The 72089-nt window shown below is 37.2% G+C and overlaps 1 protein-coding gene across 1 annotated transcript; it reads left to right on the forward strand.

The window, feature by feature from the left end:
- Positions 1-5220: 5220 nt before the first annotated feature.
- On the forward strand, positions 5221-54110 carry galnt14 (UDP-N-acetyl-alpha-D-galactosamine:polypeptide N-acetylgalactosaminyltransferase 14 (GalNAc-T14)). Its single transcript, XM_084090622.1, has 16 exons — positions 5221-5675; positions 15895-16064; positions 27706-27804; positions 33032-33099; positions 33773-33838; positions 36643-36764; positions 37745-37832; positions 38114-38198; positions 41378-41481; positions 46296-46422; positions 47767-47859; positions 47966-48049; positions 48643-48787; positions 50420-50539; positions 50916-51231; positions 53892-54110. Exons 1-15 carry the CDS (start codon positions 5541-5543, stop codon positions 51072-51074), a joined length of 1665 nt encoding a protein of 554 aa, XP_083946748.1. The 5' UTR covers positions 5221-5540; the 3' UTR covers positions 51075-51231; positions 53892-54110.
- Positions 54111-72089: the final 17979 nt, after the last annotated feature.

Consider the following 72089-nt stretch of genomic DNA (forward strand, 5'->3'; position numbering starts at 1 on the left):
ATGTGGGATATTTTATTATTATTATTATTTTTAACCTGACCAACACTCTTCCAACAAACTACATTTGCCATTTATTCAGAACGGATGGCTTATGTTATCATATTTAGCGGATGAAATATAAAATGTATTTTAAGCTTTGGCTCAAAGCATCATCATCTTGTTGAATTTAATTGAACATCAGTTCATTTTTTTTTTCATCCAAGTATATTTGTGAATGAATGCTTTTCTCTGGTGTTAAGTCAGTGAAATTGTTTCTCTTACAGTTGCACCTTGCCTTTGCTGTTGATCTTTGCTGACTTTGTGAGGAAGGCTGGCTTGAAAGCCTCCCATCTTCCCCACTGGCAGCTCCTCCATTACCTACAAAGTGCTTCATCTCTCTCTCCGCTGAGGCTGGGGTGTACTGTGCTACTTCTGATTAATGACTCTGCCATTCCAGCTCAATTTATTACCATACATTTCACCATGCAATATAATCCAGCACAATCACCCTGTGTGGAGGTATTACCATAGTGCCGTGATACTTGACACTATAATAGTGAAAATTATAAGAACTTATTTGTCTGGCATTTGAGGCAAATCCATTAGGTTGACTTGAATAATAGCTGAGCTGACGCTATGGTACAACTTACTGCCCCTCGGTGCATATATGAACACATTAAATAGTCAAAAGAGCATTATATAATAATAAATCCTTTGAGGATCAGAAAATAGCTGACAGCACTGAATAGAAATGATCAAACTGTGATATGTCATACATTACCTGCATGATATACCATACTTTGGGTGTAGAATACAGAGGATACGCATAAATGTTCTCTTTTATGAGAGAAAAGTAGAATGTTTGTCAGCAGTTTTGTGCCTCACGGGATCAGCGCTAATTGTTGGAACTCTGGGTAGCTTAACAGGCGATTGTGATGGTGTGAAAGTATGTCCTTATTAAGCTCTCTGCATTCACTGTGCCTGAACAAACATGCTTGGACTTCTCACCCTCAACTATTTATTCTGTTAAAGTCAGCTTTTTTTCCGATCTTCACAGTTCGCTAGACAAGATTCATCTTGCACTTGTGGAATCTGACTAAGTCTCTGCTCCCACAGTCCTGCCTCCGCTTTCCCTTTCCAACATCCAAACACGCAGAACTGCCTCATCACCTGTTATTCTGCGTTTACTTTCTAGCTATGCTGGTAATTTGGCACATTCACTGCCAAAAATAGCAGCACTTTTACTCTTTTTTTTTCTTTTGTGCCCACTCAGATAAAGCATCGAGAATACTGCAACAGAATCAGTCTCCCCACATTTTCAATAAACTTTGCAGGATGGCGTTCTCACATCCGTTTTCTACTAAAAGTTTCATATTATATTATTATATTATATTATATCTTTGACAATATAGAGAATTGAATAAGCTTTCTTTCTCTTTGTATTTTTATATCAATATGGTTCAGGATTATCATATTCAAATCAGTGTGATAAATGAGTTAGGTCAAAAGTAATCAAAAAGTAGTCAGATTATATTACCTGAAATGTAACCGATTTGTAAGTAATCTACTCAGCACTGTAGATATACATACCTATATGCATATTTATTTATTTAAATCCAATACTACAATAGATATTTTTCTCTCTTAATTTGCTGGCTTCAAATGGAATACAGAAGAGTATGCTTGTATTTGGGTTATTTTTTTTTACTTTACAGTGCGCTAGTTCAGATACTTAAAAGACTAGTCATCCTAAATTATGCTCTCAGATGTTGTTTCTCTCTTCACGCTCCTGTTGGCTTCTTTTTGGCCATCCACTGTTATCGACCCATTAGACAAAGCAAAATGGAATTTCTAGCTATCTGCACCCTCTTAGTCTATTGTTTCCCTTTCAGTCACGCTAAGGTAATTCGTTTTTCAGGGGCCGTTGTTTCGCTCCCCTTTCACTGCTGGCTGATTGCCTTGTAGAACAGACCTGTCCATGTAACATTATCCTTGGTCTATGCTCTTTACCTCTAATTTATCTGTCTAGTAAATGCCAGGATAACCAGGGTCTCTGACATATCCACGTCCTTCTAAAATGCCATGTTCTGTTTGGCTCTTAGTCAATGGAGCTTTTTTAATAAAAAATATAATTTTTATTATTATTTAAGATTATTATTATTATCTGTAAATTAAAAAGTGGGAGTCAATATTGAACAGTAGTTTATGACCGTCTAATACATATACTGTATAAACAAAAAGGAAAGCACTTGTGAAAACCACAAGCTCCAATCAGATTGTCCGACAACCTTAGGTTTGTCTTCTCAGAAACAAAAAAGGTACTTGATTGATATGAACACTTGCAACGAAGAGCTAATCACTTTTTCAAGGTATCTGGATTCAAATTTTAATATTTAGAAATTTTGCTAGCCAAGTTAACTAGATTCATCAGCTCAAGTATTCAGCTTTGCTTTCTGAGTTGTGAAGAAACCACTGCTTGTGTTCTCATCTTATCCATAGTGCTTTTCCAGAGATGCTGAGGACGCCACAGAGAGAATCAGAAATGAAATAATCAACATATCATAAATCCAATTTCATCAAGAATCACACATTATGGCCATTGTTGTAACAAACTTGCATTCATTCTGGTTCCATTCACGTAACTCCCACTTTCCAAATATTTTCCATTGGATAAATCAATCTACATTCTTCTCATTGAATATCCAGTTGTACTCTCAAATACGTCAAATTGAGTTTCATGAGCAGAACTGTAGATTCAGCTTTCCTTTCTGAGTTATGTGAAAAAACCACTCCAAGTACAGTGTTGTATTGCAAATTTGTTGTATTTGCATTGCATTCCTATTCCTAATACCACAACTGAAATGCAGTGCACTCTCAAATACGTCAAATTGTGGAGGGTGGGGAAATGGGTTTCAAAAAGCAATTCCCATTGACTTTAACAGGTAAAAGAGATGAATTGCAGAATAAAACAAACAAAGAATAAGCTAATGGTTTTTAACTGTGCTATAGCATTAGCAACACTGACTTGGCACATACAGTACAAGTGTGTCACAAACACTATCCACAATACTAGTGAATATGCTCAAATTTGAGAGTGGGTAGCATAACTAGAAGAGTTTTTCAGGTTTCTGTGAAAATATTCCCTGAGCTGCATATTCAACCTTTGGCATATGGCATAAGAGCTAATTAGAACTATGCTAATGTGCTCCCTCAGGCCCAGCGACTGAAGAGGAAACCAACTATGTGCTTTGATATATCTGTCATGCTTCAGCAGACACTAACAAGGATGAATCTGAGACACTACAGACCCTGCATAATAGGTCTGTATCGTTCAAACTTATTATTTACATCTTATCAGTTTAATTTGTGACTTTTAGTTTATTATTTACTTCTAACTTCTCCACATCATACAGACCCTTTCCAAAAAAATAGAATATCATGGAAAAGTTTATTTCCATAATTCCATTCAAAACGTTAAACTTCCATAGATTATAGATTCAGGGCCCACAACTTAAACGATTTCAAGTATTTAGTTGTTTATTTGTACATAATTTGGGCTTCCAGCCAATAAAACCCACGAAAACAGGATTTCCAAAAATTAGAATATTACATGAAATCACACAGTAATTACACAGTGATACCATGGTCATTGAACCAGGTTTTGGTTCTTTTGGCAGTGTGGGCAGGTGCAAATCCTGCTAGAAAATTAAGGAAGCATGAAGTGCTCTGAAAATGTCCTAGTAGACGGCTGCGTTGACTCTGGATTTAATAAAGCACAGTGGACCAAAGTCCTCTTTTCTGATGAGAGCAAATTTTGCATCTCATTTGGAAACCAAGGTCCCGGAGTCTGGAGGAAGAATGGAGAGGCACACAATCCAAAATGCTTGAAGTCCAGTGTGAAGTTTCCACAGTCTGTGTTGGTTTGGGGAGCCATGTCATCGGCTGGTGTTGGTCCACTGTGCTGTCCACTCAACGCAGCCGTCTACCAGGACATTTCCAGAGCACTTCATGCTTCCTTCAGCAGACAAGCTTTATGGAGATGCTGACTTCATTTTCCAGCAGGATTTGCACCTGCCCACACTGCCAAAATAACCAAAACCTGGTTCAATGACCATGGTATCACTGTGTAATTACTGTGTGATTTCATGTAATATTCTAATTTTTGGTAATCCTGTTTTCGTGGGTTTTATGAGCTGGAAGCCCAAAACAAATAAACAACTAAATACTTGAAATTGTTTAAGTTGTGGGCCCTGAATCTATAATCTATGGAAGTTTAACGTTTTGAATGGAATTATGGAAATAAATAAACTTTTCCATGATATTCAAATTTTTTGGAAAGGGTCTGTATATGTGGGAAATACTTGTGTCCCAGAAGCTTAATATTTCAATATAGCTGATGATTTAATTGATTTACATCCTTGTCCTTGATTAATAATTTGTCATTTAGCCTCACTTTTGTCCTCTCTGTTTAACAGTGCAGCAGGGATAGTCCTCCTGAGGTTAAGAGCCCTGTTTCAAGGATAAAATGGTGATGGATCAACTTAATCTCAGCCTCAGACGGCACGTCCACTGACCGCCCACAGTCTGTGTGCTATACTGGCTGTCTGATGCACGTTGTGCTAAAAAAAATGTCAAGAGCCAGATGAAATCGTTTGTTCCAATCTGATTGACTGTCACTATGCAACATCCGGGAGTCAAGGGAAAATGTACACGTGTAAATTAAATGTTCACAAGCTATACAGTTTAGGGGCATCAAATACATTTTCTTTGAGGCACTTTGTAGCAAGTAAACTATGTATGTACTCAAAAGCAAAATGATCTGTTCTGCTCTGTTTGTTGATACTTCTGTAAATTAGGATTTCAATGCTGGTTTATTTTTGTGGTTATTCTTATATAACACAATATTTCATATTCCTTTAATTCAGATTAGGTGATTCCTAAAGACTCTTAAAACCCAAACAAACTGTTAGTAGCTTTTCATGTAGCCTGTAATCAAACAGACCTTTCCTGTCTGAAGTGGGAATGAATTTCCATTAATTTTCCTGCCATTCATGTTTAAGACTAGGCCTAGGCTATAGGTTTTCATGATTTCCATTTAAGTTTTTATGCATTTGCATGGCTTTTCCAGCACTAGAAATCGCTAATGATAAAATCTTCTGATATGTTCAGGCTTTCCATTGCAGTGGGACCCCTGCTTATTGTAAGCCCATTTCGCAAACGGAGACAAATTCAGAGCGAGTCAATATAAGAAGCGCATCAGGAACAGGCAGGTCCGTGAAAGCTCCGTTCCGCGGTAGGTGGTGCTAAACTCATATACATTTTGTCAGTACCTCGGTGGCTACACAGGATGATTTTAATCGCCCTGGACAGCGTCCAGCGTCACTCACAGTCTCAGCAAGTCAGCGCGCTGCGCACGAGAGAAACAACCTCATTCCTGGATATTAGGCACTACGGGCAAGTGCGCGAGCGCAGCGCGCGGACACAATTCGCCTTTCGTTCGCTGAGAGAGGAGCGCGCGAATGGTTTTCAAACTGAAATGAATCGTTAACGGCCGTTTGAAAATGAAGAGGCTTTCTCGAAAGCTGACTTTAGCTCTCGCAGCGCTGTTTTGGATAGCCGCTTTACTCTATTTCATATTGCTGAATAGCCGGAAAATATTACCTGACCAAAGAAACGAGCAACCGAAAGTAAAAGAGGTGAGTGATGCAATTTTTAGATTTTTAAGATTTGTCAGTAACTCTTTAATCTATTGTTTCTCTGAGAGAATATATGTATAGGTGTGTCACTTTTTATATATAGGTCTGAGCCTATAATAGGCTAAAGAACAAAACTGTCCAATGTGTAGAATCTTTTGTATTGCATTGGTGAGTAAGTTAACTGTTAACGTTAAATTTCATAAATCCTTTTCTGAAATAGGAGAAATTTAGCCTATTGCTATTACCTATTTTTCCCTTGGGAGACGAAATGCTTACGATAACCTTTTCACATTTTGTTTGTTGACACATTCATTCTATAATAGCATTTTTTTTCTCCTTTCCTATTCACACATGAATTCCTATCAGTCAGAATGATGGACGCATGGGGACAGCTTTAATATAAGTGCGTACATGAGGAAGCAGATATTCAATCTAGATTACTGAGTGGAAAGTAAATATTTAAATAGTTCGTAATTAAGGCTATAAATGAACCAATACCATTTGTACCCATGACATTTGCTCTAGAAACTGTGTTCAGACACTTTCTGACTCCCCACAGGAAAGACAATAGCCTAGGCTACCACAAAACGGATATCTGCTGTCATTTGTTTCTCATAGACATGCAGCAATGAGTTTCATTAGGCTTTATTTCATAAGTGTACTATTTTCTTTTGACAAATAGTGATCTCACATGTCGTTCTTCTATTCTGAAGATTTAAAGGAGTCTCAAACGGTTTTCAAAAAAGATACCAGTCTGATACTTGAACTCAAATTCCTTACAAAATCAAATTATGTGAGCTATATGCCATCCACATTCATTTTATCTATATTCTTTTTTTTTTTTATTGCAAACAGCTGTCTGATTTGAATCCATTTTATTCATCCTAAGGCACTGAAGGAGAAACATCTGAGACAAAACTGATGCATCAAAGAGCAAAATTTCGTCTCATACTTCATGTTTAATTCCCAATAAGACTTATTCAAGATTATGTTTCTTATTAAGATGAACTCTGTATACTGTATAAAAAAACAGTCAATTTTGTATGTGTGTGAGATCGTGAATAAGCAATTGATAGTTCTCTTGTTCTGAATACGTAGTGGATTTTAGGAGGCAATCAATAATTCCACTATTTTGTTCAATATATCTGTCCCGACTAAGATAGAAAGTAATGGGAACAGAAGGTCAATGATATTCACAAACAGTATAAAGTGAGATTATGCTCATATCTGTTGCATTAATAAAAAGGTCTAGCCTAGTTGCTGTTGTTGCTGTAGGATGCATAAATCTGCAGCAAATTCTTTTACATCTTGCAAGTCAGTTTTTCACTGAAACAGCGGCTGGTATATGACAATAAAGTATCACTGAGGGTAATGGAGTATGAAACATGATATATGGTGCAATATATCACAACACTGAACAACACTCTGTAGGAACGGAAATATGAAAACAGTTAGCACATGCTCCTTACATCTGTATGGAGACAATGATTGACTTTTTATGGTATAATGACTGGATTCATTTCAGAAGAAACAGAACAATTCTTAGCTGGTGAATGCTTGAGTAGTGATGGATTTGACTTTTTTATTCTCAAGTTTTTATGGGATTGTACGCCCTTGTGTGAAACGAGTATGTAGAACTAAAAACAAGTAAACAGTTAATGTGGCCTCGAAAACCGCAGCGTGATAGATTTTTCAGACACTCTGTTTTTAAATACAAGTGTGCGCTGGGAGAGAAATGTCTACTTTAGTATTCTGTGTTGAACAACATGTTTCCATTTGCGGTTTGCTTCAATATCTATTTTCTGTAATAACCCTGACAGGGAAGGCCGAACCTGAAATAGCTGTTATTGGCGAGGAGGAATATGAAATACAGGGTTGGTACAGCGGCTGTTGAGGTGAATGCGGTGTGTGTCACGGTGGCCGGTGTGTTCAAACCATTCATCAAATGGTGGTGACATCTCACTCAGATTCGATGGGCAGATACTCCCCCATCAGCAGAGTGATGCATTATCTTTATAATGGTAAGGGAGGACCGAGATATCACCCATGACATCTGCTATTACCGTGATTCATGGCAGATATGTCCCACAATACAGATTACACTTGTAGACAGTGTTGTTGTGTGGTATATTCACAGTGGCTTCGTGTCACTGGTGTTGAGGTGTTAGACCGGACAGATGGAGTTTGATGGACTCATCATTTGCTTGCACATGAATTCTGACAGAACATCAGAATGAATCATTTTAATGCAGTGTATACCGCAGACCAGTTTTACAGTCATGCATGACTTCTGTACCTGCTGAGAGTGTGCTGAGGCCCTTAAAAAAGGAGCAGGAATTCAAAAGAAGCCTTAGGAGAGTTCTTATGTGTGGTTTTGTGCATTGCAAGAGGGCAGAGGCTTTGGTGGTGTAGAATGCTCTATAAAAAGGATCCACACAACCACACATACAGAGTACAGACGACAGGACAGGGAGTATCCAATTACCACTTCCTCAGTCTGTCCTCCTCCTCTCATTAGAAGGCTGAGCTCTGTGGGAGCTGGGGGAACACTGAGCCCCAAACGTGGCACAGCTCAAATGCCCTGATCAGTGACTGTGGAGCATCAAGGAGCTAATAATTTCAGCGGGGAGCATGGGGGTGGGGGCGCAAACGCTGCCTTTTGAAGGCGAATACAATTGTTAAGCAGATAGGAAATTTGACACATTGATTCAGAACCTGTCATCTTTTTTTTTCATGCGCTAATTAGATTCTGTTTCTATCACTGAGTATGCTCAATCATTATAAGAGTTCATTTTGCTGCGTGTCATTGTGCCCTAATCCTAAAGTGTCTAGAATAACATCAATGTTACATTTTTACTTGCGCTCTCACCTTTTGTCATTTAAACTTTAGCTCGAAGATAACAATAACTAGCTTTAAACATTAACAATAAGCTATCAAATTTTGTTGATTTTCTCATGAAATGTGGCATGACAGATCGCTGTAGCAAGCGGCAGGTCGGAGTGCACGTGAATTGTTTATCTCTTGTGTAGTTTAAATGTTTGCATGCACATATTTTTTTATTTTAGTGTTAATTATGATATCTGAAAATAAATAGCAATTGAATCTGGAATCTTTAATAAAGAACTAAGGATTGTATAGTTGATTCGTCCACTGCTGAGGTTGCCTAGTTTGCCCCCCAAAAAGGGTTTACCGTGTTTGTTTTGTTTGTTTTTTGTGGCAGTACTTTTAAATTCATCCTTTTTTTAAAAAGTAGTGTGAAACTTTAAATTGCCTACTTTAAAAGATTTGTTTTGTGCGATAAAGTTTAAAGATATTTATATCACTCTATCAATCACAGTGCTGACTGCCTACACCAAGGCTGCATCTGAGATCATGTACTTCCCTACTATATAGTAGACGAAAAACAGTATGTGACAAAAGAAGTATGTCCGAATTCACAGTATTCATAAAAGAGTAGGTAAAAAGTACTCGGATGGCCCACTTCTTCCGGGTAAGATTCTGAAGTATGCATACGATGGACACTTTACTATCCCATGAGGCCACAGGAGAGGATTTTGTGAATGGTGGTGACGCGACGCAACTGACGCTGATAAGGTCACGTGATAATGACAGCATGGTGAATGTGGTACGTCTGGATTACATTCAGACATGTTTCTACTATATAGAACATACTTTTTTTAGTGGTTGTGAAGTAATTACTTATTAAAAATAAGTACCTACTCAAGAGAGTATGAGATTTTGGACACAGCCCAGCTGTTTTCAAACCTGTCCTGAATCATTCCCAGCACTGCACATTTTGTATGGCTTCCCTAGGCTGGCCACACTTGAAGATTTTAAGCCCGATTTTGAGCCCAATTTGTACCCTCAAGTGATCCGTGGCCCGATTCGATGCTTGTTGCAAACGACTTTTTGTCCAAAAGTTCAATTGTTGTCATTACGATTATTTTACTGCTCCGGATTGCGTCGGTGCCCGCACAATCCCAAATCACGTACATATCAAACATGTTTCATAATTAGGACTCATGATCGGGCTGCCTCTGACTACATTTTTCTTCCAAAAACTCACGCCAGGAGAACCAGCTGACGACTTTGATCGTCGTCCATCTGTTTTTCTTCTCAAGTCACGTTTGATCTTGCGAGTCTTTGTGAGATTTCTTCTCACTGTGAAAACAGGGTTCTCAAGTTTTATCAAAAGCTTGGAGTGAGATCACATGTGGTTAGGGGAGGAGCCCTAATGGAGCCCCGCCCCTGGCCATCCCCACCCCCCAATTTTAACCATTGTTCATAATTAACCAGCACAAATTGAAATTATAACAATTGGTAAATCTGATAAATGACAGAGCAATTCATCACATCAAATATACTCTTTAATGTTATATTTCAAAATTACAAATATACAAAAATTACAAAAATATAACAAACTGCACCAAACAGTTTGGAAAAACAAATCTTTTTGCATTTTGAATGTGTCTAGTCGAAATGGTATAATGATTTATTGTGTGGTGTTGGTGTAGGGGTGTAACGGTACGCAAAAATCACGGTACGTACCTCGGTTTTAAAGTCACGGTTCGGTTTATTTTCGGTACAGTAAGGGAAAGAAATGCAAACATTAAACTGCAGGTTGTTTATTACTATAAACTTTTTTTAACAATTTGTTTACACTTTTTTAAAAACTTTTTAATAAAATATAATAAAATATATATAAAATAAAAAAAGAATAAGAAATAAAATACTGCTGCAAAGTTCTCCACTAAATAAAATACTGTCAGTCTCAAACCAATATCACATAATAAAATATAATGAAAAATATAAATAAATAACTGTGATTACAGTGCAGCATTACCAATCCCAGCTTGTAGGCTTGCTCATATTTAAAAATTAAGGCTGGGAATCGATTAAAAAAAATGAACTAATTAATTGCACAATTTGCTGTAATTAATTGCATTTCCTCCAAGCTTGTAATCATCAATAATTAAACTTAGAATCACCTAATTAAATGAAACACCGGGGGAAAAAAGGAACAGAAAATAGCCCTATATTAAAATAATATTAAACATAGATATATCAATGTATTATTATTTTTCAATAATCAATCAACATAATCAATTTAAGATTTTTTTTTCTTTTTCTTTTTTTACTAATTATCAAAATAAAATATAGCCCTACAAAGCTATTATTAGCATGTGATCAGAGCAGGTCATTTTACCATTGTTGCCCAGCATGACTATACCAGCTCAGCAAACAGAAGTCTACTACTGAGAAATTTCACCTTATTTGAGTGGACTTTGCTTTTCCAGTGCCTGATCGGTACATGATTGGAGTGTTTGGGCCGTTAACGACAGAGCAGAAGGCGCAGCGCAAACACGGAGTCGAACATTGAACATTGAACATTGAGCAGAGAGCGCAGCGCGCCGACACACACACACACACTAAACGCGGAACGGAGAGTGCGGCGGCGCACACGGAGCGGAAAAGCCCCGCTCATGAAAGCTGCGTGAGAATGAAACCCGATCGCCATATTTTCGGTCTATGGGCTTGTCTGCATTGGCCATGACGCTAGCTAGCGAGAGGCTGGGCTAAAGCGTGCCGTGTATGTTGTTGTACAGTGTGTGATTTTTTTTATTTATTTTTTGCCCTGCAGTCGATTTCATTGGTTTAGGTTACAGTGACCACGGGTAATACCAGAGCCCGTCTACGGAGAGCCTTGGCACTCCCTATTAGCCCCATTGTATAGATCTTGGTTGCAGTTCCATTAGAATTCCACTGGAGGTGATCGCGGGCGAGTGCAGACTGAATGGGAGTCTATGGGGCTATACGGCTAAATGTGTATCTTTCACCCGATTGCCGTTGAGAAATCTCAGATTTTATTGTAGGTTTTGCAAGTTCAACATGGGTTATAGGTCGAAAGTTGAATGAACGAGTACTTATGTCCTTTCGATTTCTTACAGGTTGAGTTGTTGTTGCCCATAACACGCTAGCATTCTGCTAATGAACGCTGATTGGTCAGTGAAGGACTGATTACGACCAGAGATACCGCTTGATGGCATCGTGGCATCCGAAGCGGGACCAGAAACAAACAAAACAAAAACTCTTCTAGCACGTGTATTTACCTGTGTCAGCTGTGTTGTCGATGCCTCAAGTGAAAAGATAGTGCAGAGCGCGAAAGCACCAAAGTGACTGAAGGATTGCCGTAAAGCTGTATGTCTGGTCGTACGATGTGTATGACGTCATTGACATTTTAAAAGACTTTTTAAAGCAAATAAGTGACTCTAAAAAATCTAACACCCAGCAATGTGTAATTTCTTTGCATCTCCTTTCGAATACAACATTCAAATTACTAGACAAAAAATTATACCCTGAGAAAAGTGGATTTTGAGGGGTATTTCGCCATAGACCTCCATTCATTCTGCACTCGCCTGCGAGCGCCCCCGCATGGACAGAGACGTGTTACTGCAGCCAGTCCAGAAACCGGAAGTAAGCAGAGAGTGCCAATTCTCTTCCTATTAGACATTCTCTGGTAATACTTTAGAATCAGCTGCAGGGCGGGATTTGCGCTGCACGCGGAGACTTCCGTCACTTAATATGTTCGTGTGGAAACACGAAAATGTACCTATGTTCCGCACACAAAATATTGCATTCAGTCATTCGGTACACACGTGCACCGTACCGAAAGCCCTGTACTGAAACGGTCCGGTACGAATACACGTACCGTTACACCCCTAGTGTGGTGGGACATTGTGAACAAATGACATATTAGAGTATTAAGGTGTGTGTGTTTGTGTACGCAAGAGTACACACTCCAGCTTATTAAATGTGTTTTGTGTTGTAAGTGTTTGTTGCACATTTTGATGCCTTGATAACAGGGGTAGGGGGCTCCCACTTGAAGCACTGTGGCTCCTTAATGTAACTAGAAAGACTCTTAATACAGTATAATATATAATTTAAAATAAAATGAAGAAATACATCTTCATTCCTTCCCATACCCACTAACATTACCCTTAGTTTCAGATAACGTAAGCTAGCCAAACTGAGCCAAAGCTTCTGGCCTGGTTGCAAAGCAGTTGTAGAGTTTTTGACTGCATCAATAATAATGTATACGATGGGCTATATAGCCTAAAATGTTAGACGAGCTTTCTTCCAACTTACCTTCTCCAATACGACGTGTATTCGCGCGATGTTGTTGGTTACCTAGTAACGAACATACGGTGGCCGAGAATGTTCCGTCAACTTCCGTGTGTTCGCACATCTATGTTGCCTAGTAACGAACGCAATCTGGCGGAGATACGTGCTGGCGGCAGGAAACTTCACTTTGTGTGCCTGCGCCTCGTATACAACGTTATATATAAAGCTTGCAGGACAACTTGGTTGGCATTGCCTTTTCAGCGTGAGAAATACACGGTGTGGCGTGTGAGCGTGTGAACTTGTTGAATTGCGTGTGTCTCACGGCCAATGTGTGAGATTTGAGAACCCTGGTGAAAATGTTACTACAATCGACAGGTGTGTGGTCTCGCTTTCCGGATGAATCTTCTAGTGTGTGCATTCAGAGGATTATAATGGGGTTGAAACTGCCCTTCTGTTTCAGTTTTAAAATTGATTAAGATTTGAAAATCATCAAAGTGTCTCAGGCCTTATCGGACACACCCACTTCAGATCTTGCAGTCTCTACTAATGAGCTGATGAGTTGAATCAGGTGTGTTAGATAAAGGAGACATACTATACAAAGGCTACATTCGCACTGTCATTCCAAATCTGATTTTTGTACATCCAATCAGATTTAGCTAGTGTGAACGGCAAAAAATCACATGAAATGCGATTTTTACAAATGTGATCTGATCGGATTTCGCGTGGTTTATGTGACTTTCTCACCCCACTTAAAACGTAACGTCAGACGTTGTTATAGGAAAAATTCTGAAAGTCGCTCGCTGCCGAAACAAGCTGTGTTGTTGCAAAGTGCCGGACAAGCAGAAAATGTCAATATAATGGAGACATGTTTGCAAACCGATGGAGACGACAGCGCAGAAAAAAGCTGTGCATACCAGCCTCCCGCGGTTCTGCCGCTGCCTCAGAAGACGCAGTAGACAGACCAGCGCGGCAGCTAGACATTGTCATGTTGTAAAATTTAAATAAGACAACATCTCTTTTGTAAACCCCTCCATGTTGCAGTTGTTGATGTTTTTGGCGTATTCCTACCAACGCAACATCATTGCCATAGAAACCAATTCAGGTATTCCGAAACGAAAGAGCTGCATGGAAACACAAATCGAACCTGAACAGTTGCGATACACAGTGTGGACATCAATAATTTTCAATCAGATTCCAATTGGATTTGGACTGATGGTGTGAACGTAGACAAAATGTGCAGTGCTGGGGGTGCTCCAGGACAGGTTTTTATTCAGGCACGCTAATTATTCCTGAATTGATTTGAAAAATATGCTGTTTTGCATGTTCCTAATTAGAGCATTTACATATTATTTGTATTATCAAAATGCGTCTCTGCATTTTAATATCAGCCTGACTTTAAGACAGACAGAAACCAACAGTTTTGAGAGAAAAAAAATCGCCAATATATCAGATTCCAATACGAATGGGAAACTGAAATGGTGAGCTGAATTAAAAGCCCAGCCATTATCATGCTAAGCAGTCTAAAGAAACAGACATGTGCAATTACCTACCTCCATTACTGGCTGTAAAGATGCTGTTTTGGCTGTTGTAAAGCAGCGGGCCATGACATTCCCACCACACACGCAATACTGTGAAAAGGCATGTGAGCTCACTGGTGAATTCTTAACTCTCTTGTAACTTGTAAAAAAGTGACTATAAAGTTTCTTGATATTATTCCAAGTGAGAACTGGTTTGTGCTTTCAGATATTTTTTATTTTACAGATTACTTTTTGTAATATATATATGTCTGTACACAAGTTTCACTAAGGCTTAGCCTATATTTTGAGAAAATCCATGCTTAAAAAAAAAAAAACTCTCTGTACCCCCTAAGTCCTAATTTGCAATACCTCTGAAACTGCACCGGTCATGATCATGGGTTATTGATTTATGATGTGTGTTTTCATAGTAACAACCCTCTCTATTATTTTAAGCAGAATCTCTACACAAATACAAATGCTAGTTGAAATTATTTCCATGGAGGGTAGTAGCTGCATTTGAAAACACAGGAGAGAAGGAAGCATCATCATCAGTCAGCATTGATACTGGCATCTGGGGAGAAACTAGCAACCTGCTGGCATGGGTAATCACTTGCCCCAAACATAACCAACAGCCTCCAGCCCCCTTAATGGTCTAACATCAGCAAAAAAACCTCAAGGAAATAATAAGTGAGAAAACATGGAAACTCTTATACTGCTGTCGGTGCAGAATGTGGACGTTTATTAAATTATGATTGATATGGCCTCATGGATTCCAAGACGTAGTGTGTTCAACCCTCAAAATATGAGACTACTGCTTGCCATGTGCTTTATATGTCAAGGGTTTTGGTGTGATGATGCTGCAGAACACTGAAATATTAATGACTTTCTTATGATAATTGGGAATATTGCCTACAGCCACCTTATTTACTTTCCCCACTCTTATAAATAGTTTATTGAACGTTTCTTTTCACTAACTGAACATGCTCATTTTAAAGTGTTGGATTTTGCAGTGTATTGTTATTTATTTATTCATTCATTCGTTTGTTTGTTTTTGTTTAGATTTGAAACTCTGAGATGCTAGGCTTTTTGTTTGGTCAGACCTGTAGGGTTAAAGGCACACTATGCAAGATTTGCTGCTGACGCTGCTGGCAAAACCAGCAATGCAAGTTTGAGAGGTGGCACCCCGACAAATCTCGCGAGAATCACGACTTGCTTTATGGAGCGACGTCACATACATCAACAACATATGAAGCAGCCTCTATGGAAGACACTAGCAAGCATTTCAGACGTGAATCATGGTAGAGTCGACAAAGAAAACAAAGAAAGTGCGGTCGGAAGAGTGCAGAGACGGCTCTGCGTGAGTGGTATTTACGACAGTAATGTTAAATACAAGTACTCCACAGCGACTCTAGGGGTCGCTGTTTGAGAAAAACGGAAACTGCATAGTGTGCCTTTAACTTATGCAACTGAAGTGTCTTTGACTTCCAGTATTTCTGTGGAACAAGACAACAGACAGTGAAAAATGGATAGACTAAATGATTGCAATAAATCTGACTGCTGTGTTTCCATTATGTTGTAGATTTCAGATGCTGAGTGGGATGACCTGCTGGAAGAGTTTGAAGAGAAAAGCTACCTCAATGCTCACAAATGGAAGCCAGGCCAGGACCCCTACAGTCTGTATGCCTTCAATCAAAGAGAGAGCGAGAGAATCCCCAGCAACAGAGCACTTAGAGACACCCGGCATTACAGGTAAGCCATGTGTGTGTGTGTGTGTGTGTGTGTGTGTGTGTGTGTGTGTGTGTGCGTGTGTGTGATCTATATATAATACCCACACGGTTCATATTAAATTAATGAAGGTGCATCTGTGAGTTCTTGAAAACTTTTAGAAAGAGATGAAAGGTGTACTAAGATAAAAAAGTGAAGATTTGTGGTTCATGGCTGGGTAGTGGTTCTCAGGTTCTTTAAGGTCAGTATGCTATACTAGATGCATTTACACTACAGTTGGGGTGGGTAAGATTTGTAATGTTTTTGAAAGAAGTCTCTAACACCATGTCCTAACTACAAGCACCGCGACACGCGACAAAAGGTATCTTTTCCATGTTAATCAGAGTTTTTGTCCTAACCAGCCGCGACGGTGACACGCGATGATTCTATTTTAGAAACGGTTTCTATTTCTGCGACGTCGCGGCTGGAACAACAAAGTATGATAATCTCAGGTACTGTTAATGTGCTTTATTTAATGTTAAAAGCGTCTGTGTGAGTTTGAATATCATTTTGTGTGTCTTTTATAGCCGTACTCTATGACAACAATGGTTTCAGTAACTCAGTATGTATTTTTAATAATGTTAAAATGGTGTAATATTCATGAATTTGATGTACTAAACCATTTAGTTGCGAGTGCCGCAAGCTTGCAGAGAGAGCCCGCTCTTCTGATTGGCTGTGATTTTTATGCCATCCCATAGTCGCGTATGGTCTGGTGTAAACAGACAAATGATTTGTCGCTGTAATCTTATCGCTTTGCATCTGGTTAGGACACGGTGTTATGCTCACACAGGCTGAATTTATTTGATCAAAATTATAGTAAAAATTAGCCTGACTTCGTCATACTCATATTCTAGTCAGAATGTGAGTCTGATACTGCTCCATAGCGCTTTGATTATGGGGCGTGTCTCAACCGAACCAGAAAAAAAAAAAAAACTGCACTCAGTTGGATAGACCTACAACCAATCAGAGCAACGGATTAACCCTCAGAGAGTCTTCGGTCACTTCTGACCGAAAAATTTTCTGTTTTGAATTTTAAAAAATCACAGCTTCATCGGAAGGTTATGATACTTGGTGACTTTTATGGCATTAGGTATGTGAATGCAAAAAAAAATTGAGGTCATGATCCGAGCATGCTAAGTGGTCGTAAAAAAAATAGTCACACTCAGTGCCTTCGGTCAAAAATGACCGACCCATAGGAAATGAATGGGAAATTTACAAAAACACAAAAATTCTCTGAATTTTTGTCTGTACAATCTACAAATCGGCCACGATTCAAAAAAAAAGTACACCGCAGTAAAGGGGTGACACTCTACAACATCAAGAGTGCAAAAAATTCACACCCACCCACACACACACACATAGAAACACACTTTTATACACATACACACCAATAAATTCAGATTACAAAAAATCTGTTTTGAATTTTTAAAAATCACAGCTTCATTGGAATGTTACGAAACTTGGTGACTTTTCTGGCATTAGGTATGTGAACACAGAAAAAAATTGAGGTCATGATCCGAGCATGCTAAGTGGTCGTAAAAAAAATAGTCACACTCATGGTCTTCGGTCAAAAATGACCCCCATAGGAAATGAATGGGAAATTGACAAAAACACAAAAATTCGCTACAAATCGGCCACGATGCAGAAAAAAAGTGCTCAGCAATGAAGGGGTGAAACTCTAAAACATCAAGAGTGAAAAACATAACATAATTAATAATTATAATTAATATATATATATATAATTAATATAATAATTATAAAAAATATTAAAATAATAATTAATAAAATGTTATAGACCTTGGCAAAAAGTATTATTTGAGAATTTCTAAAAAAATACAATCAATCCACATCTTAAAAGTAAGTAATTTGGTCCAAAAACAACTAGAATTCACAAGCATCTCCATTTAGAGCTATTACAGGCATCTAGTGGTAAACCCATGCAATAACATGATTTATTTAATTTTATGTTTAATAAATTGATTTATTTTTTTTATTTTTATTTTTTTTCTGAAAGCCTAGTCTCTATTTTAACCGAAAATACCGCATAGAAAAAAAAAAAAAAAAAATAATAATAATTTAAAAAAAAAACATTATTTCCAATGGCAAAAAATGGACTATAAATATTGCATAAATATTAATAAGTTCAATCAAATTGTCTCAAAATACTAAATTAAAAAGAATAAATATTATAGAACAAAAATAAATTGCATTGGTTTTTACTGGGATGGAGGAAGTTTCATTTTTAGGTGTCCGGTCACTTCTGACCGGGAAGGCACTGAGTGTGACTGCTAAACGAAGACTCTCTGAGGGTTAAATGACGCATGTTTTTCATTCATGTTTTCAACCAACAAAATGTCGCGGCTCTCTGTTCCTCTTTTAAAATGAATGCGCTGTGGATATCTTCTATAACAGACGTGATGGCGGAATCTACACATGATGTTTCATAAACAAAGTTCGGGAGTTCAATCCAATATCAACTTGTCATCAAACAATACCATGTCTAACGTTACCCTATATCAGCATGAGGAAGCATATTCACTCTGTCAACTTACCTAACACTCCTTGACAGTTTTTCAGCATCCCTCCACCACCCCGAATCCTCACTCTTGTCTTGACTTGTTCTCTCACAACCAGGAATACGGGGGGAGTATGGCTACCGAGCCCACAGCCCTCTCCTCGGACAGCACGTCATATACGCATTTATTCTATCTGACTTATTTGTGTGAACTCGTGAAATCTCAGTTCTCCAGCTGCAGTCGTCTTTGTTGTAAACTAATTCAAATCAAGCGCTCTTTGGTGACGTGGGTGATGTCGTAACCGCAGATCATCTGTCCATCATCGATTAAAGCCCGCCCTGGCAATTTGATTGGCTCGGCCTTCTGGGAGCCGAGCATAATTACTCCTCAACGGATCAAGGCCAGACCGAACTTCCCGACCAAAAAATGTTGTGGGCGGGGTTCGGGCTGGCACCCAGGCTAAGTAAAAATAGTAATATTGTGAAATATTATTACAGTTCAAAATAAAAAAAAAATTTCTCGATTATTTGATGATTTAATCAGATTATATACCAGCTTTCCATTGATGTATGGTTTGTTAGGATAGAACAATATTTGGCCAAGATACAACTATTTAAAAATCTGAGGGTGCAAAAAAATCGAAACATTGAGAAAATCTCCTTTAAAGTTGTCCATTTATGTTCGCGATTGTGCTGCATTCACCAACAAAAATAAATGTTTTATATATTTACGTTAGGAATAGGGATGTCAATTTTAACAAATTCCCATGATCGATCGTCGTTTAAATTAACGATCAATTAATCGATTAGTCGTTAGCCGTAACACTGCATTATGAGTTTGCTGCAGTGGCATATGGCCAACAGCATGACAGGATGTGCAAATACTGCACAAAACGCTATGTTCCTCACCAAATGAATGAGAATGGTTTTTAATCTAAATAAAGGGCTAGTAGGATTGTAAAATGTTTCAATGTGATTGATCATTTAATTAAATTAATTATTTAATAATCAAATATAAAGACTAATGAAAAGTGTCACCAACGCCTCAGATGCGTGCTTGGAATATGTGACTGTTGTGGACGTGCTCTTCCTGGAACAACGCACTGAAAATGGCAACTAAACCCAATGAATTCACAACGATTTAATAAAACAGTGTTCTCATGTTATGTAATATGACAGTCCTAGTCATAGTTATTATTAACCGTGCATTGCTGTTTGAGCTGCGCGCTGAATGAATACCGTTAAACTGGAGCTAACTGGAGCTAACTTTGCTAGCGCGTTATTTAACTCAAAGAAACGCATCCTATATGAGATTAATCAGATCTATACAAAATGAAGTGAATGCACAAGTGAACTTGAACTAAGTTACGTGCCATTCAGAATGACTCATGTTGTAGACGCGCTATTTCTGGAGCAACGTGACTATGGCAACTAAACCCAAATAATTCACAATATTTTATTACAATATTGTTCTCTTTATAATGTTATGTAATATGACAGTCCAATAGTCATTATTAGTCGTGCATTGCCGTTTGAGCTGCACGTGCTGAAACTGAAGAGGATCACCGTAAGCTTTACTACATTAATTCTTAACCAAATGCATCCTATATGAGATAAATCAGATATAGATAGGCCTACACAAAATAAACACGACATTACAACTTACATTTGCACAAAACAAAAGGCTGCGAATGCACACGTAAACTTATAGTCATGATGAAGGTGTAAAATGGTCCCAAACATAACTCCGGCGTGCTCGCTATACATGTTTTGCAGTTGAGCAGCACGCACGCGCATGAACCTGCTTAATCGATGATCGATAAGTTTTATCGATTAAATGTATTATCGTCAATTAATCGTTAACATCCCTAGTTAGGAAATTTACAAAATATCTTCATGGAACATGATCTTTACTTAAACCCAAATGATTTTTGGCATAAAAGAAAAATCAATAATTTTGACCCATAAAATGTATTGTTGGCTATTGCCACAAATATACCCCTGCTACTTGTGACTGGTTTTGTGATCCAGGGTCACATATAAGCTTCTTAATGAGACAGCTGTTTGTGATATTTGGCAGCTCTTGGTGGCAACATGACCTCATGGTATTTGTAGCACATGAAATGGGACCGCTCTTGGCCACAGTACATTTTCACCCTCTGCAGCACTGCGGGAGGTCGCTCACTCATTAGTGCATGTCACTTCAGTCAGACAGAGTGCCATAGTTCATTTTTCAGCTATTTCTGGATTCTTTTCATGTTTACCCTGTTTACACCTGGTATAAACATCCATCTTGGGTAATCAGATCGTAAGTGATCAGCTGTGACAGATTTTCTCATGTTACCAATTGTGTTCATACTCATTGAGAGGAAGTTGTCATGTTGAAAAAGAAAAATCCAACACACTGTTGCTTCCAAATATACTTGAATTTTTTAAGCTCACTGGAAATGTAATGCTTACAGGGATTCACAAGAATTTTCATGTATTGTCTTTCACTGTTGTCCCAGACACATCAGGACATACAAATATTTACACTACAGACATAATACTGTCACATGCGTTTCTGACTACCTCGTGTATGAGAGATCAGTTAAATCCAGGTCTAAACAGGGTCAAAGTCTTTTATTATAACCGAATAATCTTTTATTTGCATTCCTTGAATAAACAAGAACTTTCATCATAACATGCTCAACATCATTGCTTGGGTTCATAAATAGGAAAATAAGGAGTCATTTAAGTTTTTGTTCTTAAGTAACTAGCATAAGCCCAGATTAAATCTGTAGATTTTTTATGCCTTTCTGCAAAATAAATGCAAGTTCTTAGTTTGAATCTCTTTTTTATTAGATTAAAATTAAAATATGCATATTCCAATTTTTATTATTATGTATTATTTATTTATGTATTATTTTAGTAGCAGACTAGGCTTTATATTGATTACAGTTAAGTTACAGCTTGTAACAATAACAAATAACTAAAAGAACTTCATTGGAGTTTAGAAAACATCATACGCTGAGTTTTCTGAAAATTGCAGACATATTTTATAAGGTGGACCACAGACCCACTGTTTTTTCATCAGATAAAATTATTGATGAATGTGCCTTGTCAACTAAAACCTAACCATGGGTTATTCTCAGTTGCACAGTCTCCAAAAATATGCAGGTATATGTCAGGTTTATAGGAAATCATATAGAGAGCTGTTGGGACCTCTATAGCAGTGCAATATAATTCTCTATAAAATAATTCTTGCAGGGGCTGGGAGACAGTAGAGAGAATCTCAGATAAAAGGTGAGGAGGCGGCTCATTATGCAGGCCCAGTGCTCTAATGCGATACTCTCTCTCTCTTTCATGGTGTCAACTATTTTCTATGTAGCCCTCGTTTCTTCCTTCCTCTTACATGACTCAAATGCCTTTGTAATTACAGTAGGAACACCACACTCATTGTTCATTCCGTTGTTGACCAGTAGCGCAATATTGAAATTTCCAGAGAAATGCAATCAAAGTGCCAACTTTACCTCTTAATTAACTTTAGCTGAAATTGGACAAACAAAGGATAATTCTACCGTTCTAGCAGGAGCCACTGTTTGACTGTGGCTTTGGACGCCAGTATTGACGCAAGGTTTTTGTTGACTATATTTAGTCAATAAATAGAACCTTGCAGGATTTAGATTTTCACTTTTAACAAGCTTCTATTGAATCTTGGTGCATTTTCTCATACTGCATGATCAGATTAGAGTACATTAAGCAACCTTACATGGACCATCCACACTGAACATTTTCTATCAGTTTACACATTCCTTCAGGTGTCTTCAGACGAGCTTAGTCCTATCAGTATGGGGAAGGCAAAATGCTGAACTGGAAGAGCATTCAGTCAAATGCAGAATGAAACTCTGACAGCCATCTGTGGCAAGACCCTGGTCCTTTCACTTAGCCTGGTGCCTGAACCTCATTTTGCTTCAGAGAAAAGAGCCACCAGCAGAGGAAATTAGCATGAACCTCAATTCAGAAGGACTTTCGTGTCTCAAGGGCTAATAACAGATAAGCTCAGGCACCAGGAGCTTTGCAAATGTTGTTCATCAAAGCTGCCATTTATTCAATTCAAAAAGAGGCTTCCGAGTCACCGTGATTTAAACAGCAGGGATGGGGTGGAAAATAACCATGGCAAAAATGGCCTGTAGTTTTTAAGATTACTAAAACACAGCAGTCTGACTTGATGAATTTCTTTGAAAGACACTCACGTTTTTACTGAATACTCTGCACCTTCTTGCAGAAAGCAGGATATTATCAGGATTTCCAATTTTACATTGTTACATTTTATACAACAGTTAGTTTCAGGCCTTGAATCCTCAAATGACTGGCCAAATAGAGTGCTGATAACAGTCCAACAGCACCCGAACTTAAGCCTTGTTCAGACTTTCTGTCCAAATCCGATTTTTGTGCATATCCGATTGGAATCCGATCATATTTAGCAATTGTGAACAGCAAAAAATCACATGAAATCTGATTTTTACAAATCCGTTTAAAGCTACATTCATATGTGGTTTTTAAATCCTATTCCAATCTCATTTCTGACCACTCGACCACTCGGAATTCATGCAGCTTAAATGTGCACTTTCTCACGCCACGTAAAACGTAAACACATCAGACGTCGTTGCAGAAACAAGATTGCATTGTGTTGGTGTCAATGTGCAGGTCATACAGAAAATTATAATATAATGGAGACATCTCTGTGGTCCAGTGATTAGATGTCTTCACTTCGTTCACTGCACGGAATGAAGCCGCTCATGCCAGCCTCCGTTTCTGTTAGGGGTGGGAGAAAAAATCGATCCATCGATGCATCGCGATTCTCTCTCCAACGATTCTGGATCGATTCTGAGAATTTCAGAATCGATTCTGAGCTTAGTTTTTAACCAGATATGCGATGACGCTGAGTTTGCTTTAGAAACACCCGTAATCTGCTTTCTTCCAATTCCTCACACACATACATACACCAATCAAACTTTCCTTAAAATAATCTTTCATAAGTTCAGAAAGGTTGAAGCAAATTACAAGGACATTCACAGGCTTCATTGCACAGGATGCGCTGTGAGAGACGCGCGCTTTGTTTGATGTTACGTTACACTTGAAGCGTGCTGTCTCGCCTTTTGGTATTTTCCTTACAAATGCTCTACGAAGTCATCATTTATGTGTTTTGGAATGCAGTGGACTTGTATATTTAAAATATGAACCTGACTAACAGAAGGCTGCTTTCAATTTCAAATGCTGACACGCGCGCTTTGTTTGTGTAGACTGCTCGCGCATGCGGCTGTGCGACTCCGTGTAAGTGGTTTAATATACTTGTGCAAAATTAACGTAAACACAGCCAGTTATGTCTTAAGGGATTAAACGGACAGGACAAACCACTTTACTTCTTATATTTCAAAAGAGATCCGTGCGTGAATGCAGCTTAATAGATCTCCCGCAGTCTATGATGTCATAGTAAAAAACAACAGTAAAGTAAAGATGAAGAAAAATCAGATAAAGAATCATTCTGGAATTGGATCGGATCGTGAGGTGACTAAAGATTCCCACCCCTAACATTTACATACTGTGAATCGTTTTTTTGAATCGAGAATCGTTTTTGAATCGAAAATCGATTTTGAATCGAATCTTGAGCCTAAAAATCGATATCGAATCAAATCGTGACATTTTCTGAATCGTGCACCCCTAGTTTCTGTCGCTGCTTTATTAGTTTTCCAGCACTGCAGCTACACATTGTCATATTCTAAGACAACAATGCAAACCCCTCCATGTGGTTTTTGGTTTAGTCCTACCAACTTAACGCCATTGCTGTGGAAACCAACTTCATATCAATATTCCGCAAAACGAAAGAGAGTCACGGAACACACAAATCAGGTCTGATCAGTTGCAATACACAGTCTGGACAGTCAATCATGTAGATTAGATTTCAATCTGATACACATATAATCGGATTTGGACTGACAGTGTGAACAAGGCTTTAGTGGCAGTGACTCTTTCTGCTGATTAAGTGCTGGTCTTTATAAGTGAGTAACTGAATCATTAATTCAGTTGATTTGTTCAAAACACTTGTCTTTCAATTCCGAATCAAGTGACTGTCTTTGTAAGTTATTGAATCATTTATTTAACCGATTTATTCAAAACCTTGATTCTTTCAAGAATAATACTAGTTGACTGTCTTTATAAGTGAGTCATTGAGTGAGATGAATACATTTGAATATATGACTGTCTACATTTTGTAAACTTGTTTCATTCTAACAAAGCAATTTTCCTAGATGTCCACATTTGGCAGAGATTCGACATTTAATGTTGTAAATCTACCTTCATTTCTTGATGAATGCAGGACTGGACCCTTTTATAGCCATTTATGAGTGAAATGTTACTGTAATTCAGTTGTATTGTGAGTTATGGCTGCTGTATAATGACATTCAAATAGCCTACATGCAATGGTGAAACTATGAATTTGTAAATCAATACAGTGTTAGCAACTGCAATCGATAGATCTCTGCAATGATAGGAAACCATTATACTGAGCACCCCAGACATTTTTAACATTGCAAGGACGCTGTCATGAAAAATTAAATAGATGTAATTTATTCAGGTGAATGTCATCTGGCTTGTCACTGAGTCACTGAAAATGTACTCACATGACAGGACACTGACATTCTGATATATGTAATGAAACAGTTGCAGTGTTTATTTTCTGCCTTCCAGAAACATAATTGACCATATTTCTTTGATGCTTTTATGACTTACATTTTAGGCTTCATATTAGAGTAGTGTAATTTTTTCCTCTAATTAGAGTCAACCCCTCTGTATCTGCTCCCACTGCTCAGTAATGATGGGCATGTGCATGTGGCAGGCCTGAGAGGAAGTGCCTCAGATCATCAGCAGTAGCCAATTAGACACCAAGGACAGTGTCCTCACACTAGCATCCTTCCAAATCAAGCACAGACTCTTTAAACTGATGATCTCATGCTCATTACTTGAAGAACCATGATACAGTATCTCCAGTTTTCCCTCTTGCTTCATGTTAGGTCTGCACTGCCTTATCAAGAAGGCATTCTTTTTGGATATTTTGATACTGTTTATTTCTCATTGTAGCTCAAGCTTAATGAAAAGCATATTGCCTCCTGGGCCTTTCTCACTCGCCAAGGTTGGAGCAGTGTCACTCAGTTCCCTAGAGCTCTTAGACATCCTATTGTGTGTATAACAAAAGGAGCACCTGAAGGACGTTTGCATCTCCACAGAGCATCTGAGACATGAATACATATTTTCGTAATAAACTTCCTCGTCGGTTCCTATCATTGTTCTTCGTATATCAAACAATAAAGCATATGCAAAGCATGCAGAGCAATTACTCACTAGAGCAGCTTATTTAATTAGCTTTTCCTGTCTTTTCCTATTTGTCATATGCACTATTTTCATTGGTGTGGCCATATGTTGTGATTTTGTCCAGCAGTAGCAATCTTAAGGAGAACGAGCTGTATATATCATAATGAGAAACGCTAAGACCAAATTCCCAGTTCCCAATTTTCTCAGGGACACATCCATCATTTTAACGAAATATCAAGTACACAGCAAAATGCTTCCCCTCTCCCAGATGTTGTTTTCTGACAGAAACCCTAATGATGTTCTGTGTTTTGCTGTTTAAAGCATCCCCCTATCTCAAAAGACCTTGGGCTATAGCTGCATTGAGCGATGGATCCCGCTCCCAGGCTGGCTTCAAACAGCATATAAAGCTGTGAACGCAGCCCTTAGCTCATAAAGTGTGTTTCAGGCTCATCTTACTGTATTGATGAATGAATAAGCAAAAGCAGGATATATATGTACCTTATACCAAAGCAAATTTATCATGACTGTTTAACCCCCAAAAGTTTTGACATTAAATGTAAATACATCTGCACTTCACAGTATGTGTTGCTCCAACAGAACACTGATGCTCTGATTAAACCATTTTTTGTCTAATGAATGGTGAAATCTATATCACGTTCTATTTCACAGTTTGACTCAATATTTAAATGATCGCATTAGAGTGAAAAGAATATAAAAAAGCCTAAATTACGCTCTGCTAAACAGTCAATTTCAGTCATTTTCAATAGCAGGCTTTCCAGACAGAAATGATTCCGGGTTCCAGGTTTCCAGGTTCTGGAAATGATTTTGCCATTAATTTTTTCATAAGGAGATTAAAGAAATCTTCATTTAAAAAGTTCTCAGTCATAAATCAAACCAAAAGACATGCTTTTTTGGGCGTTAAATAATGGTGTAAATACCAGTAAATTGACTAGCGTAAACCTTAGTAAATCACCTTGCATGATTCATTTAAATACTCTCCTCCCATAAATTTTGCATCTGAAAGGGAAACTCCTATGCATATGCAATAAGTTCAGCCGCAAAAATAATCCTGTCCACGCCTTTTCAGTGCAATTTTTTTCACTGTGTGTCCCTGACAGTATTTTTTTAACGCCAAAAGAGCTTTTGCGCTGGAGTAAGCTGTTAGTAAATCTGGCCATATGCGTTAGGCCTATATATACTTAGCTGGTCATTTTGATCTTTAGTTTTTTTCTTGACACTTTTTACAACCAAAACCTAAAGTCTGCAGGGTAATGGTTGGTGTTTACCGCAAGTCAGAATGTTCATCCTCAAAACAAAGTGCTTTTTGCTGGCCCACTCCTCCTGCTGTTGGGGTGAAGCGAAAATGCTATTTATTTTTAATCAGATCCTCCATTATTGATGCTCCTGCTCCTCTGGGTTCTGCCTGCTGTCCTTACCATTCTAACCACATGCTCCCTCTTCCTCCACACAATGGGGTGCTGTTGGCCTGTTAACACAGGCAACATCTCTCTTGACCATGGCCCCTGTTTTATATTGTCTATTCTTAAATGCTCACTGGTTACTAAACCACCTTAAAAACAGTTGCTTTACGCATCTCAGCAGTTTCTGTTGTTCGCCATATGCTTAAGGGCTGCCTTGACCTCCTTTAAATTTGATAATTAAGTATGTGTAAAATTAGCAAATGTTTTGCCACACGTTAAACTTGATGCTTAATTAGTACCACAGAGTCTCATTATTTTGACTCCCTCCTGTCTCTCCCAGGTGTACAACACTGCACTATGACCCCGACCTGCCATCAACCACCATAGTGATCACGTTCCACAATGAGGCACGATCTACCCTACTGCGCACAGTTATGAGGTAAGGCTTGGACATTAATCCATCTGTTCCATTCTCATGCGTATTTGTTCTTTTTTTTCTTGTGAAAGAAAATGTACCTTTTATCCCCAATTGTGCTACATAAAACTAGGCACTATTATTTCCTTTCCCCTTGTTCAGACAAAATATGCAAAAAGTGTATCTTCAGGGGTACAACAGCCAGGGTTGCCAGGTCTGCACAAACAAACCAGCCCAATTGCTAATCAAAACTAACCCAAAATTTGCCAAATCGCGTTCGGGGGTAGTTCCCTGATAAAACTGACTTTCCGGTGGGTAAAAGAAAACCACTTTAACCCGTGCATGCACTACACAAACAACCCGTGGCAACAGTGTAAAAGTAGCCCAATTTCTCCAATAGTATCCAGTTACAGAACCGCAGACTTGGCAACACTGACAACAGCTTTTCACTGTGGAAGTACCCTCAAAGGACATCTTCGTATGTTATTTACCACTAAAACTATTTCTTCACTTCACTTCCAATCCTGGCCTTTGACCTACTGTAGGTTGATGGAGCACTGAGCAAGTCTTACTGTAGCTGGAGGTCAGGGCACATGTCAATATAGCCTCAGTCTAGCTTAGAGTAGGCCACAAGAGACAAGGAGTCCATTTTAATCATCAGTTCCCTAAGCAGTTATTTTATTGGAGTAAAGCTTTGTGCATCTTTTGTACATTATTTTCCAAATCTTCTAATTACCATAAAGCAGACGTATTAATACTAATATCTACTTTGTAGTATTTATACTTTAGATTTTACTTTAAATTTATACTTTTAGGTTTGTAAGTATTTGTTGGACTGCCTTAAATTTATGTTGAGTTAAATAAAAAATGAAAAAAAAAAAAAAAGTTTTTCACTAATGAGAAAAAAATTAATTTTTATGAAAATAATGTCACAATGCAAACACGTCAATGGATAGGTTTTGTTTTCTTAATGGTCCTAGAAATATTAGGGTTGAGTATTGTCAAATACCTAGGATATGAATTAACATGAATAAAAAATATTGATTCAAGCACGTATCAATGCAATAGATGCATTTTCTGTATGCTAACTATAATATGAAAATTAAAATATAATTTATCGGTACGACTTCACAATAAGGTAGTTAATTTAGTTAATTACTGTGCATTAAGGCGAGACACGGCAGGCAAAAACATCGTTTTGTTTTTTTACTGGTCAATTTTGAGATTTTTGGATATTTGTGTTCAATAACATGTCTTCTTTCAGACTTGTGGTGAAAAAAAGTCCGAAATACACATTTAGGTCTTTATTTTATTACACTTTGTCTGTTTGCGTCTGTAGATTTCTCATAAATTCAACAAAAGTTGGCGTTCTTAATCAACATGCTGCTCCGCGATTGCTGCCGGCACCCTGTCATCACATGCACCATTAGGAAGCTCTCTCTCTCCTGTACAATCCTGTCGGATCCAAATATGGTCATTTCCTTTTTATCAGCAACCAATCGTGAAAGTAAAAGGGCTGAATGCGCAATCTCATTGGCTGATGATAAATCTTTAAAGCCTGTTTTCTCAAAATGACTTTTCTCTCATACTCCAAGTCCGAAATCTCCACTTCAGTAGCACCTATATACACCAAACTTAGACATTTACAGAGGGATTTGTAAATATATTATTCCTAGCCTGATTTATATAACATTTTATTCCAAAAAACATGGCGAAAATCATTTTTTTAAGGCTATTGGCAGTATTTTCTGAATATACAAAAGTAGATATCCATAAATCCCTCTGTAATTTTTTTCCATCTAATATGTGAACACAATGAAAAAATAATTTTTAACCTGGCTTTATACAATATTCAGATATGCAAATGAGCGCATATTTAATTAGATATGGCCTAATTTGCATATTTAAACATTAAATTACAGAAAACTTGTAATACATTTTTTTTCTCATCTTAATGTAGGTAATCAACTGGGAAAGTTTCATGGTAATATCTGCTAGTTAAAATTTTTACCCTATTCACCTGTAGTGTCTCGCCTTAACTAATATTAACAAAAACAACTTTTGATTTTAAAAAAGTAGCCTATTAGTAAATGTTGAAATTAACATAACAAAGATTAATAAATGCTGTAGAAGTGCAGTTCATCATTAGTTCATGTTTACTAATGTAGTTAACTAATGCTAAGTAATGAAACCTTATTGTAAAGTGTTACCAATTTATATGTTTTTTGGGGTTGAAATATGATTGCATTAGCAGTATCCAGGTGCAGTTTGGCTCTTGAGGCTGCGGTGAAGCGATGTGATGTGAGGTGTTTTGCCCTCGAGTGTGTGGAATCTAAATTACTCTCATCACACATTAGTCATGGCAGCTCTTGTACACAACAGAAATGACTTTCGCCCTGCTTTAACCCTCAACCTTTGTTAAAGTTACCAACCATTCAACAATATATTTGACAATAATGTCAAAATATGCTTTTGACTGACTCAATTTGCTAGACACCTTGTTGTCAAAGCTGTATTAAACCTTATTTTTCAATGACCTATTCCCTATGGGTGGAATCTCTCTCTCTCATGCACATGAACACTCAAACATCCCTTCTCATGAATGCTCTCATAAACTAAACATTCACACAGAGTGGGTTTGAAGTTTAGACCCCAGGCAATTTTTGATGGGTGTTGTTGATGACAGAGGTTATTACTACAGGGGAGTTAAGAGGTGGAAGAGAACTTTCTGGAGCATTTCTTGGTTTCCTCAGACTGTCCTTGCAGCTACGTATCAGGCAAAGGAGAGAGAGCGAGAGAGATATGAGAGGAGGTATGCGGAGAGGCTGTTTGTTTTTCTTCACCCCTCAGGTATAGTGAGGTCAGAACAGACCTTGGCGACATCTACAGAACACAGGCGCTATTTCCTCCTGTCTCAAGATGAGCAATTCGTACTGTAGACTAAAAAAAGCAGTTCAGGAAATAAATAAGAAGGGACATGAATTTATTTGCCTGATTGTCCTTAAAAACATTTAACATTCCTGTCAGTGTGATGGATGACAAGCAGCTATGTTGCATTATTTGCATCTGAAAGCAGCACAGATTTTATGCTAACTTAAAAAATTTGGGACCAAAAATTATTCAGACACTTTGACTTGACCATGTTTTGCTTAACTGTTTTTTCTTTAATTGCTAATGTGACCTTTTTACACCACAGTCTGAACAAAATTAGGCATTGCTTGGTAATTGGTTGACCTAAATTGGTGTTATCTCATTGTGTACTTAAATTTAACAGCTGACAGCTATACAACCTAATTCGTTTGTGAGACAGTCTAACCAAAGAGAGTCTAACCAAAGTCTAACCAGATGGCCAAAACCATATATAAATTGGTGGAATAATTATTTATTCAGATTATTAAAAACAAAAAAAGTATCATATAGATACTTTCACCATTTTATAAAATGAATGAGTTACTTCTTTTAAAAACATTCAATTATACATAGCAGGATACACTATATCTTTCAACATGGCAATACATTACATTGGTCATATCATATCATGTTTTTATTTTTATGGCAGTAAATAATGTTTTTTGCATACATTTTGAAAAGTATTTTATATTAGTAAGTTCAAGAAAAATGTGAATCCTCATAACTGCTTTAAAGTAGAAAATGAGTTGCAGTAACTTTTTTGTCAATGTGTTTTACCAAATGCTGCACAATTTAGAGCCACATTGACTGGTCCAGTTGTCTGACCCTGTTTTATAGTTCGGATTGGTTTCAAAGCCTCGGTTGGGCGTCATAGCCAATGCGCTATACCCTGCTCCTACAAAGCCACCTACGAAACTAAAAATCAATAGACTGACATTCACTCCCACAGTCAGTACAGCAGTCATAGGAAACAGCAGCAGAAACTGGTGTTGAAAGTGCTTGGATTTTTAATTAGTCTTTAAGCAGGTGTAAAATGATAGGAGGGACAGTATTCCACTTCAATCAAAACAAATCAGCGAGCAAAGTTATTGCCACTTGAAAGTAAAAATAACTCAATGAAAAGCAGTTAAATCCATGTAGTATGTATTGGCAAAATGGGGGGTACGTCTGAAATGTGACGATCTTAAAGCTCTGTAGAGATTCCAAGTGAATCTGAATTGTGCATGTGTTTACTTGTGTATGTTAGCGTTTGTATCTGTGCGCATGTTCAGTACAGGGAGTGCTGAGATGAATGTGTCTCACTGACTCAGACATGTGGAAACATACCTGTGAGGTGAGCGTGAGTGCAATGCAATCAGTCACCTAGCGTGAGGACAAAGAAAAGAGGTTTAGAAGAGGTCTGTGCTCTTCAACTGCACAGCACTGCATCTCCTCCATACCTGGCAACATAACTGTTTATCTATTTCTGGCGAAATGGCTACAACTGGTCTGAAACAACTGCACATTTTTTTGTAGTATTATATAACACTATTTCTGAAGATATATAGTCAATCTAATAGTAAAACAAATTACTTATTAATAATTAATTTTGGTATACCTAATAAGGCTTTCTCTTCAGAAATGGATCTCATATGTTAAACTGGATATGAAGTGTCAGCCATAAAGAACTCAGCAGTAAGTTATGGTGTATGTTTTGAAATGAAATTAAAGTACTTCTGCTGTATATATTCTTTTTTTTACCATGCAGATTGTCATTTGAGATTTTTTAGAACTTTCTGTATGTGAATAAACTTGCCATTGTTATTACAGTTTCTTACAGTATTACTACAGTATTTTAAATACAAATCTGTGTAAATATGTATATAGACCTTTTTAGTTTTTTTAGTGTTATTTACATACTATTATAGTATTTATTGATATTTTGAATCAGCTTTTATTTTATAATTTCAGTTTTCAAGTTTTTGTAATTTTGTTATATGCTTTTTTTATTTTTTTTGAATTAGACTTTTTATTAATAGAATATTTCCATTTAGCTTAAATGTATTATTATTTCTGTTTTTAGTCATTTTAGTACTTTACTTTAAACTTGATTTCAGTTACAATAGTAGGCATGGCAACATTTCTTATTGTCGTTTAAGTTGTTCATCTAATATTTATATTTTATTTTATTTCAGCTATATTTCAATTGCTGAATTAAAAAAAAAAATGTTTTAGTTAACAATAACAGCACTGATATAGACCTCAAGAAAGATTCATTTTATAGCTTACAGCCTAAAGAAATTTGTATAACAGTTTTCTGCTGGACAGAAATTCAGACCGTTTTAATTCTGTTTCTCTTCAGTGTGTTGAATCGGACTCCTGTGCATCTGATTCATGAGATCATACTGGTGGACGACTTTAGTGAAGATCGTGAGTACCATCACTGTGTATTACAGCATTTTTCAAATTATATACTGTATGTTAGAAATAAAGTACAAAATTCATATTCTAATGTCATGACTGCACTCTTTAGTTACATTAATATATTTGATTAATATTTTAAATAAATAAATACATTTACAGTCAAACCAAAAATTATTCAGACACCAGATAATTTTTTACTAGTGGGTGCAGGACACTATAGTTAATTGATGTAAGTGAGGATAGCAAAATAAAGTAAACTGTGACATATTACCGTTATACCGCAAAATTCTTCATACAGTGGACTACCACCAGTAACATTTATTTGACCTGACCATGTTTTGCTTAAGTGGTTTTTCTGTAATTGCTAATGTGACCTTTTTACACCACAGTCTGAACAAAATTAAGCATTGCTTGGTAATTGGTTGTCCTAAATTGGTGTTATCTAATTGTGTACTTAAATTTAACAGCTGACAGCTATACAACCTAATTCATTTGTGAGACAGTCTAACAGAAGTATGGCCAAAACCAGTGAATTATCAACTGATTTGATAACTCTTAAGTTCTTGTCATATTTATTACCATTTTCTAAACTATTGCGAATAAACTGTGATAATGTGAGAAATGTTGAAGGTGTCTGAATAAATTTTGGTTTGACTGTAAATCTATCTGTTCTTTTCAGCAAATGACTGCCTTCTTCTCACCAAGTTGCCCAAAGTAAAGTGTTTTCGCAATAAACGCAGAGAAGGTAGGCCTCTGATGACGTCTCTGTCACTCTCCCTTTCCCTATGAATTATGTGGTGTCTGTCAGGAGTTAAGAAGTATCCATCATCCATCCTGTTCATAGTACAGCTCTCCGTTGTTTGCCCAGCTAGGCATCCCCTGTGGCATCAATAACCCATAGATCATTTTCAAAATCCTCAGCCATGTGCTGAATGGCATAGCAGGCTCACTGGGCCAAGGCTGGAAAAAACTTGGGAAAGGCACATTAGCAAAAAAAGTGCCTGAACCTTGTCGCCAATTTGTGGTGTCTTTCAGGAGTTAATAAGTAATGAGGCACATGAAACAGGAGTTCAACTGAACTTCATCAATCTTGTGTACTCATTCACTTCCGTTCTCCCCCAACTTGCGTCATTACACAACAGTTTAGACTTCCTTTTCAAAATAGTCCCAATATAATTTTACGCACGAACACAACAAATTAAATATTTCATTTTGGTCTGGCAACATGCCTGTTTGTAATACCATCCAGATTCTAAAAGCAGCTGTTTGATTTTCGCCTGTGTGCTTGGCGAGTGTTTTTAACAGCAGGTGGTGCGTTACTGGGAGGGTGACTGAACAGACTGTGAAGAAGATTACTGCACATTGACTGAAGCTCTGGTCTGTGTTTCACACTTCCTTACAGTACATGTACCGGTTGCACAGGTGGAAAACAGAGCATACAGTTCCCCCGCCACGCACTCGTGCTGTCATCCGTATCTTTCCATTCAGATGAACAGATATATTGAGTCTAGAGGGTGATGGAACATGGATTAGTTGGCAAGCAGCTCGCATAGACATAGATTTAAACTCTTGATTAAAAAAAATAAACATTTAAAAGTCCATTTGTAAGCAGAGCATTTCGATGTGCATCTAACTGAAAACATTGGTCTTAAACCATTATAGCAAATATTGATTTTGCCACTGCTGTTCAGCCTGTGGCAGATTTTATGTCGACCGTTGTTCGGAATGGCTGTCCAAGCCCTTAGAGATTGACTTTGGTTAAAATGCCAACTTAATGTTTAATGAAATCCTATTAGCACGGTTTAACAACATTATGGATGTTGAAAGGTTAAGTCATCTTTATGGCTGGTTACCTTTTTGGTAAATTAAGCTGGTCAAGCTTTACATAAATGTCCATGTCCAATTTGGATTTAAATTTCTCATTTAGTTTATTAGCACTATGCTTTTAATGTCACTGGGCCAAAATGCATTCAGACGTTAATAACTGGATTTTCATACTCTCTGACAGTAATATGAGTAGGGCCTCCTTGGGCAAAACTCGCTGCCACAATGCAAAGGTGTTATGGATGATTGCAGGGTGCTGATATGTGGTTTATAAGGTGTTCTCAGCAGTGGTATTTTAGTATTATTTATATACTATTATTGTATTTATTCATATTTTTAATTAGTTTTTTCATTATTGTTATTTTCAGTTTACAATTTAATTTCAGTTTTAAATTTGAATTGTTTTATTATTTCCTTTTGTCATTTTTTTATATTTCTGTGTAGTTCTAATTTATTTTTCATGCTTTAACTTAAACTTGTTTATTTCAGTTAGTTGCCAAGGCAAAATTTCTATGATTGAACATTTTTTAATAGTTTTAGTTAACAATAACAACTCTGGATCTGAATGGTTGCTAAGCGGTCAAAGTTCCCCCAAGTTGCTGTGATATTCTTCTCCATAGATAAGGCTTGATTCCTTCCTTCATTTTAAATTGGTTTATTTTCTAATTTCATCTTCTGCCAGGCAAAGTCCAATCCCTAAGAAAAGTAATTGTGCAGCTCTTCTAAATAAGATGCAAATAAGCTAATCAGTCGCGTCCCTAGCTAGTTATGCACAAAAGTTTAATACCAGGGCTTTGAAGTTCCCTAAACCAAAGTAAGAGCTAAGAGTAAGAGTGATGATAATATTAATAAGAATAATAATATAACATTCACTCATCACTGTCACCTAAAACTTGAATAAAGCAACATTGCAAAGTTCTTATTAGTAATGATAATCCACTTGCTGCCCCCTCCCTGTTTATTCCAGCGCTCCGAGGTTCCATTACACACTGTCACACATTGTCGCTTAGACAGCATTGATTAATGCATAAAACCCCTGTGCAGCCAACTCTGTACAAGAGAAAATTGTTAAAAGGTTTAAGGCATTTAAACCCCATTGTCATCCCGGAGCTACAAACAGGGTGTGCGGTTCTGCTATGTTAACTCTATTAGCTGTAGGTGAATGTAATCACTGCCGTTCACTCACTTTCTCTCTCTCTTTCATTGTCTGTCTTTCTCACTCTTTCTTTCCTTCTCCATCTGCCCAGCGCATACACAGAGGGGCCACACTGGCCCAATATGCATGCACACACAAACACAGCCTGCTCTCAACAACTCTGTAGAGGGTGCACTCACCCATCTGGAAAATACAGCCTTATTGAGGATGAAATGGGATTTTTAATTGGCTGAAGTTGCCATGCAGCGTGAAACTTTGCACGAGTCTTGCACGTTTACAATTATTATGCATCCTCAGTCAGGCTCTACCGATTTAACAGCCTTACTTTCATGGAAAAGCTTCTTGCTCTGATTCGATAATAACCATAAGGCTTTAATTGTCCCTTCAACTAATCAGATTTAAATGGCTCTTCTCATATCTTTTTCTGTGAATGAGATTGTTGAGATGAGAGTATTTGTCAGTTTAACCGGCTTCTCAACAGATGTAATGTGTTGCTCGAATTCTCCATTGCCCCTGAGCACCCTCTCTCTCTCTCTCTCTCTCTCTGTGTGTGTGTGTGTGTTTCACAGGACTGATCCGGTCCAGGGTTCGAGGGGCGGATGCTGCGGGAGCCGGGATCCTGACCTTTTTGGACAGTCACTGTGAGGTCAACAAAGATTGGCTGCCTCCACTGCTGCAGAGGGTCAAAGAGGTACAATTTTACACTCATTCTTATTGTGGCCGTGATCTTTTGAGTATTTTTGCCTGGCTTCTGTGGTATTGTCTCCTTTTTCAGTTCATTTTCAATGGGAGAGAGTCAGCAGGCAGAATTGAGGAGGCACTGAATGCAGCACCGCTTGCCAAGCACATGCACAGAAATCCTGCCGCTTTGTTCTGTCTGACTGTTAGCAGCACTGTCATCTGACATTTTGGCATATTTTAGCAGCAAAAATAAAAAATATTTTGAAGAAAATCTATATATAAACTTTTATTTGAAATATCTTAGTAGTGCACAACATTAAACGGCACACAGCAAAAATTGTATTTAGTTTTTTTTCACATCAATACAATTCTTTTCACAACAATAAAATGGTGATTTTATTCACAACCAATCAGCATTTAGCTTTTATTGGCACAAAAAACAACATGGAGGAGAACTGTTGTTAACTTTTCTGAGCACTATGACACATTTTATGGAGAAATAAATGTTAAAATAGTTATGTTTGATCACAAGCAAAGCTTGCCGTCTATTGTGTGGTGTGAAAAATACCCTTTAACCTGTTACTCAAGTGTGAACTCAGAACTCATATGTTAACTCAGAAGTGACAATATTCTCTTACCTAGAACAAAATGAATAAAATCACATTTCAAAATGCATTTCATTAGCAGTTTGAAGTAGTTTGAAAGCCTTTAGTGCTGACAAATCTCAAGTATTCTTTTCTTTCAGCTGGACTATTTTGTGAGGCATGAGAGGGTTGAGCGATGAGGTCAGAGCGTCTGGTGTAATGATGTTGGATGAGTGTGTGTGCACATTCACTCACTCTTAGTAACACAGATAATCCCAGCTCTCGCTGATTTTCCACCTCCTTTGTTGTGAAATCAAGCTGAACAGACAGAGAGTCGAGCCATCCACATACCCTTTCAAGTCTCTTGTGCTCTTTTGTCTCAATTTGTAATATTTTCATTTTTCAGGACCCGACCTGTGTCGCAAGTCCTGTGATTGACATCATTAATATGGACACGTTTGCCTATGTCGCCGCTTCCTCAGACTTGCGAGGAGGTAAAAACTGCAATTATAATCCTCCATTCAATGTCCCAGCCCTTACATCAAGGGGCGTCGGTCTTACTCCCCAATCAGCGGTGTCACCCAGAAACAAATCTAACAATTATCCATGATGAAAGCCCTGGCCTATCATCAGCAGTACACTTTAATCATCACCGCCACTACGGTGTACTGTATTATTATGACTCATAAAAATGTAAGTTACAAGAAATTAGAGCAAAAAGATCTTTATTGATCTCTCTGTCTTTCTCCTGTCTCTCCCTCCATCTCTGCCGCAGGCTTCGACTGGAGTTTGCATTTTAAATGGGAGCAACTATCAGCTGAAAAGCGAGCCAAGAGAGCTGACCCTACAGAGCCCATTAAGTAGGTGAAGAGAAGCAAAGGGGATAAAAAATAAAAAAAAACATTCTACTAAATGAGGACAGAGGTTTGGTCTAACATCTATTGGGCTTCATGTTTAGCTTCTTGTTTTTTTATTTGTTTGCTGTAAGTTCAAATTACTTTCTGAAAAAGCGTTTAAAAGGTTTAAAAACAACTTGAAATGGCATTCACATTTAATGAATGAGTGAAATTTTTTCTGTTTAAGTGAAACAGAAATTTCAGTTGGAAATATCCATCAGGGTTTGATTGAATCATGAATGGCGTTTGTTAGCATTATTGTTTGCATTTGGACTTAGGGTTAGCGGTTTTTTAAGTATTAAACTAGCACAATGGTTCTCAACTAGGAGGCCAGGGGACACTAGGGGTCCTCAGCAAGCTTCCAAGAGGGCCACAGGATGACTTAAAAGTATTTAAATTAATACATTATAATTTTATATTAAAATAATCTAACTTTAATCAAAAAATTTACTTCTAATCTAAAAACATTAAAAGAAGGACGCAACCCATATCTCACATCTAGGGTCCAGAATGTCATAGAGATTCTTTTCACTTGGACCAACAAACAATTACTTGTAAGTGCCCTTTAAACCACTCACAACACTCTAGCAACTGCAAAGCAACATGCTTAAATCACCCACAACACCTTAGAAACTGTATAACAATGCCCGGACAAAACAAAAAAATCTATTGGGTCTCATCTATTTTGAGATTTACTGTATGTTTGATTAGAATTATTTTGTATTATATCAAAATTTTATGAAGTGAATAATTTCAATCTCAGTTTGATGTACGGATTAGTTTCATTTCGATTATAATTGACGATTAGTTTTTTGTGATTGGTGAGAATTGGCATGGTCTCAAATACACAAGAAGAATGGAGCCTCTTTTACACTCATATCGTGGGGGCGAGTTTTACATGGGAAAGCATCATTTGCATTTTCTTCAGAAAATATAAAAATAAGTTGGTTAATATTATTTTCCTTCCTTGTGTGGCCTTGGTAGCAAAAAAACAAAGTTATTTCAGATGTGGAAAAATGTACTACATTTTAAATAAAAGAAACAATCAAAAATTCTTCAAAATAACATGCTGAAAATCATCCCTAGTTAGAGCAGGGGCATTTATTAGGAACGTATGTAGTATTTTAATTTCATGTCTTTGAAGGGAGAAAAGGGCGTTTGAAGCATTGATTTCCACAGAGAAGTTCAGTCTGGTTGATCATTAAGAACTGAGGAATTATATCATAATTAAAATATTGAGTTGCTATAAAATGATGTAATTCATCATTTTTGATTGTTTAAACAAAGCAATATCAACCTTTAAATCCTGGTTGTTTTTCCTTCTCCTCAATTGTCTCTCTCTCTCCTCTTGTTGTGGTGTAATCCGCATTGTTCCTAGCTCTCTCAGAGGCTGTTGTAATGAAGGCTGTTAATAGCTCAGATAAGCAGGCAGTCAGGCTGAGAGAGGCTCAGATCCCGTCTGCTCCTGCGTGTGTTGTGCACCGGCCTGGGTTTCTCACAGCCCATCCGCCAACAGATGCAGAAGAGATCGGTGATAACTGACTGACTGAGAGCTGTGTGTGTGTGTGTGCGTGCGTGCGTGCGTGTGTGGACACTGATGGGAAGTAGTGGTGTGTATATCAGGATGATATGTGAGAGGGAACACACAACCATGACCCTGACAGCCAGTTGTTTTCTTGACTAGCAAGAGTTTGTGTATGTGTTACATACATTGTCATTTAAAAGTTTGTGGTCGGTAAGATTTTTTAAAAATGTTTTTGAGAGAATTGTCTTATCCTCACTGGGGCTGTATTTATTTAATAAAAAAAATACAGTAATATTATGAAATATTACAGTATAAAATAACTGTTCTATTTAATATATAAATATTATTATTATTATTATTAATATTATTAATATAAAATATTATTTATTCCTGTGATGGCAAATCTGAATTTTCAACATCATTACACCAGTCTTCATTGTCACATGATCCTTCAGAAATTATTCTTGTATGCTGATTTGGTGCTTAAGAAACATTTCTAATTATTATGTTGACAGTTGTGCTGCTTAATGTGTTTGTGAAAATATTTTTTTTCAGGATTCTTTTATGAATAGAAAAGTTCTAAAGAACAGCATTTTTTTAAAAGAAAAATCTTTTGTAACATTATAAATGTCTTTACTGTCAGTTTTCATTAATTTAAGGTGTCCCTGCTGAATTAAAGTATTAATTTCGTTTAAAAAAAAAAAAAATATATATATATATATATATATATATCGACTCCAAACATTTGAATGCTAATGTATGTACAGGAAATTAATCCAAACACAGCAGTGGTGTGCAGTTAGCACCCAGAGTGGGTTTGGTGACACTTAAAGTAGATTTAAAGGTTATGTTCTTCTATGACCTTCCCATAACATAGTTATTATTAGAGGTATTTGCTAAGGCATACTTGGGATCAATGTCTGTTTAAACTCATAAATGGTCCCACATGTTTGTGCTATGGATACCTCCAATCATGCCACTTGTTAAAGTCTGGCAGTGACGTATGCATTTCATTTATTTGCATACCTTTATTCTAGAAATATTTTTTTTTGCATTGTTTAAAATTCATTCACACTCTCTCATCTTTACAACCCTTGACAGGTTTTTCTACTTTACACTCATACACTGAGCCCAATTGTTGAAGCTTTTGGGCTTTGTTTCTGCCTACTAAAATAAGATGAGAATAGCTTTGTGAAAAGTAAATGAATCTGAAATGAAAGTACGTGAGTGGCCCCGAGGAGAGGCAGAGGAAACGATGTGTCCTATCACTTCACAATGAGAGATTATGGCTGATGCAATTCAAATGCTTTCGATAATACCGGAGCCACTTCCTCTAGTGTCCTTCCTTAGCACTTGAAGCAGCTCTCTGGGTACAGTGATTTTGAAGGGCAAGCTGAGCTTCATCAGGAGAATGAGAATGGCCATACACCCCCACTTCAGTGACCTTTTATCCTCTTTTCTCGTTCCAATACTTTTCACCCAAACCACATTCAAAAAGAAATGCTTTCTGACATCAATCCTGAGTGACAGCAGTATTTTAAGCAGTCACCTGGATTGAAGTGTTTAATGTCAAGAGAGACTTAATGTTTCACTCTTTTTTCACTCTTTCAACCCTCAGAACACCCATCATCGCAGGCGGACTTTTTGTGATTGACAGATCCTGGTTTAATCGCTTGGGAAAATATGACACAGCCATGGACATCTGGGGAGGGGAGAACTTTGGTGAGTTATTACAATGCATGAGAGCACCTGTCTGATGGCACATAAACCTTCAATCACTTTTCTTCCGTGATCGAGCTCTGACGGAGGAAACTTAGGGCGTTTTCACACCTGAAAGTCCGCACCAAGGTCCGAACCAAAGTTCATGTTTTGATACATTTTATACATTCGGTAAGTTTTGGTTTGGTTTCACATTGCAATTATGTAAGCGCACTAAATAACTTTACATGACATACTTGCGTCCTGTCGTCATCATCTATGTGGGCTGCATCTTGACATTGATTGGTTTGTAAAAGGACCTGCGTCTGACGTCAGCGTGTTGTCAATTTGGCAGGTAACTTTGACAAGAATGAATGAACAGACGCATATTGTTACCACTATACTGTTATTATTACGGCATTACTACCTGCAGCACCAACTATACTCAAGGCTCTCTATACTCGCCAAATGAACGTCCTCGTTGTGTGAACATTTTTATTGTCGCCGGCAGGAAAGGAGGAAAAGACTGCAAGCAATCCTGCGAAAACCGCCGGAACTTCCTGTAAACAGAAAATGCTTTCACCCTAGAAACGAACCAAACCTTTGTTCAGTTTGATCTGGACCAAGACTACCTCTTTTCGTCAGACCAAATTTCATCTGTTTGGTCCGGACCGTGGTCCGGGGGAGGTTTCACACCTGTAATTTTGATTCAGATCAAACTGAAAAGTCCTAGACCAAACAAGATAGGTGTGAAAGGGTCCTTAGTGTTGTTGTCTTATCACAGAGAGGAAATGGCTCGCAATGACATTTGAATGTAGAAATAGCTTCTCTTGATCTCTGGAATCAATTTTCTCAAACCGTATCTACAGTATTTTGGTGCTTTTATTTAACTGCTAAGGGTTTGCTTTTCTTGACTTTGTAAAATCCTTAAAGTCCATGTGAACCGGAAGTTGCAAACGACTTTTGTCCAGTGTTGTGACGTATTTCCCAGTGGAATATTGAACAGAGGGCAGGGTTTTACTCTGAATGCTGAATGCACATTAAGTATAATTGATTTGAAATATATCACATATTAAGTTGAAATAAAATGCAATAAGTTGTCATTAAGAGTGATTTTTTGGTACCACTTAAGTGGGACTTTAATACAACTTTATATTTACTTCCATAATTGCTTCTAGTGTCTTTAAAATTGATTTAAAGTGCACTGCTCAATGCACTGACAAGCAATTAATGTGAACTAAAATGTACTTTAATGTCAGTTAACAATACACTTAAGTGTGAATTAAATGTAATGTTTTCACCGCTTAAGTGCATTTTATTTGTATTTAATTTCAAATGTATCACAAATTAAGTTCATATTAAATGCAATTAGTTGAACTTTTGAATGCTTTTTTTAAACATAAATGGGACTTTAATACATATTTAATAAGTACTTTCAGTGTATTTAAAATATAAAGTGTAGTTTAATGAACTGACAAGCAATTCATGTGAACTAAAATATACTTTAATGTCAGTTAACAATACACTTCAATGTGAATTAAGTGAAATGTTTTCGACAAACGTATTGCATGTAATTGATTTCAAATGCATCACAGATTAAGCTCAAATTAAATGAAATTAGTTGAAATTAAGAGTGCTTTTTTGAAATATACTAAAATATACTTTAATGTAATATACATGTACACTATTATATAAATACATTTGTAATTAAATTAATAATAAAGTTGCAATTTATTTCAAATTTGAATAAAAAAATCTTAACCTAGTTACAATCAACACAAATTCAATTTAAAACCCTCTACGTACATTTACTGACAAAATCTCTAAAATAAACACAAAAACCTTTCTGTTGATGCACAAAAAACCCCAAAGAAACACTATACATAAACAGTTACAACACCTTAAAGGGATAGTTCACTTTAAAATAAAAATTCTATCATCATACTCGCCCTCAAGTTGTTTCAAACCTGTATGAATTTATTTCTTCTGCTGATTTTTACAGTCTATGTGCTGAACACAAAAGATGATATTTCGAAGAATGTCAGTAACCAACCAGTTAACTGGTCCCATTAACTTCCATAGTAGGAAAAAAAAAATACTATGACTATGGAAGTCAATGGGACCAGTTAACTGGTTGGTTACTGACATTTTTTTAAATATCTTCCTTTGTGTTCAGCAGAAGAAATAATTCATACAGGTTTGAAACAACTTTTGAGGGCGAGTATGATGACAATTTTCGTTTTAAAGTGAACTATCCCTTTAACTCATTTATAAAGAGTCTGGAGGACAATGATGCTTATTATGCACAATCATTTTCTCCCTCATACAAAGGTACCTAAACCTATCCATCACAGAAAACATTTAGCATTTTTACATTTTCAGAAAACATCATTCTGTGTGGATTTATAAGATTGTTTGCATGTAATTTACTGGTATTACTATACTTTTGGGGTAATTTGCTCCCCATAACCTAGGGATTACCAGTACACACATAATTTTAGAGGCAAACACACAGTACCTCAAACACACAACCCATGAATTAATACAAACAAAATGTGAAGAAAAGTATCATTCCATGTACAACACTAAGATTCAAACGGGTAATGCTTTACAAAAAGGTATTATTAGTTAACTACTTCAGTTAACATGAACTAAGAATGAATAATACTTTAAGCATTTATTAGTCTTAGTTCATGTTAATTTCAACATTTAATAATGCATTATTATATTCAAAAGTTGTGTATTAAAATTAGTTAATGCACTGTGAACTCACATGAACAATGACTATAAATTGTATTAACTAACTTAAACTATATTTTAATTAACTAATATTAACAAAAATTACTAAATACTGTAAAAAAAAAAAAAAAAGCTCATTGTTAGATCATGTTGGCTAATACATAAACTAATATTAACATAGCACACTTTACATAGCACCAACATTAAACAGGACAAAAAAAAGGGGGGGGGGTACGACCGTTTGATTGACGCACTCACCTCGTGTTACAGCGATTTTTCACCTCGTGTTATCATTGGATTTTACTGTCCAATGATTCTAGGTGGTCTTGGAAATGATTGGCTGGAGTTTTTCGAGTCCTGCCCGTTCCACAGATGATTAAATTGCTTTATTTTTTTTTCAGTGCTTCTAACTCAGTGGCTGTAAGTGGGTCAGGAATAGGATTTTAAGTGATTTTGAAAAAATGGCCAAAAAAGAGAATTGCATACCCCGTCTTTAAATGTTATTTCCATAGACAGTATATAAAAGGGTTATTTATTTCAGCTTTTCTGTTTAAGTTGAAGTTGTTCTAACTCATTGTGTTGTTAGACTCTGTAGCCTAAATTCACAAAACTTGACTCTTTCACCTAACTAAAAATCAATATTTTTGTTCAGTGTAGTGTAGTCTGATTACAATTAAATGTGTGTTTAATTGACTAAGAACAACATAATGATATTGAAAGTATTCTGTTCACAGTTGTAAAGTACAACACATTACTATTATGCTAAGACTCCTCTCATAAATTACATTTTATTGTCAAATATTATGTATAAAACAGACAAAAATGTCAACAATATGTTGTACTTGATTATAATGTACAAGCAAATGTATTGGAAAAATACATTTCAAGTGCATTAATGCACAAGTATATATTATAGACTAAACATATTTAAAATACATTAACAAATTATTTTTGGACAACACACCTGAGTTGTAATTAAAATCAATTATTTTCCATGTTTTCCATTAAAGTTCTTATTTTATTTAGTATATCAGTCAATACATCAAAATAAATTTCCTTTAATAACTTATAACTTTAAAACACTATAAAATCATAATTATTTAAAATGTTTGTTTAAGTAAAACTTAAGTAGACATTATTAAAAAGTGCATTTTTTAAAACATGCACTTAAGTGTGTTTAGAAATATTATCATGAAAGTGTACTTTCTTTAAATAAAATTAATTAGACATTATTATAATGTGCATTTTTAAAAAGTACACTTAAGTGTGTTTAGAAATATTGTGATGGAAGTGTACTTTCCTTAAGTAAAACTTAATTATATATTATTACAAAGTGCATTTTTAAAAAGTACACTTAAGTGTGTTTAGAAATATTGTGAGGAAAGTGTACTTTCTTCAAGTAAAACTTAATTAGACATTATTACAAAGTGCATTTTTAAAAAGTACACTTAAGTGTGTTTAGAAATATTGTCATGAAAGTGTACTTACTTTAAGTTAAGCTTATTTAGATATTATTACAAAGTGCATTTGTAAAAAGTGCACTTAAGTGTGTTAAGAAATATTGTCATTAAAGTGTATTCCATTTAAGTACACTAAAGTGGTCTTTAATTTGAATTATATTATATTATCTGCAAGTGCACTTTTTAAAAAGTATACTTTTATTATTTTAAGCACACAAAAAGTACGCTTTCAATACAATTAAGTACACTTCTTTTTCACAGGGGAAGGGAGTTTCCTGGAGGGCTACTGTAAATCACATATACACATGTCAGCAAGTTATTTTTCTCTACATGACATAATATGCACATACATTTTATGCTGTACATTTCTGCAATATACGGTGTCAGGAGAGCCACCTATGAATGTACACTACTGTTTTTTAAAAGAAATTCATAATTTTATTCAGCAAAGATGCATTAAATTGATCAAAAGTGGCAGTAAAGACATTTTTATATTTTTTTTTTACTGTTTTACTGTATTTTTGGTTAAATAAATACAATCTCGGTGAGCATAATGGTGAGCATTATGCTCTAATGCAAAATGTTTTTTTTTTTAAATAAAACACACTGTGATTGGTGTTTATTGTATTGTGTTTGTAGAGATTTCTTTCAGAGTATGGATGTGTGGAGGAAGCTTGGAAATAATTCCCTGTAGCAGGGTCGGCCACGTATTCCGCAAGAAACATCCCTACATCTTCCCAGAGGGCAACGCCAACACATACATTAAGTAAGAGTCCTGAGCAGTGCACATACTTATAATATTAATTCCTATCCATCTGAGTTTTTAATAAAATAATCTGGCTGATAAAGGATGTAACATTTTTATTTACATTAGAAGACTTTGTTTTGTCCTTGGGGGGTTTTAACCTGTAAATTTGAATATGTTAATCATTTTTATTTTTATCTCTGTTGAATGTTTTCCTGTGTTATTTGTTGGATTTTTCTTGCCAAAGATAGAGATAATACTCCAACTTCTGCCTGGAAGAAAATCTGCTGTGTAAAATTTGTTTTATTTTATCACGTTTTGCCTCCGGGGAAAAACCTCAACATGAAACCGAATGAAATATTAAGAGCATAGCACAACATTCTTTCTGAATCTGAATTACTATGCAGTGTGCTCAGTCAACAAAATCTGTTTCCTCATATAGTTCAGAGGCTCTAATGAATAATTGCTGAAGGCATCAGCTGGCTTTCCTAGATACTCTTTAAAACCATGTCCTTTTACATCTGTTAGCAAAGTTATTTGTTAGATATGTAACAATCAGCTATGGTTTGTTTATATGTAGATTTAGTTCATAGCCTGCAATAAAATGTCTTGACAAACTGAGACGTGCAAAATATTGTCAGTTTTCATACAGAAACAAATCATTGATATTTATATTACACCTCCACTCCCTTTGAATATCATTTATACAGCTGTTGGCATCAATCATGCCACACTTTAAATAAATAAATAAAGTATTATAAAGTAAATAAATAAATTGATTAAATAAAACGATCAACTACATAAAGTAAATAAAATTTAAAGTATCTTGATATTAATTTCACAGTAACTGTATTACAGTAGGTGCTTTCTTAAAGTTCCTCTCAGTAAACCCCTTAATATTACACTTAACCGTGGAATTCATCCTGCTCTGCTTGTGCCATAGACATGAATGAGAGCTCAATTTGTGCGACTCACATACGGGGAGAGACATGAGCGATATCTAGGGATCAGAATATTGAGAGAGGTACAGTCTTGTGACTTTCGCCAGTATGAACCACCCAAAAAAAACCTTGCAGCTGCATAGCAATGTGCAAAAAAAAAAAAGTCTGAATACCTTAGCAACTGCATAGCAATTACCTGACAAACATCCACAATACCCTAGCATGTGACTGAGTTTCTACTGAGTTGTCTCAGATTTTCTTCAGAATCTGTCTGTTCAATACCTGGCTGTACAGACAATATTTTTAATAAATGTACTGCTGAATTGGCAAGTCATCCTAATGATCTTCTTGAGGTTGAAGTGCGTATTTTAGAGGAAAGTGTTTAGCACACTTTGGTGTTCACATTCAATGGTCTTTGTTTCAGGAACACCAGAAGGACTGCTGAGGTTTGGATGGATGAGTTCAAACTGTTCTACTACTCAGCTCGACCGGCTGCTCGGGGGAAGTCCTATGGAGAGTGAGTGACTGATAGCATGTGTGTGTTTATGCGTGTATCTATAATGGGGAGGCATTAGGGAAAAGATTCATCTCTTATTCCGCTCATTCTCTTCCTCTCTTATCAGCATTCACGGCAGGCAGGAGCTCCGCAAGAGTCTCAGGTGCAAATCCTTCAAGTGGTATCTGGACAATGTCTACCCAGAGCTCAAGTGAGTCAGTGTGATGTGTGTATTTGAGTGTCTGCGGGTGGTGATGGATGATTGTAAAGTGCCATGTTATTATTTAGCATGGCAGTGTATGGCCTCTCTGTGTCTAAAGCTGGTTTGTTGTAGACTAGCTGCTGACCATCTGGTCTCATCTGTCTCGAGGGAAAGATTTTCCACCCACTAATGCAGATTTTACTTAGTTTTAGGTTGTTGTTTTTTTCTTAAAAGACTATTGTTATTTGTGTTATATTTATTCATTCTGCATATAAAAGTTGACAAAAGTCCAGGATACATCACCAGAGAGAAGTCTGTTGTTTTCACTGAAAGATCGAGTTATATTATTTTAATTAGCCTAAACATAACAAGATCAAAAAATAAAGTTAAACATATACATGGATGAACCACATGCAGATCTACCACATGCATTTACAAAATTGATGGGGTGAATATTTATTTCATGCTGACTTTTTCATTTGATACCCATTGCTTTCTAGGAGAAACATGTAATATATTTAAAGAATATTATTAGTTGTTTTTTTTCTCTATATGGGGTATTTATTATCATTACACTATTGTGTTTATATCTCCAAATCCAGAGTTCCTGATGATTCTGATGCTAAGTCTGGTGTAATTCGGCAGAGACAGAATTGTCTAGAGTCTCGAATAGTTGAGGGACAGGATGTCCCAGTGCTCACACTCGCACCCTGCACCATCACCAAAGACGTACCAGCAGCCAACCAGGTACAAGACTCTGGCATAATATAAAAAAAGCATGCTTGAAGCATTAAATGAGCAGATTTATTTTTCCTTATCAATCAATGTTGGTACAGCCATTGCTGGAGGAATTATATTCTATTAAGATCAGAAAAGGAGCAAAGGTAGTGTGTATTTTTACTCTCACGCCAGGAATCGGTGACATCTCACACAGTTAGGCTGCTACTCTGAGATGCTAGATTACATTAACTGCTATGCAACCAGGGGCATGTTGAAAGGGCAGCTTTTACAGCGGGGTAATGGGATTTAATTCAGGTCACATTTATGCACTGCTGTGTAATTATATTAAACAAAGAGGTGCCCTCTGGTCTCTGAGCAGCTAATCTGCCCTACTGTCACCCTTCATGGCTCCCTCACCTGCACATGAGCCTGGAAAAAAACAACGTTGTGCGTCATTCAGAATTGAATCCATGAATGGCTATTAAAGTCTATTCAGCTCCTGAATTTTAATTGAGGCAGCAAACAGGATAGAGAACTGAAATTTGAATTTAAGGAAATAGTATTAAAGTGCAATAAAATTCCATATTCATTAATCATAAACTATATATAGGGTATTTTAAAATGAATAATACATTTTTTAATAGTAATCAATGTTTCATAATTTATAATTTTATATTTTATTAAATTTATAATTTGGTTAAACCAAAGCCTTGAACTATTAGCCATAAAGCCTTAGACTATCATTCTTCCCAGTCTCTTCCGCATTCCGCAATTTTTTTTTCTAAAATGTTTATTCTCTAAATTATAAAGCCCAGAGACGATGAGAGACAGTAGATGTGGTGTTCAGGCACCAAAAGTGATTTCAGCGCTCTTAAGTGTGTTCATAACACCACAAGAGCATGTTTCCCTGCTGCCTGCTGCGTGTGACCTTGTTAAGCGTCTGTAAGACTCACCAGATGGGAAGCGGTTCATCAGCATGGCTCACAAAAGCACATTTTCACACTGCCCTTGTGCGTCATTCTCTCTACATGTCTCAGAACAGCAAATGAGACCACCTTCTCAGAGGAAAGCAAAAGTATCTGTTTTCTTCCAAGATCTCTCTCTCTGTTTACCATTTAAGTGGCGGTGACAGATTAGAACAGACATTTTTAAATGAACAAGTCTGGGAATGCTCTAGCTTGTTTCCTAATCTAGTTTTCTAATAAACCTGGCATTGTATACTATGAATATTGTTGGCTCTATGTGACGAATTGCTTATTTTCCTCTATTGTTAAATCGCTTTGGATAAGAGTGTCTGCTAAATGCATGAATGTAAATGTAAATGCAAACCTATTAAAGATGGATTGTGAAGTAAACCCATGGTATTACTGTTAAGAATAGTAAAAACTACACTCATTTCAATTGTTTACATTCATCAAAAATTAGGATACTTGATTTAAAAACATAGAGGTTTATTGAGCTTCCAGTCCAATCTGTCACATAACATTTTAAACACCTGGAAGATCTTTTCTGTTAGTCTGTCTGTTTTCTGTTCTAGTCAGTAATGGCATGCAATCTATTGAAATCTGTGTAATTCTCTGGAAAGAAAATTGCTATTGCTTTTTCATTTCATTATATGTTGGTTCAGCATCAGAAAAGCCTGTGTTCTTTCCTGCACAGGAGTGGATCTACACCCACGGACAGCAAATCCGCCAGCAGCAGCACTGTCTGTCCGTCTCCACCACTTTCCCTGCCTCCCAGATCCTGCTCGTGCCGTGCAACATCAGCGATGGCAAGCAGGTACCCCCACTGCAGTAATTTCAGACGAGAGCACGGGAGACATCTGTGACAGACCATAAATCAGGCCGCACTTAGAAATCTCCCTGAGGAACCTACTGACATCAGCTCTATGAGTATCAGTCCCTGTGTTAGACAGCCCCTCAGGAGAGGCTTTACTCTCAGGCCGATGTCAGCGTTTCCACACGTCACATTTGTCATGTCAGGGACATGCAGCATACTGTAGCATCAGAAAACATTTTGTTTGTTGTGCAGGGAGGCGTACGTATAGATATGTGTGAAGTATGAATGTACACTAAACATTATATGCATGATATTTTATACTGTCTGCAGCAAATGTGTACTTATCCATGAGTTTATGTCTCCTGTGTTACTGCAGCGTTGGCAGAAATCTGGCACTCACCTGGAGCACCTGGCGTCTCGTTTCTGCGTGGACAGCGAGATGGCTCTGGACGGCATCGAGAGCAGTAAAATGCTGGTGATCAGCCCATGCGAACTGTCAGCGCACACTCAGAGATGGGAGATGCCTTTCTCGTGATCCATCCTCCTTGGCCTCTCCTCACCTTTCAGAGCTCAGCTGGAGTCAAAGATGGATAGAGAGGCAGAGAGAGCGAGTGTGTACCTCCAGGAGGGGCTACATCTGTGTCCTGCTGTTCTGCTATGTTCACTCCCTTTGTCTCTTCGGCACACCCCAGGTATGGTGGGATTGCAGAACATCCTGACTTAATGAAATAACCTCATTACTGTCGCTATATTAATGCTATACTCTACATTAAGGGTTTGTCTGACAATGTTATTGTTTAAATGTTAACTCTTAAGCAAAACAAATTTGAGTCAGCTTTAGAGATGATCATGCAAATGCTTAATGGTGAAGTATGTCATTTTCTAATGGCAAAATATTTTCTTCCATCCCAGCTTAATATGCAAAGTCAACTATAAGTTAGGTGCTTGTTGGCTGATTCCCCTGAAGACACTGTAAATATCAAAACGTTGCTTGTTTGTTTGAGTATCCCTACCAGGACTGTGTTTCCCAAAAGCATTGTTAACCTAAGTGGACTTTAGAAATTATTGGTACTAATGTTCTATGTGATCTGCCAGGGTTGTGGTAAGGGATGATTCGAAGACTCAATAATGCAAAAATGGCCATTTACTTGTTATAAAAAATAAAACAAAAACTATCCCAAGGAGGAAAACAGGACCGACTCGACGCAGGGAAACAACGCATGAGGGAACGCTCAACGGTTCAAAGTGCAAGTTTTTGAAAACGGTCTCCATGTAAACAACAAAAACGCAAATCTCTGAAGATGATGAGGTCATGCACATGGGTATTATGTGTTGAGTTAATAGTGTTTCATCGCCATTTAGTGGCCTGGCAGCAGAGTACAGGGTTTTTAGTCGTTTTCGCAGATCCGTGTGAATGGGGATCGTTTCGACAATGGTGTCGTCTGGACATGGAAAACTTCTCTGTTTTAAGCATATCTTTGTCGTGTAAATGTACTCTAAATATGGAACAAACAAGGCAGGTAACGAGGGAGGACTGGTGAGGCAACTGAACCAATAATCAGGGCTGCGTTCAGCCCCGACAAAAAGTTGCAAAACATTTTTTAAACGTAAATGGTGGTGCGTTGAACACCCCAAGAGTTGCAACTATGGCAGCTGAGAAGGCCATTCTTTATGTTTTTTTTGAAGAATTTTCAGAGCCTGATGAAATCAGTATAAATACGTGTTTAATACTGCAAAATACGCTCAATGTTACAGTCACTGCCCTTGCCGTCCAGAATAAAAGAGAACATCCCAATCGAGTGAATGGATTTCTGTGGAAACTGTGGTTCCTAATTATTGTGATCCAACATTTGCCTCGCATTTCAGGTGAAGGATAATCCACGTCTTGCCTCCGAGACTGTGTTATGATCTATATGACCTATCATATGAGGCTTATCATTATTGCTGATCACTCTTGATATGCTATATTTTTACTATAAAACTTCCGACAAACATGTCTTCTAATATCTGCAATTGTTGCGTATATATCGAGCTGCAGCGGACACATTTGTAAACGACTTTACTTGGACCCATTGTGCGAGCTGTCTCTTTAATACCGCTTGGTTTATATACATGTTGCTGCTGATTGGGCTGACATTTTTGACACACCCACCAAACAAGAGAAAACGTATCTCAAACCCCGTTGCACACTGTTTCCAGGAAACATGTTTGTTCAACCCGGAAACCGTAGCAAAACGTTGCGCACCGGTTTGAGCTTGAACGTGCCCTAGGTAACAAGATGGGCAGGGTTAGACAATAGACAGGAGAGTACATGGCACAAGGAAACACACATGACTCACATGCTCACATCAAACATGACAAAAACATGAGCACATGGCATGCGTTTAAAACAAAACAAGACAAGAACACGCAACTGAAATAAGTTTAAGCTGAAGTACAAGAATTGCTTTAATGTCATAATTATGTTTAGTGGCAAAGAAATTACACATCTCACCTTTAATCACTGTATTCTATGCTGGGGCAACAATACTTTTAAAAGTACACTTCCAAAAATATACTTCCATTAGAAAGTAATTGTTACATTTATTTATTTTTTATGGAAATAATGTATTGGTTACTATCTATCTAGCTTTGAGCTCTAACAATCAGTTGGCTGAGACGCCTCCTCTTCCAAAACGACAACGTTGCAGGGTTTTTTTTGTGTTTTTTTTTTTTTTGTGTGTGTGTGGTGTTTTTTGCTGTGTTTATCTTCCTGACAACTTGCAATGTAGACAGCTTTGCTGATTATAATGGGGGTGGCCTAGTTTTGTTGCTTTGCGTTGTGCCACTCGCTTGCAGTGTAGACATTTTTTCTCATGCAATGGGCAAACCTACTTGACTGCATTATGGGGAGACAGTTAAAAAGTAGTTTTGGTGTTGTTATATTGTACATTCAAGAAGTATCACGTAACTTTACTCATTACATCCAAAACATAATCTTGATATGTAACGTGTTTGTTATATCCCTGATTATTCCGAATTAGTTTTTGGTACAAATGCAATCTTAGGTTGTAAAAAAAATGATGTATAAAATGTGTAGTTTGGAAATTAAAATGTATTTAATTTTTAAGTTGATTTAGAATTTAAATTAAGGCTGCACAAGATGCATTAAGGTTGCCTTCAAAAATGCAACTTGATGCTTTCCTACCTTCGGATACTAATCAGACAGTATAATGTTTTGGACAGCCTCAATTGAAAAAAAAATGATGAACCTCGTATTAAAGTTTGACATACATACATAGTAACCAGTCTAGCCTACCCAGTCTCTCGTGGCTGTACCTTGGCTGATCTTCTCTTCTGTCTTTCTTTCAAGGTTCCCCAGAGTGTCAATCATACTGATGCTCTCCAGAACAGAGTTTGGCAGCTGGACACAAACTTGTGGGGCACTCACCGAGTGTGATACACGCTCACACTGGAGAACAACGCACAACCTTTTTATTTCTGTTTCGCTTGAATTTACCCCAATACGAAGCACTTGTGAGATACATCTTCTAGCACATCGATATACAATAAATACCCTATTTTTTATTAATGGCCTGCTGCTTGCATTTATTCCTGGTCATAAGTAAAGACTGATCCAAGTGTATTTAAGGTAGTTGCTAACATGATCATCAAAAATAGACAAATCCCAAACGGATTGCAGAGGCCATCTGCTTCACTTAGCATGTCAGCACAGCCTCATTAGTCCATAATGTAATGGCATAGCTGCTGCATGCAGTTGCAGAGAGCAAACTTCTGTTCTGCAAGCAAATGAGCTCAAGATGGTCAGGAGAGGTTTGTTCTCACAAGCTCTGTGTTTGCTGCTAGTAAGTGGAGAACTGAGACTGTTTGCCTGGAGGATCTAAATAAAGCACAGCCCCATCGCCACACATGCCCAGGCGACATGACGGGGAGGATCCAATTACCACTTCCTCAGTCTGTCCTCCTCTTCTCATTAGAAGGCTGAGCTCTGCAGGAGCCAGGAGAATACTGAGACTCAGACGTGGCGCAGCTCAAATGCCCTCATCGCTTGCTGTAGTCTAGTCTAACCCGGCAATTACATCCAATTAGGTTCTGCTGTTTCCTTACATACAACTTCCTGATGCTTAAGATGCCTCCTGGTTTCACCACAGGTTTTTCACCACCAGCTTTGCAGAGTTTGGACCTAAAAGCTTTAAAGAATTATGCGATTCCTGACATGCAAAAAGTGTGCACTGAATTGTATGTACAAGTCTCCACATGTCTACTTTATTTCAGTAAGAATGAGTCATTATAAGGGAAGATCGAGATGAGAGGGGTGAGAGCAGAGAGATTGCACTAGTCAATTGTCTATTTTTAGGGAATCTCGGAATCCTGGTGGTTAAGAATAATGCATCACAACGGAAGAGCTTCTTTATGATTTAAATCGTTATATCAGAGGTTTCTTTCTTTCAACTGCAAATTGCGTCAGCAGTGTGCGTCAGAAGTGTGTAATTTTCTCGATTTTAAAATACTTTTTTATCATAGCTTAATGTGCAGAAACAAATATGAGCCTTTTATAAGTTGATTTCTCTGAAATATGCAATGTGTAATCGCTGTGGCTCTATGGTGGTGATATCAAAGTGTTTGTCTTGGCACAACCAGCCTAGTACAGCAAGATTTCTGGTTTCCAGAAGTAAAAATATTTCCAGAACCAAGGGCACAGAAAAAGTGTTTCACTCTAAGGGTGTGAGTTGGGGAGCAGGGCTCTCTATTTTTCGTTTAATGGAAGACGTGTTCAGGAAATTGTTTATTAAATGGAATGGTTGATTCCGCATGGCCAACTTCAAATTGTTATGAAATTTGCACGGGGAATTCTTTCGCCCTCACACTAAATTAAAGATCACATAGATTCCAATTGAGAGGACTGGATTTTACCTGCAAAATTTTGCCAATGTTAAATGACCACACATTAAAATTTGCTGGCACTACTTCATGCCACTCGTAACACACTACAGTTTCGCTCTCCCTCCTTTAACACAAAGCCACCTTACATCCCAGTTATTGACTGTAGTGAAAGACATTTAATCAATCAATCAATTTAATATTAATGTAATATGGTTGCATTGTACACCTTGTTGCCAATAATCAATTCTTTTGTACATTATAGTGGACTATTTTTCTTAGCGGAAGCTTTAAGATACTTAATGTCTCAAAATATCCAGTGTGTTGAGCTTAAAAGATTGTAAACTTTTCATGATAGAGAGAGAAAACACTGCTTCACCAGAGGGCTGGAAACTGCAACTCTGCATTAGCCTGATAAAGACAAATTCAGTGATGCTAAATAGAGAGAGCAGCCCCTGCCACAACCTTTAACATCATTCAACCAAGGTGGATTAACTTCCACTGTATCGAAGGAAAGGGGCTAGAGTCCAGATAGAGAAACATATTAACCAGCTTTATTGTGTCTCAGTGGACAACAATTACTCCAGCCTTGGCATCGCATGAAAATGAAATGTAATCACTGAATAACAGCACCAGGTGTTTCATTCCTCTTGTAAGTTCTTGCAATCAACAGAAAGGCTTTTGTCTCCATGTGAATCCCTCTGTCTCTCTGTCTCAGAGAGATTTTCCTGTCTAGACACATGGTGTGTGGGGTCATCATTATCCAGCTCTCAGAATGGTTATCAAGAGGCAACTAGCAAGCTGCCACAGTGGGTTATCACAGACACTGACCAAATAACTCTGTTTGAGTGCTTCAAAATTCACAATATAAAGAACATACGACCATGAGGAATAATGAAAGAGCATGATGAATGAACAAAATAGAAAGGAATAGAAGAATTAAAGAAGTTTAAAACATTGATTGTTTATACTTTTTACCAAGTAAACATTCTTTTGGTATTTTTTTTTATTTTGTCTAAAGGTTCAATAAATGGTTCCATTTAAAAAAAAAAAAGATTTTTCAGATTATTATTGTCAGGCTTAAACAAACCTCTCGTTCTGCACCAATCAGATCAATCTAATAATTATTGCAAGCAGATGTATTGGTGTAGAGGATGAACATAAAGCTCAGGCTGCATCTGAATATGCATATTTCCCTACAATATAGTATGTGAAAAACAGTAAATAAAAGAGTAGTATGTCCAAATTCAAAGTATTCATAAAACAGTAGGTAAAACCTACTACCGGCGTGATTTTGAATTGTGCATCCAGTAGACACTTTATTATCCCATGAGGCTACAGGAGAGGAGTTATTGTGAATGGCAGTGAAGCAACGCAACTGAAGCTGTAAGTCACATGACAATGAAAACATGACAAATGTAGTATGTGTCACAGTTAACAAATGAAGAGAAGAGGAATCTATTGCAATGCCTCTTTTAATAAACACGAAACAATGCGGACAATCCAGGATGAGAACTCTGGAGAACTTGTAACAGAGGTACAATGCAAGAACAAGAACTGAACCAACTGAGGCCTAGAAATACTAAGGGGTAACAAGGAACTGAACAAGAGACAGGTGAGACTAATCAATAAACTCATTGGTAACCATAGAAACACAATCACTGAGAACACAAACAGAACAAAACTATAAACTAAGGGGCAGTTTACACAACGCCATTTTCAATTAAAACCTGTTTTTTTTTTTTTTTTACATATTTTGGCCGTTTGTTTACACGAAAATGGTGTTTTCAGGACCTATAAACGGGTCTCAAAGTGCAAGTTTTTGAAAATTATATTGTCTCAAAACAGAAAACACGGATTTATGAAAATAGTGACGTCATGCGTATTACGTATTCAGTCTATAGGTGAGCAGCTTTTCTTTACAAAGTGACAACTTTGCCAACTACTGGCCTGGCAGCAGAATACAGCATTTTTGATCGGTTTCCGCAGATCCGTGTGAACAGGGATCGTTTTGACAACATTGTCGTCTGTACGCGAAAAACGCAAAGGAAAAACATCACCACATTATGTTCAGATTACATTCATACATTTTTGGTTGACATCACCAAGCCATCTTAACCTATAGCCCTACTGTATAACGCCCACTTTTCATGATCCAATCAGTTTGTGATGGATAAAATTATTATTTTTTATGCATGAATATCCTGTTTCACTTAGTTGCATTGAAGGAAGAAAAATGGGCTGTAAATCCTGTCATGCCGACTTCAGACATTTTCAGATTCATGCTTGCATTTCAAAATAACTATTCAAAATCAAAACAGACACAAATAAAAGAGGTGTGCCATATGTAGCTGTTCAGAGACTAATAGTTCAATGCTGATAAAAGGAAAATCATTTCCAAAGTCACTGTATTTAGGAGTAAACACTGGAATGATCTTTTGGCAGAGTGTAAAGAGAAAAAAATAGCTTGTCGCTTACAAATGGAAGCTGAGCCGAGACCCCTACAGTCTGCATGCCCTCCGTCAGTCATAGGGAGAAAGAGCGAGTGAAAGGATCTCCAGCAATAGTGCACTTAAACACTCCACTCTACAGCCTCTGGCCACATTGCCATTTAAATTCCACTAAAGTAATTGTTGGCTATTTGCAACATCATCACAATTGTGTTTCTTAAGTAAATACAATTTGAAAACCATTTACATGATTTGAAATGGCTTCTCCATATAAGGGGCAGCTATATTAAATAATGATGTGAGAGAAGATTCTTTTCTTTTCTTTTTTTTCACATCTGTATTATGTGCCTCCACAAAAAAAGGTCAATTATATTGTAAAAAAATTTTCGCAACAAGACAAAGTAACACTGAAACATTACAGTAATATTATTAATACTAAGGTCCTCAGAGGTCATAATACAAGGAAGCGAATTGGCGGTGTGATACAAGATACATAAAAGTAGAGCCAGTTTGAGGGGTTCTGATATACAGCATTGCTAAGGATGACTAGATGCCACGATTAACCAATCAGAATCAAGCAATCATTTATGATATAGGAGAACATGGAGCTCATACTCGAGGAGGAAAAAACACCTCAATTTTATTCAGAGGCACAAACTAAATAATAATATACAATTTGGTGCAGTTGTTCATATGTATATAGCCAGAATGTAAGATGAACTTCTCATAGCTTGTAATGTAAATTAATGAGATCTTTATGTATAGCAAATACTTACATAAAATGCATATAAACATCAGTTGTCACTTTATGTCTCTCAATAATGTGTCTTAGTATGATATTGGTTAGTTTTAAAATCAAAGCTCTGTAGGTTTTATTGTGGGGGGAAAACATACACTCACCTAAAGGATTATTAGGAACACCATACTAATACTGTGTTTGACCCGCTTTCGCCTTCAGAACTGCCTTAATTCTACGTGGCATTGATTCAACAAGGTGCTGAAAGCATTCTTTAGAAATGTTGGCCCATATTGATAGGATAGCATCTTGCAGTTGATGGAGATTTGTGGGATGCACATCCAGGGCACGAAGCTCCCGTTCCATCACATCCCAAAGATGCTCTATTGGGTTGAGATCTGGTGACTGTGGGGGCCATTTTAGTACAGTGAACTCATTGTCATGTTCAAGAAACCAATTTGAAATGATTCGAGCTTTGTGACATGGTGCATTATCCTGCTGGAAGTAGCCATCAGAGGATGGGTACATGGTGGTCATAAAGGGATGGACATGGTCAGAAACAATGCTCAGGTAGGCCGTGGCATTTAAACGATGCCCAATTGGCACTAAGGGGCCTAAAGTGTGCCAAGAAAACATCCCCCACACCATTACACCACCACCACCAGCCTGCACAGTGGTAACAAGGCATGATGGATCCATGTTCTCATTCTGTTTACGCCAAATTCTGACTCTACCATCTGAATGTCTCAACAGAAATCGAGACTCATCAGACCAGGCAACATTTTTCCAGTCTTCAACTGTCCAATTTTGGTGAGCTCGTGCAAATTGTAGCCTCTTTTTCCTATTTGTAGTGGAGATGAGTGGTACCCGGTGGGGTCTTCTGCTGTTGTAGCCCATCCGCCTCAAGGTTGTGCGTGTTGTGGCTTCACAAATGCTTTGCTGCATACCTCGGTTGTAACGGTTATTTCAGTCAAAGTTGCTCTTCTATCAGCTTGAATCAGTCGGCCCATTCTCCTCTGACCTCTAGCATCAACAAGGCATTTTCGCCCACAGGACTGCCGCATACTGGATGTTTTTCCCTTTTCACACCATTCTTTGTAAACCATAGAAATGGTTGTGCGTGAAAATCCCAGTAACTGAGCAGATTGTGAAATACTCAGACCGGCCCGTCTGGCACCAACAACCATGCCACGCTCAAAATAGCTTAAATCACCTTTCTTTCCCATTCTGACATTCAGTTTGGAGTTCAGGAGATTGTCTTGACCAGGACCACACCCCTAAATGCATTGAAGCAACTGCCATGTGATTGGTTGATTAGATAATTGCATTAATGAGAAATTGAACAGGTGTTCCTAATAATCCTTTAGGTGAGTGTATAATGCAATGCAATACAACGATGATCGAGAGATGTACAAATGTACCTTCATCAAAAGCCTGATACTCTCATTTTAACACAATTTCTAAAAAGAGATGAATGGATAATGGATCAGGTCAACCTGAGTTGCTTCAGTCCAGTAATTGTTCGTCTTGAAATATTACTAACAATATAAAAGTTATTCTCATGTTTACTTTATAAAAGTCAGTAAAGGTTTCACAGCAAAGAGCCACATGCTGTACCACAATCTGAAGGTGGATATTTTTAGAGTTACTTGATATTTACTTGATAAAAATGATAAACTAAAAATAAGACATGCATTAGATTGCGTACAACACGTTTTTCAGCAAAGTTTTGGGCCGAAAGCCTTTTTTTTGCGGATAAAATATGCTACAGTAGGTTTTAAAGGGTTAAACGCTCGATTTGTCTTTCCAGAATCCTCAGCAGGATCATAGAGTTCTTTGTTTTAGCCAGTGAACAGTTTGTATTAAGTTTCCCCTGCCAATACCATCAACGCAGGGCTGCATGCACTTGAGGGGGAGGACACAACAGATTCTCCACGGGGTTTGTGTGTTAGCATAACCCCACTGACTCCAAAATGCTAGTCGCTCAAGAGGTCAACAATGGAAGATCCACGGTTCCACTTTTGCTTGTGCTCTGCTCAGCATTGCCAGCACCCACATCTCCCATCAGTCCACATCGTTTAAAAGATCAGGAACAGTGGGGCCATTATTGATTTTCTCTGTTATTGCTGAGTTCATGTCTAGGAGTTTGGCAGTGCTTGTTATGTTCTGGCTCCTTTGTCAACTGCATAACCCCGCTGATATTTCTCTCTGATATTGGAGGGAGGACGACGAAATTGCTCTGCCAGAGACAAAGGTCAAGGAAATTACTGCTGCAAGAAAATGTGCGATCCTGCCAAAAAAGGCTAAGATGAGCGGGGATGAATTGCTGTCAGGAAATGAAGAATTGAGGATTTGCCAGTAATTTCTCTGCCTTTGTTCTTCGCCCCTTCTTGCTGATCACTCTACTTGTAAGTGCATACATTTTCCCCTCATTGATTTTGCCTCAAACTGTCTGTCACCCCGGAGAGGTTGACAATTACCTTCTTTAAAGAGATAGTTCAGCAAAAAAAAATCATATTCTGCCATTTCCCCTCATTGACTTTGCCTCAAACTGTGTGTCACTCTGGAGAGGTTGACAATTACCTTCTTTAAAGAGATAGTTCAACAAAAAAAATTCATATTCTGCCATTATTTTTTCACCCACATTCCCAAACCCATTTGACGCATTAGAACTAAAATGAGATATTTTAAAGAAATGTTATATACTGTATCAAGCGTCATTTCTGGCAGGTCACGTTAGTCAAGCTCGCATCAGCTGACTCTCAGCTGATCCACATCTACCTATAGGAATACGACGCTAACAGTGTTTCTCAGAAGCTAATTACCCTCCTCCATCCCCAGCTCCTCCTCTCGTCAGGCAGGATTGGCATTCTGATTCAACTTTGAATCAGACTAAATTCTCGAATTATGTTGGACATTTAAATGTTGACATTAATGATATCTGCTATACATTATGTTGGTTCTGTTCTGTTACCCTGTAACCCTAGGGGGGTAATTGCAGCTCTCCCTGCTCTTATGCGCAGGGAGTTCTCACCCAGAACAGAACCATACCGCCAATCCAAACTGTATGCTAATTGTCAATCGTATTTGATGATAGTGGTCCTGACAGAAATATATTTTGTATTTATACTGTACATAGTGCACATATACTTCTTCATACATACATACAGTATATGAGAGTTAGTTTCCAGTTTGGGGTGAACCATTCCTTTTAATTTGTCTGTGCAGGTGTTCTTGTTACACAGTGACCTCTGCAGAGGTTCTATTTCATGTTTTAACAAAATTAGAGATGATAAAGGGTGTTCTGCAATGCATTTAGTCCTATACAATTTAACATAATGAGAATGAAAAAAGGTGCATTAGCACCAGCTTCTTTTTCTGTAGCTGCCCAAATTAAATTAGTAACTGTAACTACGCAAGACCCCAAACTCTGGGGGGAAAACCCCCTCTTCATTCAGTGCTCCTTCTAGAGTGAAATTAATACTGTCTTGATTCACCCTTGCATTACCTCTCTCTCTCTCGTTTCCCTCTTTTGTAGCTCTCACCACCAAATTTGACTTTGCTTGATGTCTGAGCCGCAGTGAATCTTCCATGCTTGAAGCTTTTTCCCTTGCATGGCTGGATATACATGTATCTTGCGCTTTTGACATCAGGTAATCTTGTTTTGCGGCAGACACGCTGTGTTGTGACATTTTATTGCGCAGACATGGTATTTCAGATGTGCAGCTGAGCGTAAGCCTTTTCTCTCTCGCTCTGTGTTTTCATCGCTCTGCCTCTCGGTCAGCCATCGATCTCCATTTGGCTGCTGTGGTTTAGTAATTACACAGCAAGCACAAGGGCACTAAATGAGTTGATTGCGCTTTGATGCCTCCTGGGTCCCTCCGACTAATGCGGTTTTCACGCGGCCCGATGTTTAACTGCTTAGGAACCAAGTCAAACAAAGAAATCATTGCATAATTGCATTGGATGATAAGTTAATTTATCATACACCTACACATTGCTCAGTAGAGGCCTTTTAATATAACACAAATACAAAGGGTGTTAATTTTATTTTATTTAAATGAGGACAGATGAAATACTGTCTCATAAGATTACAAATAGATGTCCAGTTGGAATACAGTTCTTGTATGGATTCTTTCTTCTGTACATATTTTGCGAATCTTTGGTTACCAACAATCTTCCAGACCAGATATCTTCTTTTTTGTTCTGCAAAAGAAAAGAAATCATTGGAACAACATGTAATGTAGAGTGAGTAAATTATGAGATAATTAAAATTTTTGGGTGAACAATCCCCTTAAAGATCTAGCAGAAGCCTTTGCCAACTGATTACATGAACCATTTTTTCAGTATTGGAAAAAATTGACAATTCCGACCAAAGAGACTCCAGAATAATCCGCACAAGAATGTTCTGTAACAGGAACTGCTCTTTCCTAATACCACCGGTAGACAATATGAGCATGTACAGTATGAACCTCTGTATGCTTGCCAGAAAACAAGACACCGGCGTGTCAGACATGAAAGCTTTTTTCTTCTTTCTTTCTTCTTCTCTGTCTTCAGAACAAACATGTGACACGTACAAGCACCTACAGATGTGTCAAACTACACGTCCACCTTCTGTTCTGTGTGGCGGCTGCTGCACATCTCACATGACCTGATGAACAGGAGCTGTCGGGGAAAGAATGGAAGAATATTAGATAAACTCTCTCTATAAATGCATATTTCTAAATCAGTCTTTCTATTGTTATGCAAGCTGTTTAAAACGGTAAGCATAATTTACCGCAGATCTTCACCTTCTTCATGAATGCTGATTCTGTCCTCTACTGTTGCATTGTTGGTAAAAATGCCCTGCGGTTTAATTAGGCTATTATAGCTCATCCATTTAATGACATCCAAATGCCCTGTACGGTTGTTTTAAAATCTTGTATTTGAAATCTATACACTGCCTCTTCCTTTAAAATCCCATTAACAATAAGACCTGAGTTGGGTTCAAATTAAACTAGGCAATCTTAATAACGTTTGTCACATCTCACGGCACTCAATGGGCAGAGGCACAATGGGTGAATAAATACTGTCTGCCAAACCACTGTCTGCTTGACACTGAAGACTGTACTGTCATTTACGCCAGTCTGTCAAGTCCATCACATCAGCCACTGCTCCACTCTTGCATTATTTAGATTTGCTTTGAGGGCTGACTGGAAATTTAGTCTCTCTATATAATATATACTGTATATATATATATATATATATATATATATATTTATTTATTTATTTTTTATCAAGCTCGTATATTTAGGTTCAGTAATTTCACTTCAATGACAATTAATAGGTAATTTTCATTGCCATTAAAGTGAAATAACTGAACATAAACATACAAGCTTGATAAAAATTATCATTCGAGAAGAAAATTTCAGATGGCACTTAGAGGCTTTTGCATCTGAAGTCTTCATATATATGTATATATATACAGTCTTTAAATGTAGTGTGTAGTAAATGCACTATACAGTAATCTCTCTTTTTCGTTACTTGCTACTTGTTTATTAAACCTCAACATGGTATTCACAGCTTCAGATTTGAATGATGATGTTGTGATTCCATTATGAATTCTTTTAGCTTTAAACGTCTCCACTGAGATTTTGTGACCTGAATTTCTAAGTCAGTACTCACCTGTGATCTTTTAATAGCTCGGGCTTAAAGTAATGCATGAAAGGATGTGAGCCACGTACAGAATCCGAAAAGATTTGAGAGCCATTCTCGGTGTTGAGCACCTCATCTGATGTTGCTCCCATGGGTTTGTGGGAAATCTCAAGCGACCCCCAGCTGCGCGAGTGGAAAGAGTGCGCTGTCAGATCAGTAGAACAGAGGATGTGTTTGGAAAACTAGGACGCATGTTTCTCAAAAGAGCCCACCAGTGGCACCACTACACTGTTGTCTGTAGTGTCTCCAGGGTTTTCTCTAAAATCTGACATCATCTTAGTGCACTTTTCTTGACTTCAGCAAGTCTGGTGGTTTGATCTTCCAGACAGTGGCTGCTACTGTCCCTTTTGCTTCTTCTAAATGTTTATAGGTTTCCTGCTTACATTGGGTGCAAACTCAGTAATTTAGATCATAAAAAATGATTTACATACCAGAGGTCCTCTTGGAGGGCCACGTTGCACCTACATGTCTACTAACTCTCATTAGAGTGTTAGTAGAGTATTAGTAGACTGGTAGGGTTAAGGTTAGAATAAGTTGACATGTACAGTAGTTGCAAAGTTACTTATAGTCAACAGAATGTTCAAAAGGGACCATCAAAATAAAGTGTTACAGAAAATTCTTTTAAATGCGCCTCTGATGGGAAAATTATGATAATTGTGAAGTTGTCAAAAATGTCAAATTTTAAAAGGAATTTCATCATAGAGATACATTCATAATATGAATAAAAATAGATATAGCTCTTTATTATTCAAAAGATTATGATATTTTATATTTGAGAGCACTAGTAGGCCTATGCTATGACACTAATTGCATCGCATTTAATGGGTCACATTTGAAACGTGATCTTTTTCTTGTTTTGTTTTTTTTAATGCTTGATAGCAATGGTACCTTTACATATATTCATTCGGCAGGCATTTTTATTAAGTTTTATATCAGTATATGTGTTCACTGGAAATCAAACCTTGACATTTACATTTAGCGGACGCTTTTATCCAAAGCGACTTACATTTTACATTCTTATCAGTTCTTGCTTTCCCTGGGAATTGAACCCATGACCTTGGCGTTGCAAGCACCAACGCTCTACTGTTTGAGCTACAGGAAAGTGACCTTGTTGTAGCTATGATGTTAAAGGAGTAAGACTATGTAGAGTATAATGCATTACATACTGGAATATACAATAGGTAGAAGGTACAATACATACCTAATTTTAATGGAAATTAAATTCTGGTATGAAGAAGGGAAAGTCTTGAGTCATGTAACTGTCACTATTTTTGCCTTCACTAATTCATGTGAAAACGTCCTGCAGTCTGACAAATTCATTTTTAAAGGACACATATTCCATGTAGTCTCTGAAGTGTTATCTGAACTGAAATTTTGTAGGACAAAAAATGCTAATTTAAGCTCCTTGTTATTCCTAATAATGCAGCTCATTGTGGCAGCAAGTGTATGCTGAAGATTGCTTCTTAAAAGCACATTGGAGGCATCCACTGAATAGAACAAAGTACTGCAGGTTACATGAGGAATTTGCTGTTTTAGTTTCCAAACTGTAGTGAACTATTTACCTCCCACCAACATATTAGAGATTAGTCAAATTATGCATCCCAATTCATCACACTATTCTATTCCGTTTTGTAGTATAAATAGTGTAAGTAGTGTGTTCACATTGAAAATTCCAAATAGAAAAAGTACACTTTAAATACCCAGATGATGCCCTTAAAGTGCCCCATAATGGCATTTGAAAGGTTCCTATTTTTGTTTTTGGAGTCCCCAACAACTGGTTTACATGCATGCAAGGACAAAAAAAACACTTTCATTGAACTCCCAAAGGATTCGCTCAACGATTCATTTTTCCAAACCCCTCCTTTGCGTGATGCTAATCTGCGGTGATTGGTCAGATGACCCAGTCAGTTGTGATTGGTAAACTGAGTGCCGAGATTGTCAAAAACGGAGCGCCCATCACCATTACTGGATTACAGCTTGTCGGGTGTTGAAAATTTTATACAGTGTATGAACAGACATGGCATCAATTTTGCCTTACCAATTCGAGCCAGAGTCCGATGAGGAAACGAGTTGCTGATGAACCAGAAAGTCAATCGCAAACATGACTGGAGCAGGACCTTTCTCAATAGTAAGTGTCAATGTAGTTTATGGCACTTCAGACCGATGAAACATGCAGAATCGGAGTAAGAATGTCTGATAAGTGACATGCTGTAATCTGATTAATCTTGCTGTCTGTCGCCATTTGTTTGTTCAGTGTAACGCGTCACAGACAAATTAATTACCTAATTTATTTAGGTGCACATGTGGGAACTGTATCAAAATGCCAAGCGAGGCTGAAAATCTTTGCTGCAAGGAAGTTCGTGCTATACTGCTGTGGTATCATGGTAAAGATGAACTTTAACCATTGATTCTTCACATGCTCGTCCTTGGGCAGTGGAAAAAAACTGGCTTTTACCTTCAACATTGTAGAGCACAGCTTCTTCTTGACATGATGCTATCCAGTATCCACAGGAATCAGCTGCAGTGTTTGAGGGGGTTCAAGTTTTCCCTGGTTTCTGCAATAAGTGGGCGGGCAATATGCTAATGTTTCGCCTTGACGTCACAACGAAGCGGCTTAGGACTCGTTTGAAAAACGATTCATTTAATTTGACTCATACATTTGAGAGACAATAAATTTATATACGGTGCACTTGCAGATTTAAAACTTTGCAGGATTTTTCATTCACTTATAACTATGTTGCACACTACATGAAAGGTAATTTTCAAAAATCCATAATAGTGGCACTTTAATTAACCGAAAAGATGAAGTTTGGAATGTTGGACACTTCTCTATAATTACATAGCTTAGGGGCTCCTATCATACGCCAGTGTTGAATGACAAAATAACCTCATAAAATGTATACACAACATGGTTGAGTACATATAGTGCATACTGTATAAGTGCATTTAGTGCATCATTTGGGACACAACTAAAGTATTTTTCTTGGATATTGAACATCTTTTCCTCTGTGCTGTCTATTCAAATGACTGACATTTGCTTTATTTTTCCTTGCCAAAAATAAAAAATAAAAAATATATTTTCAACATATGTCTGTGTGACAAATTTCCCTCTGTTTTGCACCTTTTGGCAGGTGATTCATGACTGCCTGCATGCAACTGGATTTTAATTAAAAACTGCCTCAGCTCAACTGCCAGTGGAGCTGTTGTTTTTGAGAATTTGAGCATACACAACATCTAAAACATGTTGACAGCTGCTTGCTGAGAACTAGAACATTAATAAGGTTGTCTAGCTGTCTTGGCCACCATCCCAACACTGAGGGTCCAAAGTTTTCCCACTATGACAGCATATCTCAACCTGAGTTCTCCAGTAACTGTGAACACATTCAAAAACAGTGCACCTTAAATTGGACGGAGAGTGGATTTGAAGAGCAGGCCTGGGTGTTGTTTGATGGGTGTAGTCTTGACAGTAACTATTACTACACAGCTAAGAGGTGCAAGGGAACATTCCTGTAGTGTCGGTACATACTTTCTGCCGGCTTCAAACTGTTGGCTACAGATCAAGGCAGAGGACAAGGAAAGGGGTGAGAAGGTGAAGTTAATTGAAAGTGGAAATTGAAAGGCAATTTTAATCCTGGTTTGAAGAACAAAGCTGGTGAATACAATAAACAGTTGCGTCTGTTTTGAACAGCATCAATATTACAGCCTAATATTCATTTGCACAGGTGAGTCAGTTTAACTTTGTTTCATTAGAGTCGACACACTGTAAAAAATTTCTAACCCTCCCAAATCAAAAATTTCAAGTGACCGATAACATCTAAATTTTTCAATTGGCCCAAGTGAAATTCTTGTTGCAATAGTCTGTTAATATTGGCTCAATGAGAAATAATACGTCAGACTAATTGAAAAATTTAGATGTTATCGGTCACTTGGGGATGTCATTTTTTTTTACAGTGCATGAAATAGAAGTTGCAATAGCTTTTCTTCCCTATAGTGATGTATGTCTGAGTGAAACGGCTTCTCGAACAAGAAAAAATGTGGGACTTGATTTTGTCCATGGGGAATTGATTGGATGGTTGTAGTTTGCTATTGCTGTGATGTCATGTGAGTGACAGGTTGTCCCGCGCTCGCGACAGTAAACACGTCATCAGAGAAGAGATGTTGCTGCAAGAGGGAGAAGTTATTTTTAAGGCATATGAATAAAAAAATGTAAAAAATAACGATGTGCACAGATAAATCATTTATAACAAATACTGAAATTTTCCATTAAAAAAAAACAAGAATTGTCAGGTTTGATTTCATGGTGAATTTAAAACTTTTCTCATCTTTCCCTATTTAATGAATGTTAAAAAAGTGCTATGAGTCAAACTGTTTACGCCCACATTTTAAAGAAGACACAAAGAAAGCAAAAAGACTAATTGTTTTCTCTGTTGCTATCTTTATCATCTTTAAGTCGGGTCATTATTCTTGTTTTCTGTTGTGTGCGAAAACTAAAAAAATGGGCTAAAATGACATCCAGTTGGCAAAGTAAGCTGCATAAAAAAAAAATTCTTCAGTTGAGTGCTTCAGAGGGGTTTGGAGACATTATGTTTCCACCCACTCAAATTGCACTGCACTCACAAGCTGTCTGACTATTAGGCTCATTAGCCTACACAGCTCTCTGGAATACTTGATTCTGATTGGTCAGTTGCACCAGCGTTCTGATATTTTGTAATATTCACCGTCGCCCACGGCAATGTTCCATGTTCTATATATCATAAAATGTTTTTATTTTATTTTATTTTATTTTATTTTTAGGTATATTCATTTATTTTTCATTTTAACCCCTTAACTGTAACTCCCCATTTTGAGCATAGACGTGAAACTCATAAAACCAAACTTAAATGTTTGTGATTCATAACTGTTGTGAAATACAGACCTATGGTTGGTCTATTTTTAAAGAAGACAATTCAAGCACTTGAAAAATGACAGTGTAAAAAAGTTATAAAAGTTTAAGTTCACTGTAAAACAAATGTATCGTAATAAAAAAAAACTTTTTTTATTTTAAACAAAATATATTCAATCAAACCTATTAAATCAAAGCCATATGTCTAACCATGATGTGTTCCAAATTTGGACATTTCATTGATTTTTTCAATTAACCACATTTCCACATTTCATTGATTTTTTTATTTTTTTTATTTTTTGTAACAAATGAATATATTTCTGTCACAATCTCTCTTTTCTCACAAGACAGTCACCAAATATGGAACCTTGAGTCTCCATATTTGGTCCATAAAGGTCTCGGACCTTTTCGGCGATAAGCGGTTTGTCATGAATAAAAAACAAATTGTATTATATAAAATATATATAAAAACAGTAATATGAAACATGACACCCCCCACTAGGGGGAGGAGCCTGCTAAAAGGATTTCAAAATGGTTTTCACAGGATGAATTTTAAGTTTTTGAGCATTCAAATAATACAATTTATGATGAAAACTAAAATATGTGATAGGGCCACAAAAAAGAACACCAAAGGTGACAGTTAAAGGGAGTTCAAAAGGTGCTATATGACAGGAATGACCCATGTTTTACCTCACTCCATCTTTAATATTAAAACACACAAACATGGTAATTCTGCTGTACTGGAGGACCACAGAGATTTTTCCATTCATTTAATTAAATATACAACAGAGAGGAAAGAAAATGCAATCTGCATGGTCTGTGGTCACAGCTTGAAAAGATTAATGGCTTCCAGGGCATAAAATAATCTAATAATAACCTTACATTCTTGAGAAAGAATGTTCTTATCCATGGCGATGAAGCTCAAATGAAATATACATTCTATCTTTGGCTTCTACCGTTTCCAACCTGGCAGTATGCCTTGCTGTAATTTTGTTATGGTTCTCCAAAGCAGCTGCTAGCTTGTGAAGTGATCTAACAGCAGGTTGGATTTTGTTTTGGAGAGATAACAACAGTCTGTGGTGATGACTGTGGTGTGTTTGCAGTAGATGCTGTCAGTCCAGTGTAGTCAGAAGACAGAAGAACGGTGCAGTGTTTCAGAGGATGGACTTTGTTTAATTTGCTGTGTAGAAGTGGCTGTTTACTCTAATTTGTTGTGATGGCTTTTGTCTGTCCGCAACAAATATTTATCCAGTATCGCTCAGAAAACCTTCATCAAAACTCGTTTCTACAGAATATCTGGTTGAAAGTGTAGCCAGCTGTCTCTGGTGATAGTGCCTGCATGCCTCCTGTGCAGTCCAGCAGATTTAGGTCTTAATGAGTATGTAGATTGCTGTATGTAGAGGTGTCCATAAAAAGTCTTTGAAGTTTCCTGCAGAGAGCTCACCAGCAGAATTAATCAGATGAACTTCACATAACCTTCTGCTTTGCTGAAAAAGGAAAGAGAAAATAGCATTGCATTGTGCCCGGACAGTTTAGGCAGTACATACTTTCATCAAAGAGAGTATATGAAACGTATGCGGCTCCTACGACTCATTTTATTTGTTTGTTATGAACGCATTCATGTTGTTCTTCACCAAGCTATTAGATGCATTAAAAATATGTATCATTTATAGAGATCACAAATAATTATTTATATTAAAATATGAATCCTTCCGCATTGATACAGTTTCTATGAGCATCACATTGATTCAACAAATGGTCATTGAAAGATGTTTAACCTTTAAAAAACACTGATTTGTCAACCTTAGGATGTCGAACTATACATTAAATTATAATATTATAGTTTTATTTTCTGAGGTTTGCGATTTTTGTACTCCTGTTGGGACTTAAATACAGAGTAATACTGTGGGGTTTTTTTTTTTTTTTTTCGTCATTTTCTAGTAAAAAATTATTAGATAACAAAATAAGAAATGAAACCAAATTAAATAAATGAAAATGTTGCATTGTAGTTATTTATATAGTCATATTTCCCTTAAAATAAAGCCTGTTGATATTTATTTCTTTAAAAAAATGCAATTGTGTAAATGGAATTTTACATTTTATTTGCATTTAATAAATGTTACTAAAAAATAATAACTAAAAATAGATTAAAAAATAAATATTATAATATGATGTGTTGTTTTGATTGATATTCAGTCAAGAAAGTTAAGGCCTCTGAAATCTAGATAATAATGTATTACAACTTGTGTGATTTAATCATGGGAAATAAATTCATTTGTTTTATATATTCACTGTAAAAAAAAGTATATGATCAATTTCTTTAACTCATCAAAAAAAAAAAAAAGTTATACAAGATTCAACTCATTTAAGTTGTAATGACTTAAACATCCAAGTTGATTGTACTTCATTTTAAGGCAGCAACTTTTTTTTTACAGTGTTGTCCAAACAACATGGTAACACTGCTGTGTACAACATGGCTTTAACAACTTCACTCTGAAAGGAAAATTCTGGATGCTTCAAAGTGTGTCTGGCATTGCTAAGCAAATTAGCGGTTGTGATGAGTGGCAGATAGTGGGCATGTAACACAGTAATTTGTGTTATTTTGTTGTGTTACCTCATAGTAGGAGGATCAGTCTGCCACGGGCTCTGTCTGGCCCGATTAGACCTCTTAAACCCCATCTGATACAACACAGCATGTACTGCTACACAAAGTCAGATTGTGCAGGGGAAGGGGAAGTCATCCAACCAAATAATAAAGTGTTATTGAGGGTGAAATGGGAATTTTAATTAGCTGGAGTCAAAAGTGCCATGTGGAACTTTAACAATGGTTGTGCACTTTCACAATGACACTGCGTCCTCAGTCAAGCCCTGGTGATGTGACTACTCAGCCCAAACGTACGTCCTTCA

The sequence above is a fragment of the Abramis brama genome, assembly GCF_963993115.1.
Source record: "Abramis brama genome assembly, chromosome: 18".
Classification (NCBI taxonomy): domain Eukaryota; kingdom Metazoa; phylum Chordata; class Actinopteri; order Cypriniformes; family Leuciscidae; genus Abramis; species Abramis brama.

Excerpts from the sequence above, each read along its gene's own strand:
- galnt14 (XM_084090622.1), top strand. The coding sequence starts at position 5,541 with ATGAAGAGGCTTTCTCGAAAGCTGACTTTAGCTCTCGCAGCGCTGTTT. Across the intron at positions 33,100-33,772 it reads GGACGACTTTAGTGAAGATC|CAAATGACTGCCTTCTTCTC; the intron begins GTGAGTACCATC and ends TGTTCTTTTCAG. Across the intron at positions 47,860-47,965 it reads CGGGGGAAGTCCTATGGAGA|CATTCACGGCAGGCAGGAGC; the intron begins GTGAGTGACTGA and ends CTCTCTTATCAG.